Raw genomic sequence first — 65781 nt, 5'->3', positions numbered from 1 at the left:
TGCATTCCACACCCGCTAAACAATGCTTCATCGAAGTTGCGTCTATACACTCATGGCCTCCGCATCCCAAAAGCATCCCCAAATAACTAGTAGTTAGTTCCATTGAAATCTATTGGTAACGACGGCACTTGCGTCTATAGTTGCTTTTTCCTAAAAAATTACGGCACTTGCAATGCTTCCAATGTCTTCTGCTTTTCCCAGAATAGAACCATAATACAACCCTTCTTCAAAACAAAAACAAAAAAACAAACAAACAAACAAACAAAAAAACACATACTATAAGGAGTCAAAATAGAACCTTGATAAAATATAAAAGTAAATAAATAAATGTTAATTAAATTGCATTATTCATAAATGACAATTGTAGCTCTAGACAGTATGGCTATGATTTTATTAATACCGTTGTCTGATTGAATTTTATAGTCTCAAGCATTACACAAAATTTTAAATTTTAAAAATTAAGCAGTTTTATCCACGTAAACAAAATATTTCAATTTTTTAGTACATGGTTTATTTGATGTCCACATGTTTTTTGTTGAAGAAATGAAAGAAGAAAAAAAACCTATAGCAACCAAAATGCCAAAATGTAAAAATAACGTGGATATTTGAATTAAATGTTTGGTCAATATTAAACAAGGATTTGATCGTCCTGTAAGTGTAACAAGAGCAATGAATTAGGCCTTTGGTGCCCTTTGCAGGCATTTGTAATAATGCAAATTGTAATAATGCAAAATGTTCCTATTTGTATGCAATGTGATTAACGTGTTATATTTTAAAGTGTTATTCAATGAACCAAAAAGTAATTATTATTATATTACCAATGCATTATTATTGCCTCATTGTTTTTATATAATATATTTTAAAGCCCTATTCGCACGGGATTAGTATTATCAAGGGACTTTGTGTGATCTTGATTTTCTCTGTGCTGGTGTCTTTTCCCTGATATAGCCTAGTTAAAAAATGCATTTTTTATAATTACAACATTGGTAACTGCCAATGAAAGATTCTCAATAATGAAAGATTCATTTATTAATCTTATTAAACTTAAACAATTTAATAAAAATTTAATAACACGTTATTCAAATTAAAAGTTGTAAAATATTAATTAATATTAAAACTGTATATTTAACGCACCCAAGCGAACAGGAACTAGTTGTATTTGGTTTTTCAACAAAGAATAATAACTTCACCCTGTTGAAAAAAACAGCATAGCTGGTTAGGTATGTTTTGAAGCATGGCTGCGTTTTGAAACATGACCTCTTCATTTGACCTGCCACTAGCCTGTCCAAGCTGAGCTTCACATTAACCTGTCCTAAAAGGAACTACCTAAACAACAAGACCATTCTCAAAAACAATCCAAACCAGCAATTTCCAGAGCTTACTTCCTCTTAACTTCCGTGTTGCAAAATAAGGTGGATACAGTGTCTTTGATTATAATGAGTTCTATTTGCTCTTGACGGGACGCGCAGGCACAGCTCATGTCTGGTGTAGAGGGGGTTTTCAAAAAAATTAAAAGGAATAGACATCCTAATGAACAGACTTTTTATAGAGGCTTGTTGGTCTCCAAAGTACACAATAATACTACTGACTTATATTCCAGCCAGACTCAGAGGGCAGTTGGCCAACCACAATTCTGTAAGGACAGGATATTGGGTCAGACACTTCAACTCGCATCCAGCTTGCAGAAGAAAACAGAGCTCTCTGTGATGCTAAAACAAACCACATGAACCAAACTCACTCTTTGACTTTAGAAAAGGGCATGACAATAGACAAAGAGCAAACCTCAGACAAGAATATCATTTTGACTAACCTAAATGATAGTGTGGACCGCTCTAGTCACTGAATCTGATTTAACCAAATGTTGTTTATGCACTGCTGTCATTAATGACTTTGGCCCTGCTTGTTTAAAAATGATCTGTCATGGCACATCAGCTTCTGCTACGATCATGGCAATTGAGGTCTGTCTGAAATGAATCATGGGTGACACCAAAAAAGCAGCACTGTAAGTCAGAAGTCAGAATAGCAGCTGATGCTTGATGAATTCAGATCCAGTTCCAACAGGTTCAAGCAAGGCCTCAATCCCAGCTGGGGGCTGGAAACCTCACTCTTGTACATTCTTTGGTCATCCACAATGATTCGTGATCTATCCTTATTCTGACAATAATCACATGCTCTCTGCCAGTAACCTTCTCTCTCTCTCTAATTGCATTCTCTTAAAGGTTATTCATGATTTTTGAAGGAGAGTGTGTGGTGGAACTGCACAGTCACTGTCGAGGACCCATTGAGGACCTGGGGCGGTTGTGACTTAATGGTTAGAGAGTGGGGCTTGTAACCCAAAGGTCGTGGGCTCGAGTCTCAGGGATTGCATGTATTGTAAGTGAATTTACAGAACTCCCACCACCCTCAACACCACCAATAACACGACACACTTGAGAAACTCAACAAAACACCAAAACCCCAAAAATGTTCTTTAACTGTGTTTACAGTGTGTTTCACTACTCACTGCTGTGTGTGTGTGCACACTTGGATGGGTGAGCACAACTTCTGAGTAGCACAAAAAAGCTTTTAGAAATTATTTGTGAAAGAGAGGATGTAAGCAAACTTGTAAAGCTTATATTATAGTGGATTTTTCATTATTTGTTTGCATACCTTTAAAGCCCAGCTACAGTGGCATAATGGACAAGACTGCAGAGTCAGGGATTGTGGGTTTGAGTCTTACCTTACCATTCCAACAATATTCATGTAGTGCAGTCTGACAAACTTCAGCTGCTAATTGTACAGTTTTACACCATAATGTATTTCAGATGTACAGTCTGATTCAGGATTTACTTTTTAATTTATACCTTAATTATACATAATTTTATATAAAATCTAACATGGCACTCTACGTAGGCAATCAGTCTCGTGCAACCTTTGTTAACTAACGTCAACTATTTGAAGACAATGTAAAACAATCAAGGTGTTTTGTTATTTAATACAAAGATCATACAAGGATTAATTATGACAGAACTTGTGTTTTGTCTCTGTAGGCTACATAGTGTAGCTACATGGTTACATGTATTTGTGAGTCCATAGGGACGCTGAACGTGGCACTTCACGCAGGGCGAAATGTCGCTTCTCAAGCTTCCTGGGAGGAATTAAATAGGTTTGGTTACATATCATTTTCAGCCATGGGAAGAAAATAAATCATACATTTACCGGAATATCGATATGAAAACAAAGAACGACGAACACTTAAATAAAACAACCCAATGTTTAAATAGAGTTCGAAATGGTCAGCATGCTGTTGTGCCACAGGAGAGCTAAATGTCAAGTTTCTGTTTATACACGAGTACGACATGCTAGTTGTAATTTGAAAAGCACTAGAGGACAGTTTTTGGGTAAAGTCCAGCTTGAAAGAAGAATATGATAGACAATGACATCCTCTTCATCCCTCCATCCAAATCCGCGAAAAAACACAACATTGGAAGACGTTCTCGTTTTAAAAGACTCGCTCTCAAACCTAACCATCAAATCTCAGCCAAATTTATAACATTTGTTCCACCAAAGATATTCAGCAAAGAAGTTTGCCAAATAACTCTGGTCCCATCTCAATTGTATTTTTGTGGAAACTATAGTTACTATACAATCCTCAAGACGTGGAATATAAAGTTAAAAACAATGAAAATACATATACCAAATGAACACAACAATAACCATCCAACATGCCATATAGATACAATTTTTGTTGCCATAACTACTGCCATAAACCAGTATACACCACTGATCTAATACAACAGTAAAAATTTATACACCACTGACAAAAGATAATTTTCCTATGAGATGCAAATGCGAAAGTCAAAATCTTTATATTTGTCATCACATATCCTAAATAAAACACTTTCAAAAAACCAAACCTTTATATTTGTCATCACATAGTTTCAATTAAATGCTGTTGGAAAACTGAACGACTCTTACCACACTTTTAATGAGTGGTCTATAAAAGTATATAAAGTAAATGATTTGCAGGCTTGTGTGTGATTTGCTTGGCCTCTCTGAATCCCTCCATACAGCAACCCCAGTACACTTGGGTGGCTGTCCCCTACCTCTGCTCCCCTCACAACATAACCTTATATCATTCACACCACTCTGCCTCCATCCAAGTACAGGCCATGGTCCAGACTCCAATTAGTGGTCACACTAACAGGCGGAGATGACGCCTGCCCCTCAAATTACCCACAGCAGCATGTTCAAAGAATGCAAGGGGGGTATTGCTGCTGGCACACCGTGGGCTGATACCCAGGAGTCAGGCAGCTCTGCTTTAATTAAAGGGTGAATTTGCATTTGTTTCTGCTGCTTGTGTTTCAGAAATTTATTTCAAATGGCAATGCCACCCAGTATTATGACCCTAGTGTATTCAGGTATGACGGCGGGACGGCATTGATGGACTATATGCAGAACTCCAGGAGGGAAGAAGGGCTATAATCTTCAAAAACATTTGTGGCTCAACTTTTTTTTTTTTTCGTATGATAGAATACTGTATAGATCAAACAAAAAAAAACCATATATTCAATTCCAAAATAAATTACTAAAATATAAACTAAAACTAGAGAATGGATAAATAAAATACTAAACTGCTTAATCAAATAAAATAAAATTAACAAAAAAATTAAATGAAATAAAAAATAAAAATTCCATTAATATTCTGCCAAAGTAAAAGCTTGAAATATTAAGACATAAATATTGTTTTGGACATTCCATTTTGAGGATGCCCAAGTTTGAAGCATTCCATTAATAGCTGATTTACAGTACAATTGTAATTCACAGCAGTATTAAATGTCAGTCTTGTAACTTGCAGTTTAAAAAAGTAAATTATAAAAGAATTTACAGTACAATTGTAATTCACAGCAGTATTAAATGAAAATAAATTTGCTGTCAAATAAAACTGAAAAAATAATCAGAATCAGCAAAAAGTTCAGCATACAAAAAAAAAAAATAATATAAAATAAAATCTCAGGGGGCACTTCGAGTAAAAATCTTATGCATAAGAGTGCAGCTGGCAAAAAAAAATAATAGTTCAATTAATAATATTTACAATTTTTAATAAAAAATAAATAAAATTTATTTATAATAACAAAAAATGTATTTAAAAAATAAAGCACAATATTAAATAATAATCAAAAAAAATTAATATCAAACATTATTAACCACAATTTATTTTTGATGACATAAGTTGAAACATGATGGATGACAAATGCCCAATATGAAGTTCTTTTAAAACCCACAGAATCTCCAAAACCCACTGCAACACCACTAACCCCATTTAACAAAAATCCCTAAAGCCAATAAAAATAACAACCTACATGTGAACAACAACCTACAAGTGAACAAAAAGTGTCAAAAAGAAGTACTTATGTGGCCGACTAACTAGTTTTCTCTAGGCAGAGCAGTAAACAGTTTAAAAATGGTTGCGTCAATAAATTAAGCCGTGAAGATTTATTTGTTCTGGTCCATGGAATGTAAATGCAGAACCAATGACAACAGGAAATGGAATGACACCATCCCAAAAACTTTCAGTTTTAATAAAAAAGTGACAACTCTCTTACAAGTATCACGTGTACCACTTCAAAACAGTACAGGCATAACCGCCTGAACAACATTTACTGCAAACATATTTGTGCTATTGCATATTTACAGCAAGTCACTTTGCACAAAAGTATCTGCAAAACTTTCAAGAATGGTCAGTATCTGTATTGAACTCAAAAGGCACTTCACAAAGTGTGCATACAAACTAGATGCGTTTTTGATTTCCAGTGGAATCCTCAGAAATATTAAAAAACGACAGACAAACCAACTTCCCTTTAATGAATTTTTTAATTAATTTCCTTCCTGATTCATCACTACACCATCAGACATAACCTAACAAAAAAAAACACCAAAAAAACAAAAACCCAACAATGAAAAAAAAAAAAAATGATAAAAAAAAAAGAAATATCAGAAACAATAAAAAATACTTATACAATACTCACATTTTCTCCTGGTTACTTAGCACCTCCTCTTTAATGTTTTTAACACTGAATTTCCTCTGAATTTCTTCACATTTTTTAAAATAATTTTAACACACCTCACATTTTTTAACACTGAATCTGTCAGTCCAGTATTCCATTGTTCGAACGGCTGCTCGTTTCATCAACATCTGTACCCATCAGCCCTCTGATGACCGCAAGACCTGAGGAGGTCGTAACGGATTTGTAGTAGGAATACAGGGAAAATAAGCACATAAGGATACAGTGTGAATATTTACAAATAAAATGCTTAGATGAAAGCTACAATTAAGCATACAATATTATTGCAAAATGCTAGCCAACATTGAGAGAGAAAAGAAAAATGTTTAACAAAATGTATTTTAACATATTAATGTAACATATTTAATAAATACTCTCAATGCAGTTATTTTTAAAATGCTGCTTCAGATTGAGTTTTACTGTGAAAGGCGTTATGCAAATATATGTTACATTTCTTCATAATGTTACTCTAAACAATATTTTGCTTTATCTAATATCCCAACAATTTTCTATTTCTTAAAAGCATTTTTTATTTTGGAAAACATGGTGTCTTTACGCTATCATGATGTCTTTATAATGGTCTCATCTAAAAAATCCTGCACATGAGGACTGTCAGTATGTACAATTTAATACAACCACCATAATTCAGTTATATTTTTTAAATTTAGCCTTTTAGAATTCAGCCCACAGAATTTCACTCAGGTACATATCTGGGTTTTCGTTACCAAGCCACCAAAAATCCAAAAAATAAAAAATCATCAAACAACAAAAAATTTTTTAAACCAATCAAAAATATCCCCCATTTCAGGCTGAGCCAGATTTTAGTGATTTAACAACAACACATTTTTTATAGGCTTCCAAAAATTCCAAGACTCACGTCGGCGAATTGCGATGGGCCAGATGAGAATGGTAGAGAGACAGAGAGCTGCAACGCCAGCCACACCGCCGGTGACAATCACCATGACAGTGCGGTAAAACCATTTGCAGTCAGAGTCCAGTGTGCTGTAAATAAAGTACAAAATAATGTGAGAAACCGTATAAGGCCAAGTTGAAATCTACATAAAACATGAGACAATGAAGAGTTATGCTACTCTACTGTCACACTACTGAAAACACATGTAACATACACAATACAACAACCAGTGAACATTTGTCCTAAAATAAGACCGGTAGATAGCCACTGTGGATTCCAATCTGTATTTGCAGACAAGAAGGGCATTTAAAGATTCTACATTCCCAGCCACTATGGTCAGGTGCCTGGAAACGGAATTAAAGTGGAATGGAAATGCTGGATTTTACTCACTGACAGGGGTGTAAAGTCTGTATTATCATGACTCCAATTCCATTTGCCACCTTATCAGTGAAGCTCATTGCACCATACACAAAAGCACCACTTTGCTGTTAAAAAAAAAAAAAAGAAAAAAAGATTTTCATTAGCGCTAAAATATGCACATCAAAAACCATTCACAAGCAAAAGCAGTGCAAAACCTTATTGGTGGATTTGTATCTTGAAACCATGCAGCTTTTCCCTTTACAAGACGTTAACTGATGGACTGGAGTTGTGTGGATCATTTTTGTGATGTTTCTATCAGCTGTTTCGACTCTCATTCTGATGGCACCCATTCACTGCAGAGGATCCTTAAGTGAGCAAGTGAAGTAATGCGAAATTTCTCCAAATTTGTTCCAATCTAGAAACAAACTACATCTGGATGGCCTTATGGTGAGTAAAGTTTCAGCAAATTTTTGTTTTTGGGTGAACGATTGCTTTAAAAAGAGATCAAAAGAGAGTCAATTGTTAGCTAATTAGGCGTTACCGCTTTTGCTCTGCAAAGAAACGCTGGTGCTCATTGTGTATGCTTAAGAGATAATATCTGATGAAACCGCATTTGGACAAACACAAAGGTAGCCTGACTGATTTTAGATGTTAACTTTTAAATTACTGTCAGAATTATTTATTTTGTCATATTTGCAACCATTTTAAATGCCGTTTGGGAGCCCTGCATATTTTATTTTTAAGTCCATTTGCTCAGTATATTACAACTCCAATTAAATACACCAACTTGCTCAGAATCACCAAAAAAAAACGAACAAAACTTATCACCAAACAACATCACATACCAACTGCATCAAAAATAGGTTTATAAGTTTTCACTTGATATCATCACATACTCTTTGATCGCCGATGAGTTTGGCAGTCATGGACAGTGACATGACCAGAATGACAGCAGATCCAGCTCCCAGCAGCACGGCGGCTCCATAAACCCGTGTACCCATGTTTGTGTCCACCAAAACCCAAAAGGAAAACACCATTACGGGCACAAGACCTACAAAATAGACCATCTGCAAAAGCAGAAATGAAATATGAGGCATTTTGATTCACAGTATGTTGAACCTGTGAGAGAAACTGTGAACACTTACAGAGGTGCCGATCCATTTGTTAACAGGCTTCATAACGAGAGAAGACACAAGCCCACTGACATACATGACCAGGGGAATAGTTGCAATGTAGTTCTGCAAAAAAGAGAAGATATTCTGCTTAATAACTTAATTTTTAAAAACATTTTATGTAGCTGCCAAGGCAAAATTTCTAATCTGTACTTTTTTTAGGGTTATTTTTTTCACTTAAAGAAAAAAAATTCTAATACTTTTATTAATAATAGTTTTAGAGTAAATAATGATTATGAATTTTTTTTTTTTTTTGGTGAACTATCCATTTAACATTCTCATGGTTACTGGGTCTCACCTTTCCAACCCACAACCACCCCCCCACATAAAAAAATAAATAAATAAAATTATGAGTTTGTACTGGTAAGTGTCATGTTTCTCACCTTTGGAAGTGATAAGGAGTTTATCAGATACATCGGGATGTATGTTTGGGACAAATTTACAATCAGTCTTGTGCACATATATTGTACTGCTACCTGGAGTAGGAAAAAAAATTACCTTTATTGTTTTTCAACAGCATACTGTGAAATATTTTATTATTAGATATATACATAATAATCTTAATAATACTGTACATAATAAAGCTTTTTGTGTGTCTGTGTGAGCTGTTCATGGTAAAAGTGAGAGATCTCCATGAGATCACCTGATAGAAGGCAGGCTCGATGAGCCAGTGTTTCCATTGGAGCAGGGGTCCGGAGCTCTGGGAAGAGCTGGGGACTGGAGTCTGTTCACTCTCCTGAGGCTTGACTCTTCCTTCCTTAGTGCCCAGGTGAAAGATGACGGAGGTTACAGTACCAATGGCCCATATTATGAGTGCCAGATACTGTCACAACAAAGATAAAGCAGATATTACACGGACATTAAAATAGTAGATGATATTTTAAAAAATATTGGTAACCAAGCAGTTTCCATTCCTATTGACTTCCTATTGACTTGGAAGTTGATGGGAACGGAAACTGAAATTGTTATAAATATATTCTTTTATTATTTTCCAATAATGAAGGAAATGACATTTCCTTTAACTCTGATTGTACATGTTTTCAGCTTGATAGACATCGTAAGTACTGAACCTTTCCATTTGATCTCCAATTTGGGGCATATATATTTGCATTTACTCACTCGGAATGTGTGAACATCAACCCAGCCCAGATTCTGGGAAATCGATGGGTCTTCTGTATGCTGGGACTGGAAGTGGAACAAGAGCCACGCCACAGCATATACCACAATGTTTGCCACCACTGTAAAAGCATACCTGTTCAGGAAAGCAAACATTTTTTGTTCATCAATAACAAAGTTAAATAAAACCACAAACTGACTTCCATGAAATTCAGAGTTTAGTTTAAAGTCACAATGAAACGTAAGTTAGTAAGTTAGTGGCTGTTCTTCCATATTCTGACATGCATCTGAATGCAGCAGAATAACGAAAAGAAAAAATGTAGGTAGGGAGGTGGTTCTATCCATCGATTGTTGATTGGATGGAGGCAGATCTGAATGCAGTCGATTGTAAGAAGGGAGCATGATTTAAGCAGACTAAATGATAAGTCTGGCATACACCGTTTTCAACAGAAGATTCAGTTATGACATTTTGATAATAAAAATCAAGTCATGCATGGATGAATAGTTCAAAATAAGATTAATAACATGCATTAAAAAATAGCTAAGCTGTTTTTTCATGTCATTCTGACTTACAGTTTTATTGTTTTTTCCTGTTTAATTTTCAAGTCAAAATATGTCTAATTGTGTCACTGAATAAGACCTTTAAGTTTGGCAACACACATCTACATTGTTTTTTTTCACTTGAGGAGGTAGTGATACCTGTATGATGTCAGTTCCACTTTGGCGTGCTCACATGTGACCAGCTCAGGAATGAGCGACAGGTGGGATATCTGGGTAGCAGCCCAGCCAAACTGGAAGATGATGATGAATGGGATGATGTAAATCAGTCCTGTGGTCTGTGGGGTTCTCTCATCACATCCAATGCAGGGGTTGAATATGAAGGGAAAGGAGGCAAATACCATTAAGTTACATCATATGAAACTTACATTAAACATAACACAAAAAATCTATCAAATTAAGAGTCAGGAGGGGACATCATCTGGACCTTTTTCTACAGCATGTCGCATTTTGCAAAGATTGACAATTTGTAGTGTTGGCTGCATTTGTAATGCTTGTTAACCGCTTGATACAGCTCATTTATTTACGTTACAAACACAGAAACAAGTTTGAATTCACACTCTTACCTACTAAATGCCAGGTCTTTCTTTTCCCATACTTTCCACATCCTGACGTCCGATCGGATTCGTAACCGACGAGCGGAGTGCAGATCCCGTCCGCGATCTGACCGACCAGCAGCAGCGCACCTGCGTTTGTATCCCTGAAACCGAGAACCGAGTGATAATACACCAGCAGATACGAGAACCACATAGACGCGCAGAGGTCGTTGAAGAAATGTCCCACGGCGTACGTCAGTCGCCTGCACACCGGTAAAGTTACCGGCTGATCGGACATCGTGTGAACGGAGGAAACAGTAAACGGCTCGTGCAGACTGAAAGAAAGAGCGACTCATCCAGCAGTGTTTTCTGTTTTAATTGTCCATCTCACACCTACGCTATACAGGGAAAGGGGATGTTACTATGAAATGCTTTTAATAGACAGCACATGCCCCCTTTTAAAGAAGGAAAGGAAAAGATACCAACGCCACCTTTGATTTTGTAAATGAAAACAGCACATTGTCAGAATTTAAATTTAAACTTTGTACATACACACACACACACCTATAGTACTGAGCAAAAAGTCTTAGGCCATTAGTATTTTCACCACCAAAAAAAAAAACAAAAAAACGGGTTTGTCAGTTATTTCTATCTTTTGCTGTAGTGTGTCAGAAGGAAAGGTTTACTTTTCTAAACATTTCTTTTAATTGTATTAATCTAGTTTTTTTTTTTTTGTATGTTTAGGGGTCTGACGACAGCCAGTGCTCCACAGAGAGCTCTGATCTCACCATCATCAAGTCTGTCTAGAATTAATTGAAACAGAAAAAAAAAAAAAAAAAAACAGGCACCAAGTCCAGAACAACTGTGGCAACGACACCAAGACACTTGAAGAAAGATAGAAATAACTGGCTTAAAACCATTTTTATTGGTGAAAATATAATGGCCTAAGACTTTTGCACAGTATACAGGGCATCCAGAAAGTATTCACAGTGCTTCACTCTTTCCACAATTTATGTTACAGCCTTATTTCGTCTGGCCACTCTACCATACAGGCCTGAATGGTGGAGTGCTGCAGAGATGGTTGTTCTTCTTCTGGAAGGTTCTCCTCTCTCCACAGAGAAACGCTGGAGCTCTGTCAGAGTGACCATCGGGTTCTTGGTCACCTCCCTGACTAAGGCCCTTCCCCCTTGATCGCTCAGTTTGGCTGGGCGGCTCACTCTAGGAAGAGTCCTGGTGGTTAAAGCTTCTTCCTTTTACTGATGATGGAAGCCACTAAGCTTATTGAGACCTTCAATGCAACAGTAATTTTTCTGTCTCCTTCCCCAGATCTGTACCACGATACGATCGTGTCTCAGCGGTCTACAAACAATTCCTTGGACTTCATGGCTTGTTTTGTGTTCTGACATGCACTGTTAACTGTGGGACTTTATATAGACAGGTGTGTGCATTTCCAAACCATGTCCAGTCGACTGAAATTACCACAGGTGGACTCCAATCAAATTGTAGAAACATCTAAAGGATGATCAGTGAAAACAGGATGCAACTCAATTTTGATTGTCATGGCAAACGCTGTGAATACTTATGTACATGTGATTTTTTGTTTTGTTTTTTAATAAATTTGCAAAGATTTCAAACAAACTTCTTTCACATTTTCATAATGGAGTATTGTTTGTAGAAATTTGAAGAAAATAATCCATTTTTGAATAAGGCTTTAACAAAAAGTGAAGCGCTGTGAATACTTTCCAGATGCACTGTATGTATGTATATATATATATATATATATACACACACACACACACACACGTATATGTGTGTATTGCGGCACAATGTATGTTATAATATGTTATAATACATTGTGTATACACTCACTAAACAAAGAGTGACAGCTTTTTTAGTGGTTATGAGCACTCTTTGCAAGCTTTCTAGTCTTTAATTGTGGGAATGATTGTGTCGGGAATGAAGTCTGCATATTTATGCTGGATTCGCTCTCGAAGTACTAGTGATTGACATAGTGATAACCATAGCAATGGACGGGACAAATATGTGAAAATGTGCATTAAGAATAGAGCACCCTCACTAATTTTAGAAGCACCCTCTGATTATTTCTAGAACCTGGTTGATACACTTTTATTGCAAAACTTTATACAAAAACAACTAAATACAATGCACTAAATAAAATAAATGAATAAATGCATATTTACAATTTAAGCACTTAACTAAAATAAGTAGGCTTTTAATAAAATAAATAACTAGAGAAAGCTGACTATAATCAGCTTGCTTCCATTCAGTGAGATAAGCCTACTCCTCACCTGAATTAGCAAAAAAGCTCTTCTGGGCTTCAGTAATGCGAACATGTTTGTGTGTGTACATGGTATATCTAAGCGAGAGCAGAGCCAATTCATAAAAAAAACAATGTACATTTAAAAGCACACCAGTTTTGTGCAAGTGAAGGAAATCAGCTTGCAAGTGGAGAGATTTTTCCTCAGATCACGTAACATTATGCGCTCTCGATATTTGTCATATATCACACTATAGAAACCACCTAAAATTAAGTATAAAGAGGAGAAGAAAGCGGCCTTAGGCAGCTGCACATGCCAGGATCCACCACTGCCAGATGCAGTTAGAAATTTCTGGTAGGGGGAGCACCTGGGGTGGCCAGCCAAATTTTAGAGGGGGCCGGTGCCACCCCTGGCCACCACGTAGACATTCCCCTGTATGTGTATATATATATATATATATATATATATATATACAGTACAGGTCAAAAGTTTGGAAACATTACTATTTTTAATGTTTTTGAAAGAAGTCTCTTCTGCTCATCAAGCCTGCATTTATTTGATCAAAAATACAGAAAAAACAGTAATATTGTGAAATATTATTACAACTTAAAATAATAGTTTTCTATTTGAATATACTTTAAAAAAATAATTTATTCCTGTGATGCAAAGCTGAATTTGCAGCATCATTACTCCAGCCTTCAGTGTCACATGTAACATCCAGTCTATCACATGATCATTTAGAAATCATTCTAATATTCTGATTTATTATGAGTGTTGGAAACAGTTCTGCTGTCTAATATATTTGATGAATAAAAGGTTAAAATGAACTGCATTTATACAAAATAAAAAAAAAAAAATCTAATAATATATATTCTAATAATATATTTTCTTTACTATCACTTTTTATCAATTTAACACATCCTTGCTGAATAAAAGTATTGATTTTATTTAAAAAAAAAAGAAAGAAAAAAAAATACTGACCCCAAATTACTGACCAGTAGTGTATATTGTTATTACAAAATATTTATATTTTAAAAACGTCGCTTCTTTTTTTTTTTTTTTTTATTCATCAAAGTATCCTAAAAAAGTATCACATGTTCTGAAAAAATATTAAGCAGCAAAACAGTTTCCAACTTTGATAATGAATCATCATATTAGAATGATTTCTAAAGGATCATGTGATAATGATCCTAAAAATTCAGCTTTGCATCACAGAAATAAATGATAATTTAAAGTATAATAAATTTAAAAACAATTATTTTAAATTGTAATAATATATCACAATATTAAATTTTTTTTCTGTATTTTTGATCAAATAAATGCAGGCTTGATGAGCAGAAGAAACTTCTTTCAAAAACATTAAAATAGTAATGTTTCCAAACTTTTGACCTGTACTGTATATGTAAGAAATAAAAATGCAATCAAGTCATAAATAAATATTTTTAATATATTAATCCATGGCCTGTTGCTGAGTCAAGTTTTGGCATAAGCGGAGGAATAAGCATAAGCAAACAGTATAAATATGTTTTAGTAAAACATACCAATTTTGTTCTGCATGTAACCAATAAAAGGAAAAAGGATGGATTTAAGCACACAGATGACTCTGAAAATTATCATGTGGTCATATGATATGTGACAATACCATAGACACATGGCCATAAGTCATTCATCATAATGATGATGTCACACTTAGCATTTAAAATACACCAAGTACTAAATGGGTCTGGTGATTCATTGGAACTGCAGGTGAATAAATGAGTCAGCAGCTTATGAAGTGCAAATCCTGATTGGCCCGCAGAGCCCTAACCTCAACCCCATCAAACAACTTTTAGATGAACTGGAATGGAGATTGCTAGCCAGGTTTTCACATCCACCATCAGTGCCTGACCTCACAAATGCTCTACTGGATGTATGGGCGAAAATTTGCACCAACCTCCATATTAATGTCCATGTATTTAGAATGCAATGATATTGAAGTCCCTGTTGGTGGATACACACACATATACATCAAATATCCAAAAAAAAAAATGCAACAACACAAAAAAACAAAACATAATCACACCATATGCAAAACTTTAAAATAAACAATGCAATGACTCAAAAAAAAAATGTCAGTGCAGGACACTTGCTTAAATTTTAAACATTTTACTTGGAAAGGCACAAACTATGATTTCCTGGTAAATAAACTTTGATGTGAGAAATGAAACAAGTAAATAATTTCTTTTCTTTAAACGTTCCTTGAACAGATATCAGACCTCTGCGGGAGCGTTCCCGCATCAGTTTATATAGTCTGTCGTTTGTCTCGTCATTTCATTTCAAGCTCACTGTGTTGTCGTCTTCTTTTTTGTTTTTTTGTTTTTCAAAAGTGCAATAACAACAATGACGAGAATAATATCCATTTTTATCCCAGTAACCCCACACCACATGACACCAACAACCTTGCTACAGAGTCCACATTGACAGAAAAAAAAAAAAACAAGGAAGATTTTATATATAAAAAAGACAAAAGGACAAAAAGTAAGCGTTTCCAGGACACCACAACTGCTTTACAACCCAAAGATTCCTCTCAATCAAAAAAATAAAATAAAAATACAAATAAAAAAATTCAATTACAGGAAAAAAAAAAAGACTCCAGACTCTGGATGAGATGAAATGTGTCCTGTTATTTTGTAATTTGGTGGGTGTCATTCCCAGTGCAGAGGCGACTCCTGCCCTCATGTTTTTAATCTCAAGATCTATTTCTAAAGATACATAAATCATCTGTTCACTAATGTAACATCCCCTGATCAATGAACAATAAACATTCTGCATGGAAACTAGTATACACCAACAGTTTCAAACAGCATCTTTTCACACACTGTGGTCTTATATCATCAATTAATCTCATATCATCATCTTTTCATTGTTTTGAGTGTTTGTGTGATTTTTTTTTTTTTTAACACATCTTATGTTTCTTAATTTATTTTCTTTTTTTGAAGGAACCAGTCTGTTGGACAGTTAACAACATTCCTTTGCACTCCATTAAGTGTGGAAGTATCAATGAAAGAAAGTGTGATGGGGACAGAGAGAAATAGAAAGAGAGAAAGACAGAGAAAGAGATCCGTGTATTTGCTTGCATTTCAAACTTAACAGTGACCAGAATGTTTCAAGTTCTTTTCAAAGAGCGCGCTTCACTTGTGCCTCTGAAGAGCTTTCCTCTTTCTTCTCTTAAAAAAACAACAGCACCTGAAAGAAAATCAGAGCAAAATTTACTAGACAAAAAAAAAAAAATAATAATTATTTATGTATTTATTTATTTATAATATATAATTGCAAATATTGCATTATTCCAAATAAATAGATTATGTTCCACAAATAAATGTAAATCATTAACAAAAACCAAACATATTCACACAATAAATAGATTGAGATCCACCAATAAATACTTCACAAATATTTTTTATTCTACGAACACAACTTTGCCTGGAATTTATTTGTACATCACGTCCTGTGCATTTGTAGATCGCTGTGCGTATTTGTGGATAGCTCGCTGTGCATTTGGGGATTGCTGCGCGTATTTGTGGATTTTAAGACATTTCTAGCACACCAATCCAGGAATGTATGGACTCCACCCACTGTCTACTCAAGCCAATCAGATAACAGCCACACTTCGCTAAACCAATCGTAGCACATTCTTACTATAACCAAATACGTTTTGCTTTACAATCAGGGCGGGAGCAGCCAGATTCATTTTGCACCCCTGTAAGGAACTGCATTCTATGGACACTTTGTTCAAATTAAGCTGAAGTGTTGTTTGTGTGGTTTAAAAAAACCTGTATCCAAAAGATTGTTGGAGTGTAAGGCTTCTTTATATTTCCATTAGGATCAGTGAATGAGGATAAACTCAGGATTGTACACAATTTATGATCATTCACAGATCAAGAACATCTTCGGTAATACCCTCGCGACTCATCCGAAGCTAACAGAAATCTACTGCGATGCTGTCTACTCTGGACGAGGTGCGACACGATGAAGGACAAATGATTTGCACATTTGCTTTAATGCGTCCATTTGCAGTTAAAGCTGTTGCAGCGCAGCGAGCAGAGACATGGTGTAATACATGGCATAGCTTATTTAGCCTTTTAAAGCACAATCACGGTAACAAATATAGGGCATAATAACATGCATAAAATTAATTTGGGGCCAAAATGACCATTTGGGTACCTGTCTCAGCATCACTGCAGCGTGTAGTACTGGAGTTTTGTAAAGTGGACAATGTAAATAAAAACCTACTTTGGATGCTGTTAAGTAACTTTTACAAACAAAACAGTGTTTAACAGTGTTTTAACCAATAAATATCTCGTCTTACATTTATATCTATTTATTTCCAACACACCTGCACCACATTAAAAAAAAAGAACCCACCTATATTTTTTACTCCCCAAACAATGGCAATAACTTTGTAATACTTTTAATTAATGTTTGAAAATATTATTTATAATGCTAAATACACTGTTAGATCCTCATGGCTTTTCATATCCATATCATCCAAACTGCTTCACTGTAAAACTGGAAAACTCTTATGTTGTGTGACGGCAATGCAACCTGTTACACAAACTCGCATGTTTATCAAGAGGTTGAATCTAGTAATTTATAAGTCAGTTACTTATTGACGCTTTTCTTTCTATCTTGAATGACGCTTCCATAATGCGTTTGTATCCAGTACAGTATTGTTCCCATAGCCGTGATTTAAAGTGCTGTTTCTCTGGCATTTTCAAAGGCAGGTAAAATATACTGTGGCTTGGCTTGATACACCATCTAATGATCTAATGAAATCCAATTTTAAACATCTTTTACTGTATCAATTTTTATGGTGCTTATATTTCCTATTTGAGCCAATGCATATTATGAATGAAGTTATTTTAGGAACAGACCACCCTGATTGTAAAGCAAAACGTGATTGGTTATAGTGAGAACATGCTATTATTTGGTCAGCGAAGTGTGGCTGTTATCTGATTGGCTTGAGTAGATGGTGGGTGGAGTCACGCATTTACAGATTGTCAGCGTCTTGATGCTAGAAATGTTTCAAAATCCACAAATGCACAGCGAGTGATCCATAAATGCGTGCAGCAAACTACAAACCTACAGGACACGATTCACAAATGAATGGCAGGCAAAGTTGTGTTTGTGACATAAAAATGTATTTGTGAATATGTTTTTTATTTGGAAATCTCATTTTATTTATTTGTGGATTTAATTAATGTTTGTGAAATTCTGAGATTTTTTTGTGGATCTCATTCTATTTATTTGTCAATGTGTTTAATTTTTTGTAAATCTCTTTATATTTATTTGTGGATAATAATCTATTTATTTGGAATAATGCAACAATTCTACACCCATAGAATTAGGTTAAAAATTGAAGAGTGCTGAGGCATAATGAGGAACATTAAAGCAGTAAAGGGATATTCATATAGCAATTTGCAGTGACAAAATGAGTAATTCATGAATAATTCATTTTCAATTAGAATTGATTTTACAGTGATTAATTTGTCTGCTATGATTCATAACAACCCACATACAGGGATATATAAAACAAATAAAATAATCAATGAAAAAGTGTCAGTGATTAATATGATGTATTATTCTCTGTAATTTGTATACAAATGCTTTTACCTGCAGAATGTTATTTTTTTTAACAGAATGAAAACTGATTTATTATAGGAACACCACTGGGGGACTTCCAGTGATAATAAACTTACTTTGTGTCCTCTGCCACCTCTACCTCGGCAGGTGCAGTGATGGGAGCATTGGAGTGTCCTGCGGTTGGGTCGTCTGTGTTCAGCTCTCCATTCGTGGAGCTCATGACCTGAAGATCACACAGACAGAAACAATAAAAACATGTCATGCAATTCCCAAGAACTGAACAATTTACTCCAGTTTGTGACATTAGAAAGTCACAATTCACACGCTAAGAAACATATGCGTCCTGTAATAGGTAATTTAAAAAGCTATGAATTGTAAATATTAAAGATATGAGATTTATATGACCAAAAGAGCACATTTCTTACAGAGTATGTGAAATAATCTAATAAACACATGTACTGACTGCTATTTCATCAAAATAACATTTGATACAGAAGAAACACCACAAAGTACTTCCTAAAAAACGTCTTTCAACCCCAACAATCATCCTTAAAAATTAAAACACATATATAAAAAAAGGGAGGAACCACAGTTTACAATGTATATGTGATCATTCAAATTAGTCATTAATAGGGGTGTAACGGTTCACAAAATTCATGGTTCGGTTCGATACGACACAGTGGTGTCACGGTTCGTTTCGGTATGTTTGGTACGGGGCTAATTGGTTATGTTGCAATGAAATAGAAACAAAATATTTCTGTTTTATGAAGGCGAGGCCAATGGATATCACACAGGCAGCGTGCAAACTTTGCGCAAGAGTTATGCCGGTGAACATCTTAAATCTAAGTCAGTTTACTATATGCAGAAAGTGGAAGTAAAAACGGACTGACAGAGTAATGACAGACCTCATTCTCGCCGCATTCTCTCTCAGAGACGAATCTACTTCAATATATGCTGATAATGGTATATAGCTAACTGTTTTAATTTATTCCCTTAATATTTCTCTTGTGGCCCGTGCACAGTGGGAAAAAAACCCTTTTAAATGGCAAGTCAGTGCTTGGAATAAAAGCTTTTTATTTAATTGATTTTTGATTTTGCCAAATCCTCTTAATATTGTCAATAATTGATGTTTTTGACAATATCTCTGGCTATCGCTGATACGAGATCATTGCCTTTCGATGCACCCCAGCAATGGGAGGTTATCTCGGGGCTGTCCGCTACGCCACTGGGCAGACAGCACATTGCCTGTTACACCATTTAAAGAGGCATAGCAATAGGGCAGGCAATTGCCTGGGGCCCCGCATTTTAAGGGAGCCCCCGACAGCTGACCATTTGAACAATCGGAAATGTCGTTATTGATATAACATGGAGCAATATATCTACATCCCCCTCTCATGTTATGCTGGATGTGCTTGCTTTTTCCTTGTGATGTGTTGGCTGCCATTTTCAAACCAGCACTTACTCATGCATAATATGCTAATTTAAACATGAAGAGGACTTATCCGTCTGGCAGCCAGAAGCGGAAAAAAGGATGAGGAGGATGAAAAGAGGAAACATGACAGCGGTAAATAATGGAAATAAGACTGACTTAAGAATAATTATATGACAAACAAATGTTTTCGATGTTAATTCCAGTTTATTTTCATTTAATTATTTGGAGGATGAATTACTGGTAATAGTCCAATTACTTATAGAGTTACTGGAAACAGGTTAGCTAGGGTTGCACTTAGCAGCAGCATATTATGTAGTGTTTAGTGTTTATAGGCTGCAATAGAATAGGTGGTACCAGGAAAGATGCGCGTCACCGCTTGGCAGGTTTCGGTACCAAGGATACAAACTTTCAGTGAAATTCGCCATTTTGAATTTGAACTTGGACATTTGTGTGATTTGTGTAGATCCACTGAGTATTTAAAATTGTTTAGGGGAGGTGGGCGGGGGTCTTTTTACAGTGCCAGACAGTAGTATCAACTCAATTCTGTACCCGCTCAAAGTCACCTGCTTGCAAAAGCTCCTCTAGCGTTGAGTATTGTAGCCAATCACAGACATCTCTGTTGAAAGCAGTGGCCAATCAGAGGTGTTTACTTTACGTTAGTCAGAATCTGCTTTGATCTATTTTTCACTTGTTTTAATCTTCCTAATAAAACAAGACAAAATGAAAGCATACGCGATGTAAATAAGATATTCATTGTGTAGTTGGCTATTAATTATATGAGGAGTTTTCGCGCGAGTAAGCTTGGTCAGTTGCGCCATAAGGGAAGCGCCTTTTGCTCTGTGTCTTTTACATAATACATTCACAGTTTGAAGAACAGTTTAAGAGGACCATCCACGTATACTGTTTCAGGAGTGTAAAAAATTACGCGAGTGAATCCATTTATTTTTAAATGACATGAGACTTTGTGACTTCCTGCACTTGCTATACTTCAAGCAAGACGTGAAAAAAAAACTAGGGAGTTAAAATGGCAACTGAGCTAATGAGTGATCCTCTGCTGCCATCTACTGTATATAATGGTAATTTCATGTCATTTTCATCTTAAGTCTTTGTTTTCCACCAGGTGATATTTTCCAGTCTTCTTCATGAATGAGAGATAACATTTAAAGTGAATTTTGGCAGAGTTAAAAAAACAATAATAAAGGCTTTAAATTTGTCACCCATGATTAGTTTGCATCCCACTCTTGCTGCCAGTGTGGCGCCCGCGATTCAATATAAATACATATCATTACATTTACTTGACATTTATTTAGCTCTTCTACATTAAATTTGTTGAGTTTACATAATTAGCTGTCAACTAATAAAACTAGTAAAGCTGATAAAAACATACCTCAGGTCAACAATGAACCAAGAGAGGCTGTCAGCACTGGCACTAATTTCAATTGAACGGAACATAATAAGGTCTTTGGATATGGAGGATAAGTGACAGCATATGCTGTAGCTAAGGCTCATAAGGACCATTTTTAGGGTGACAATCGGTTACTGTAAATATGAAGATTGTATTGTATCTTCTGCCATAAAGAAGAAGATTGATATTTTGTTAAAGAATAAGCATTTTGTTTTGTAAAATAAACAATTTATGTTCTATTATATGTGTTTTAACTACTTTTTGTATGTTGTATAAATATATATCTAGGTAACGAGGATATATTAACAAAATAATCTTTCAGAAGGGCCTCATCTATTATTTTTGCCTGAGGCCCCCAACTTCATCTTGGTTCGCCTCTGGTCGTTTGGGCTGTCTTGTTGAGCGCAGTGGTACTGAGCACATTATATTTCACACTTTAAGCTCTTTTATTTTCCAAATATAATAGGATCGATTAGTCCAACGAATCGTTCCGTTTGTAATGCATACCGAACCGAAAGCCTCATACTGAACGGTTCAATACGAATATGTGTATCGTTACACCCCTAGTCATTAATTATTATTTTTAAGGTAGAAAACATACGACTACACTGCAACATTTTTGGGCCTGTCTCATATTCAACCCCTATAATAGTCATTTTGTAAAATTTGTAACTGGAATCTAAAAGCATTTTTCTTATACACTATTGTAAGGTTTGGGATCTATACAATTTTTTTTTTAATGAAATGTAAATGCAGCCTTGTTGAGCATAGAAAAAAAAAACAAGCAAAACAAAAAAATATATATATATCCCTAACTTTTGAATGGTAGTGTATGACACAACTGTAAAAAACTGAAAACAAACCAAAATACATTTTCTTGGCCCCAGAACTAAAATAAAATGAAATCTAGAAAAAAATATTTTAATTTGAATAAATTTGGCATTAAAACAAAGCTTTTCAGACTTAACACAGAAACTAAATTGTAAAGACAAAAAAAAAAAAAAAAAAACGAGAAGTAAAAACAAAATTATAACTTCAAAATATAATAACCCTGTGCTGAGGATAAGAATATTCATAAGATATAATTATCTTAAGATTTGAGATGAAAAACACCAGATCTGTGTTAGTCCATGGGATATCATTATAAAATCCAACACTAGGTGGCATGATAATATCAAATAACTTTTAAAAACTACACACAACAATTACTTCTTCTTTTGAAATCTATCAGCATCCATTAGATCCTATCACACCGTGAGCTGCTCTCTTCAACTAAAATGCTTGATGGCTTCTATTTAAAACACATGGTATCTCCAAGGAACAACACTGTTGCCATCTGTAGTGTGTTTAGTGCCTAAAGGAGCCAAGCAGAGCGTCACAGATGAATGAGTGTGCGAAAGACAGAGAGAAACAGTCACGCTCACTCAAAAAGCAACACCACGGTGTAAGCAGTACCTGCACTGAGCCCCCCAGCCTCTCGGCCGTGAGATGCGACCCCAGAGTCTCCTCATTGGTCACTGGAGTGGGCTGGGACTCACTTCCTTTGAGCTCGGGCGACTGATCGACAGTAGAAGAGCATTTTGGGGGTGGAAGCATGGAGGGTGGGATAGGGTGAGATGGAAGGAGATTTTGAGGTATGATGGGTAGGGGCCGGGGGGTGAGTGAACACAAACAAATGAAAAATAAAACATTAAAAAGAAAACACTAAGAAAAAAGAAAAAAGCTAAATAAACAAAATAAAAGAAAAAAAAAAATAAAAAAATAAAAAAAATTAACGAGTGAAAAAAAAAATTAAAATAAACAATTTTTTTTACAAATGAACAACCTAGCAAACATGCAGAATTAAGAAAGGATGCTATTAGAAATCAATATGGGTTTTCACAAATAATTACATGAACACTACCATTATATCTCTTTAAACAATGTCTTTTTTAAGACATGCAAGCACAAGCAGAGGGGCACATACAGATACAACAATCTTCCGCCTGACTTTTAAGCTCATTTTATGCTCATGTACTGTAGCATGAAATGAATGCAGAGATACTCATCACCACAGGTTAAACTGGGATTTTGGAGTTGGGGCTACCTTACATTTTTTTTTTTTTAAAAAACAAGCAAAATTTCAACTGTATGTTAGTGAATGCACATCAGGACACATTTGATAGATTTTATTTAAAGATGTCACAGGAACGGAGGTGAGCCATAATGAAATCAGAATTTCCAGGGTGGCATTCTATGCTGCTCTGAAGAACACTGTCTGTCTGTTAGTAGATGTATATTATTAACGGGCACATTTTGGCTACAGTTTATTTTTTGATTTCATTGGGACATGGGTGAGCAACAAAGAAATAGTGTGTGTGCCAGAGTTTTGTAATGACAGCAAGAACACAAACTCCAGACAAGGACTAATTTAAAATGGACACTACCATTCAAAAGTTTGGGGTCGATAGAGTTTTTCTTTTTACTGTTTGAAGAAATCTATATTTTTCTTCAGCAAGGATGCATTAAGCTGATCAAAAGTAACAGTAAAGTAATTTATAATGTTACAAAATTTCTATTTCCTAATAAATGCTATTCTTTTGACCTTTGTTTATCAAAGAATCCAGAAAAAATGCCTCACAGTTTCCACAAAAATTAACACTTTTTGTCACTGATAAGTAATGTTTCTTGAGCTCCAAATCAGCATATTAGAAAGAATTCTGAAGGATCATGTGTCTGAAGACTGAAGAAATGCCTGCTGAAAATTCAGCTTTGACATTACAAAAATAAATTACATTAAAATAGAAAACAATTTAGAACTCTGATAATATTTAGCAATATTATGTTTTACTGTATTTTAGTTCAAATAAATGCAGCCTTGGTGAGCATAAGAGACTTCTTTCATAAATATTAAAAAAATCTTACTGACAACACACTTTCGAAAGGTAGTGTATCTAGACAAAAGAAAAAAAACGGACAATCAGTATCGAGGAATTCTTGTCCTGTCCACATTGTCACAATCATCCAGATATCATGACAAAAACAGATCCAGGAACATGATCGCCATAGAGTTAAAGTCAGAACATGTATGCCCTACAGAAAGTGAAGACAGTGCTGATACCGCCACTGATTTTATTTCAGCAGCAGGGAACTTTGTCTCTAAGCAACTGGCCAGTAAAACAGATTTGTTTACATCAAGGAAGGCACAACTAACCAGCCTTCCATCCCACTAATTAATCACACGAATGATGTTCAAAAACTGCATTGCACAACTGTAACATCACGCCAAACTTGAGCAACTCCTTCAACAACTTTTCCTCTGTCATCACTGTGTATGACCAAAAGCATCAGGGCTTATTCTGATTGGTCACATATCCAAAGAGGAAAAGTGGGCAGAACACTCACCTGTAGTGGGTGTACTGTATCTGGCTACATGTTTGAGTGTGTAAGATACACTGCACTGGCACGAATTAGATGTATACCATAACCACCTAGTGTGAAAATGCACCCAACTCACCTGGTTTTTGGTCTGCGGTTGTGCTTTGTCTCTGCTGCTCGGCTGGGGTGTGTCTGTGGGGATGGGGCCTATAGGTGTAGGCTGCAAAAGACAACAATGATCTCACCATTGAGCATGTCTCTCACACTCATACACTTGGAAATAAACCCAACGTAGCATGACAAAGGCAATTGACAGTTGAAGTTCACAAGAAAAGCATTGAGGAAGTATCTGTGGAGGAAACAAACACTCACAAGAGGCTTGCCGACCCAGTCGTACTCGTAATCAAAGACGTAGCCGTTCCTGTCGAAGAGGTCTGTGAAGAGCTTCCTCAGGTAGTCGTAATCTGGTTTCTCAAAAAAGTCCAGTCTTCTCACATATCTCAGATAGGTCGCCATTTCCTGCAGTGTGTAAAAATAGGAATGGCGTTAATTCAGGGAAACGCTTCACACGCTACTGTGCTTGACATGGCCGAATCGATGGCACTAACCTGGGAAACTTTCACATAGCACTTCAATCGGCGTAGCTCGCTTGGTGTCGCCAATTTTCTGGTAACGTTCTTTCAGTGTGTCCGCCTGTATGGAAAACACACACATGATTTCTCACCAACAGACTCTTCATGAAAGGCTAAACCTGGCTGAAATGTACTTAAGCATATGCATCACATATATCCAGGGCAAGATTTTGCCTCTGGCTAGTTTTAATTGAACAGGCAGTGACTCGCACAACAAAAGAAGATTGTTTTACTATTTTTTTGTAACATTGACTTTTTCATTCTCACCCTACTGTCATGTGCCTTCCATTTAATCCCTTTAAGTGATGAATTAACAATGGTGTGAGAGACAGCACTGCAGCAAGTAAGCGCTGAGCTTCTAACACCTGTGTGCATTCAGAATCAACGGCAACCATTACGGCCATGTGACTGATTGGGACATGGCTGAGAAACTGAAGCACAACGTGAGCAGCTGATATTGGCACTTGTTGCCATGTCATCACACTTCTCAGTTACACTACTGTTCAAAAATTTGGGGTCAGTAAAACTTTTTTGAAAGAAATTAGTTTTATTCAGCAAGCTACATTAAATTGACCAAAAGTGCTGGTAAAGACATTTATAATGTTAAGAAAATTCAAATAAATCCTGTTCTTTCATTAAAAAAAAAAAAAATAAAAAATAAAAATATTATAAAAAAATTATATATATATATATATATATATATATATATATATATATATATATATATATATATATATATATATATATATATAAAATAAAAAAATAAATAAATAAATCAGCAAAACAACCGGAAATTTTATTGTAATAATTTCATATTTACTGTATATTGCCTTTACTCTATTTTTCATCAAATAAATCCATCCTTGGTGAACAAAAGTGACTTGTTTCAAAAACATAAAAAAAAAAACTACCAACCCTAAAATTTTCAGCAGTATTGTATATGTGCATAGGAAAAAAAAAAAAAAACCTTTATTAATACCACAAAAAAAGGTCACAAAGATCAAAAAACACTCCTACATGAGATGAAGAAATGAAAATGAAAAAAACATTTCAAGAATGGGTGGTAGAAAAGTGCAAACCTTCAAGCCCTGCCAGGGCAAACTGCCCCTCAGGAAGTACATAAACATATGGCCCAGTGCTTCTAGGTCGTCCCTTCTGCTTTGTTCTGAGTGGGAAGAAAAACAACAACTGTTACACGTCATACTGACTGATGCAAAAAGTACATTTTTGCTGTGAAATGAGATGGATACATTTAAAACTGCATGATTAAGTGGGTTACATAAATGTGAGTCACTCAGGAAAATGAAAGTATGTAATTTAAGGTGAGTTGCTGATTTTATTATTTTTCCTCTTCACCCAATAAATCAGGTTAAAAAAATAAATCCAGAAAATTAACATTTTGGAAATACAAGGCTGGTTTTCATAGGAAAATTAAAGGAGTGCACACCTTTTCCCAAATGTGTGTTGATACTCATATACCGGGCAGTGCCAGTCAGGCTCTTATGCTCTCGGTATGGGATGTGTTTTTTGGTCTCGGGGTCTATGTATTCTTTGGCAAGCCCGAAGTCAATGATATGAATGGTGTGCTGCCTCTTAGACCCCGGCCGCCCCACCAAAAAATTCTCTGGCTTGACATCTCGATATATCAAGCTCCGCGTGTGAACGTACTCCATACGTGTTATCTGAAAAAAAACAAGGAAGATGCTGTTAAGGACATTCTGGACAAAAAAAAAAAACAAAAAAAAAAAAAATCCAACAAAAACATGCCAGAGCTGAACTATTCCTAGAAATAATTTAGAAAACAGCCAAAAGAAATCCTAAATGTGTAATCAGACAAACCAAAATTGCTGAAAAAAGCCTCTCTGACCAGAAACGTACCAGTTGAATAGCTATCATTAGGACGGTCTTGAGGGAGAAAGTGCGGTCGCAGAGGTCAAACAGGTCCTCCAAACTGGGCCCAAGCAGTTCCAGAACCATAGCATTGTACTTCCCGCAAGGCCCGAAGTAGAAGACCTGAGGAACTCCCTCTGCAAAGACAAAACAATCATTTAACAACCCAGTAAAATACAAATGTAGAATCTCGAATATCAAACTTTTATGTTTTTGTCCTTTAGAGAAACAGTTTTGTATTATTATTTTCTTAACACCACCAAATGTTTAGCATCTGGTTCACAGCCAGTACAGGCCACCGTCTCCGACAGGAACCATAATGACAACACCTTGAACAAAACATTACTAACAAGCCCTTGGAGAGAGAACACAACACAAAACACAAAAAAACACTGTCACTATCTCACACTCACAGAGTTTACAGAGGCTTGTAAAACAGCTGATCTATCCCATATACATGGCACGTTCTCTCTCACATTAACTACTCAGTGCACAGACTATGGGCATGAACCTGAAAGGTTAATGAAGGCAGGGCTGATGACTTGAACATCATTCAACAGAACTGTTTTGCTTCCATTAAATCTAATTGGCATGTCCCCTTAGATTTTGATGCAAACATGACAACTAAAAAGAGCTATTTATTTCTTTAGCTTAGGTTTAAATAAGCAATGACAAGCAGATATATTTAAATAAAATCTAAATATAAAAATGAATATCCGTGACAGTAGAAATGGGGAAAAAAATTCAAATGTGTGAATATGTATAATTTATAATAATAAAATAAATAAAATAGTATATACCAATATGTTATTATTATAGTTTTAAGTTATACATTTTACATATATTTATCAATGCATTTTATATATTTATTTTTAAGAATATTGTACTAAAAATTTCTGCTTATATCACCCACCCCTAGCACCGTGGTACATGTTAAAGTTTCAGACAAAAGCAGATAGTCTGGTGCAAATAACAGGTGTTGAGCATAATTACTTTTTTAATGCTGTCTTTGAAAAATCAAGCATTGTTGTGACTCCACAAAACAAGACCTCAAGGACAAGTTCTTTCAAATTCAATTTCCAGGTCGCCTGTTCCAAATCCCTCATGTGTGCATTCTTCGGTCCAATGGTCAGATGCAGAGGCACATGAGACCCACTGAGACAGCGAGCCTAGGAAAACCTAGCTACAGGGAGGATTATAGAAGGATTTACCTGATCTGGTAAACGTCATTTGCACACACCTGCCTCCACTTTAACCAACCGGATCCGTTTGGAAATCACATCGAGGATGAATGTGCCCACGGCAAGAGTGCAGCCAGGAAGCTGACTCATCAAAGCACCAGATCCGAGGTTTAAACCCAATGCCAACTCGACAATCAGGAGGAGGAAAATTACAACCATGCGAAGCTGGATCACTTCCTTGAATTGCAAACATGGCCATGACAAGTTTCAAATCATACCGAAAAAACTAAATATTTTAATTGTTATATATAGGCAGAAATCATGGCTATCAGAGGAAGCACAGTCCAATTTATCCATGCAGTATGCACAAAAAAGCTGCACAACACAGAGGAAAGTGATGAGCAGTAACTACAGAGGCCACAAAAAGTATTTGGACATGCAAGTCACAGCTCTCAATTAGGAATGAACCGATACTAACATTACAGGGCTCCAGACTGTGACCAACCATTTTTTTTTGCCGGTGCGACTAACATTATGAGTGGTTGCACTTGCGCGACCACCGCACTGTCCAACTCATAAGCACTGCCATTTCTGTTGTATCTGAGAAACATCAAACGGCAAAGAATGAAAGCGAAACTAAACCACACTATGTTTGAGCTGTGCAGCGTGGACCGTTTATCAGCTCGCACCGCGACGCAAACAAACTTGTCCGAGCTTAGAACAGCTTTACTCTGGAGCCAAAGTTGATTTGCTAAAATGTGCTAATGATAAATGAAAAGCATTATGATAATGAAAACCATTCTGAGCTGAGGTGCAATACTGCAATTACATGACTCAGCTGAACACAAAAGCATAGTTGCAAGTTCTTCAGTGCTCTTCTTCATGAGCATTTGAGTGTGCAGTTAAAAACTAGATTAGAGCGGCATCTGCTGTTAAAAGCTAAGCTCAGAACTGATTCTAGAGAGAATTGCGATGCATTCAGAATCAATTCATGAATCGCGATGCATTCATTTATAGCCACAGCCCTAAAATGATAACAATATGAAATATTGATAAAATACAGCGATAGCAAAAGTAATCTAAAAAATATTAAATATTATTAAATATTCATTATTAGCTGATTAATATCAATGTCAATCTATATTGATAAAAATAATAAAACATAAATGCATACATGCATAAATAAATATATAAACATACAAACAAATCAATCAGTCAATCAGTAGACTAATGCTGTTAGTCATCAGCATATCAGTTTTAGCAGATGTATGAAATTAGTTCATACATTTTTAAAAGTGGATTAAGTGTCCAATCATCTATGTAGGCAGTCTCTGATTTTATGGATTTTTTCTGCGGAACACCATTGCACTTTAAACAGCCTCTGTGCAGCGACACCAAAGTTCAACAAGGAGATTTTCTGCCATATCAAAACCCCACTCACTTACATCACTAACAGAGCTTGAGAGAAAACAACACAACTCATTGTTCATCAAACACATGTCCTCTCAGAGCAGATGCACTGGAATGTCAAAGTTTAGCACACATGCCCAATCGAAGGCTCGCATATTAAAGATTCAGCATGCAGCCAGAGAACAAGGCCCTGATTCCATTAGTGGGACAGTGGAGAAGAATCAGGGGCTGAAACGTGATCGTTCCGGATAGCGCAGGTCCCAGTGTGATTCAGGAGATGAGAGGACTTGCGTTATCCGCCCTGCTGCATAAAACATCCACAGCCTGCACTGCAGAGAGTTCCATGACCCTTTTCCCCGAGATGTCAGAGATTAAACACAACGACTGAAAAGCCACTAACCAAATCACAGTCACAACTCAGCTTAAAAACTCAAGAGCTTTAAACAGCAGTACAATAACAATTAAACCTTTAAACAAAAGCTATTTAAAACAAGACACACAAGCAAGCCAGCAAATTCCCCTTCACTGCACTTCACATGTCTCAGGCTTTAAATAATTGACAGAGGCATAAAAATGTATGACATTTAAGGTACAAAACTGTTGATGGGCAAAGCAAAAATCCTATTTATGATAACTGCAGCACTGTGGAATCATGGAGCACAGGTAAAAAGAGGGTGTGGCAATACGCCCCCAAGAAGTATCCTAACATGACCTGTACTCATTTTCCAGTACGGCACATAATTAACACTCTTCTTTAGCTGCAGGTTTAAGTGAGCAGAGGTTCTCTGGTGGCCTAAGACGAATCTCACAATGCCAGATCCTCTCAAAGGATTCTCTGCTGGAAAAGCTGGAGAGTCTGGTTTAGTTGTCGCTCTCAGGCTTCATAAAACCTTTAGATCCAGATTTTACAATTGTGAATCACTGGATCCCGCTGGCTTGTTTGGAAAGTCATCATGTTCACTTTGAAGTGATGGTAATGCATTACCAGAAAGTCTGGTTGTTTAAGATCAAGTGTCACACTTAAATTCATAGGTTGAATGTAGCAACAATTTGAAAATACAATTTCCAACAAATCTCCATTAGTTTTTATTTCATTAAAAAGTATCTCAATATTTGTGTAAATGTCTAAAGATAATAAAATCAAATACATGTACTTGGGAACTAAAATTACATAAGATTAGAAGTAGTGATGGGCAATATCTTATCGTTTGCGATATACTGGTAGAAATTCTCCCCGTGATAAGATTTAGTCTTCCTGCAATAATAATGATAATGCCTAGTTGATGACGTTTTTCTTTGTGCAACCCATTTGCAACTCATGTTCAAAGCAATTTCAAGTACAGCGAAAGGTGGACATGCAGCTGAGGATCACTGAACGAGGAATTACCTCTACAATCTGGAACTGGTTTGGTCAGGGCTGTATAGTGTGACATATATGTCACACGTGCTACAAAAAAATTGGTTCGTGGGATGAATACATCTTCCATGGTAGCAAATATGCAATAGAGTTTTGCAATGTGTATGAGTCTGTTTACAAATTTGTTGTCCAACAAAGAGAACATTTAATGACTTTTTACTCCAAATTCACTACATAACATCAGTCGAGTGCTTGAAATAACTTGAGGCATAAATCATACTATTTTATAGTATTCCATATGGTGATCAATTAGCATTTATAAATATACTTTATTCTTATAAAAATATCAGAGATGGCTTGAAGAACTAGGGCAATTCTGAATCGATTTTCATATTAATTTCTAAAGATCGATCCATAACTCAGAGGATCGATTTAATAATAGGCCTACATTTTCCCCGTGAATTTTAATTTGCCGCGTCATTGAATTCACGCATGCGCGCGAGGTGGAAGGACATTAAAACAACGAACATGGCAGCTTTGAAAACTATTGATTTTTCTGAACATTTCTGCCATATGTACATGAACTGACAGTCACCACTGATAAGCTACTACTAAATATTGTAGAAGCTTAATTTTTTGTAAAGTTGCTTTGTAATGATTTGTATCGTAAAAAGCGCTATACAAATAAACTTGAATAAAATAGAATAGAATTAAAAAACTCCAGAAACGCTAAAAGCTGCGATCTGGCACCATTTCGGGTTCAGAAGCAATAAAAAGAACGAGCTTGACAAAAGCAAAGCAATTTGCAAAGCCTGCCAAATGGAGGTGAAGTATTGTGGAAATACTACTAATCTCAGGAACCACATGATGCGACATCATCAAGACATCATATGCAAGCCCGCCACCGGACCGCAACAGATGACACTGAAACAAACTCTACAATTGCCAACTAATTCTGCACGATCTGTCAAAATAACTGAGGCGATTGCGGGCTTCATTTGCAAAGATATGCGCCCATATTCTGTTGTTGAGAATGTGGGATTCAGGCGGCTAATGAAGGTAATAGAACCAAATTATGTCATTGTGTCTCGCAAACGTCTGTCTGAAGAAGTGTTCCCCAACATGTACCAGACAGTAAAAAATGGTGTAATGTGTAAGCTTAAGACCGCAGAGAGGGTGGGCATTACGAGTGTCACCTGGACATCCGTAGCTACGGAATCTTACATGAGTGTGACAGCACACTACATAGACGAGCTCTGGAACCTTGTGTCTTACGTGCTGCAGACAACCGAAGTTCAAACGGACCATCGCTCTGTCAGTCTAGCTGAAATATTAACCAAAGCTATGGAGGAGTGGGGGCCTGCTGAGTAAAAGCCCCAGCCATAGTCACTGACAATGCGGCGAATATGATCCGTGCGGTTGAGATTACAGGGCTAACCCACGTCGGCTGCTTCGCGCACATAATCAACCTCTCCAAGAACGGATCGGATCAGATCGGATCGAATGGAAAAAAATGCTTTCTTCAAAAACACTTATCTAAATCTCGAAGATCGGATCGGATCAGATCGGATCGAATCGAATAATGATAATCGATTCAAGATCTTGAGAATCGGAATCGAATCGATTCTTGAAATTTGAATCGAAACCCAGCCCTATGAAGAACACAGATAAACCATATACTGGCTCAATCGTATGTTCATCTTCTCTATCTGCATTTTTTTTGCTTCATGTCCATGTGATTTCCTAGAATGCCATAAGTATTATTACTTCTGTGAGTCTCACTTGTCGAGTTTCTGCTCTAAGGTGCCCTCTGTTGACGAGTATGAATTGCACATAACACCCTATTTTGGGTACAAATAAAAAAATGCTTCTCTCTAAAGAATTTGAAGTAAACATATGCAAATTCATACTTATAGAGTATGGTGTAGAGAAGTGTACAGCAGGTTTTGTTTGTTTGTTTGTTTTACTCTCAGTGGATGCATAAGATTTCCAGACAAAAAAAAAAAAAAAAACTATCATAGATTTTTATCATCATAATTTAATATTTTTAATAAAACCATAGACCTTTCTAATGTTTTAAAGTTATAGTCCCCCTGCATGTTAACAGGTCACTCTGTAGTTGTTTTGTAAAATATAATGAAAATAATAACTATTATTATTATTAATATTATTATTGTTATTATTATTATAAACACATCCAATTTGTTCCACCATCTCAAACACAAATCCAAGTATGAAGAAAGTCAAAAAGTTATGCGAGTATGAAGATGTGTGAAAAAACTATGTGAAGAGCCTGTCTGATGATGGGTAAGTTTTACTTTTAAACCAATGTTTGTGTTTCTTTTATTATTTTTTTAATATGCAAGTTAAAACATAACAATATTTAGATGTGCCAAATACAAAATGACCAGGACAAACAACATACAAACACAGTGTTTGTGTTTCTGAGGCGATCAAGACAGCTTGCAGCTATCACTAGTTGCCAAAATAAGTGGTAAATGGTACTATATTTATATAGTCATTGATATTGTTATCGCAACAAACAATACAATGATATAGTTTAAAGTCCATATTGCCCATCCCTAATTAGAAGTCTTGTTTCCTAAGAAATTGACCAAAGTGAAGTGAGTTTATGATTAAATCAAGAACAAATATCTGCCTGTGTGGTAAGAAAAATCAACCTTATTCAAAAGGAAAACAAGTTTTCATGCCCAATTGATCTTAATTTTGAAACTCATGTATCTTAACTTAAGGATGTTTAGACATTTGAATTGGAAAAAATGCTGACAAAAATACTGAAGATATGAAGATATTAATTCTTTTTAGTGCATGCAATATTTAATGCTTTTATTTTATGAATTCAAGATTTTCTGCTCCGATTTAAGAACTTTTAAGACCTTAATGTGTGGAAGCGCGAATTAAGACTTTTTTTAAGACCCGCAGAAACCCTGGAAAAAGTCAAACAATAAAACATAAATGATTATACATTCTTTAGCTTTGTGAAAGACCTGATTCAAAGACAGCAGCAGCAACCTAAACACGAAAGCCATCCATGTTTATTTTCTCTTCACGCACTACTGAACATATGGCTTTCTTCTAGAGAGGAATCAGTCACGTGCTGGACATTCGATAATGGCAACCCAGCCGCGAGGAGTCGTGTAGTTATAAATATAGCGGGCCTGCCCTGCACGCCTGCACTTTCACTGACTATTAATGTTGCAGGGGTGGCAGCAGTGGCTCCGGTGAGCTGGCAGAGGATCAGAGCCGGGCTCTGGAGACAGGCGTTCAGTGAATGAGATCATTGCATTGCAGGGTGGCTATGAGTCGATGTGAATAAGAGCCGTACTTCGTGCCAGTCATCCTTCCGGTTCAGTGATCAAATGGATAGAAGCACCAAGGATTTGTACAAGCTGCTCATCCTTTTCATTGTAGGGCTTAAAAGGATCAAAGTTCATTTTCTGGCTCTGCAACATGTGTGGTAATTACGATCAAAATGGCCGGGTGTAGCTCTCCAAATACACAACTCAATAAACAATAAATTAAAAACTAAATCATAAAACAACGAACATCCCCTGGGTAACCACATACCCAAATCCCACTTCCCCTCACTTTATACCCCCTTTATCTCAATCCCATCTTAGACCCTCCTTCTTGTCACTGTCACTTGCTGCTGATGTTTGAAGCAGCCACATCAAAAGGTTGGAAATCACCGCCCCCACAATTCTCAGCACACATCTGAAGGATGATCAGTCTCATACAGGATGAGTAGGTGGCGGCTTTTCATAAACTATATAACATCAAATTCTAGAAAGGCTGTGAGGCTTACCTGAATTTCCCAGCTGTTTATAAAATCTATACTCAAAATCTATACTACAAACCCAGTATATGATCTCCTCATTAAATAGAATAAAAAAACAAAACAAAAAAAAAATAAATAAAAAATAGAAGACTACAGGAAATAGTTAAAAAATCTCTCAAATATAACACAAACGTGACAATAATCCCTGGCTTCAGCCTAGTACAAACTAAAGCTAATTTCAGCATCACATATTTCTCATAACTACACATATCCACTATTTTTTTTTTACATTTTCCAACAAGGCACATTTTTACTGCGATGTACACTACTTGGAGTTCGTAAGATTTATGGTAAGAAGTCTCTATGCTCACCAAGGCTGCATTTATTTGATCAACAATATAAAAACAGTGATATTTGAATTTTTTATAATTTAAATTAACTGATTTTTATTTTAATATAATTTTAAGTGTGATTTATTCCAGTGATAAAGCTGAATTTTCAGCATCATTACTCCGGTCTTCAATGTTACATGAAACTGAAGCTCATTCACATCATGATCATTCACTCTATGAATGCTGATATGCTGATTTAGTGCTCAAGAAACAGTTCTTATAGTTATCAATGTTGAAAAAAAGTTGTTTTTTCAGAATTCTCTGATGAATATAAAGCACTGATTTCAAAAGAACATTTATTTGAAGATATCAGCGGTCAAATTTATGGTCAAATCTGATTTGATCATTTCAAACTCACTGAAACAGTTGCAGTGCTTAACAGCTGAATGGGAAGAATATCAATACATAACTTATTTCGGTCTGTAAAGATTGATTGTATGATGCAGTCGAAGTCAGGATAGAAGTGATAATATTTAGTTGCACTGTGCATGTGAACAATCAGATAAATGAATACACATAATTAAAAGGAGATAATAGATAGACAAACAGGATATATAAAAAGTAAGTCTAAACAACAAAGAAAATTTAACAGAAACGTCAAGTAAGTTTACATAATTTAAGACAAATCATTAAAATCTGTAAGAATACAGATAGCACAAGTACTCTTTTAAAAACTGGGATGTGGGATGGCAAAAGAGAAGTAAATGCCAAAAACACGACTGACTGTATCAGTTCTCATCGCCAAACTAGCAGCAAGTGCTCTGTCACCCGTTATAAATGTCAAGAGAGATTGCCTGGAAAAAACTTTCCAGTGTTTAATGGCCTGTAACAGAGAACACAGTGAGCGAGTCCTCAATCAGGTGTCATGTTACAGAGACATCAGAGTTCAGCAGCCAGGCCTCTCAATCTCCCAGAGCCTGCAAACAGCCAGCGCTCAGGGTTTAGCAGCATCCCTCCACCTGATCGCAGATGTGCACAAACATGACCTTAATTGTGTAACGGTGGCCCTGTGATTAAAGCCTTTGGGCTGGCAATGGAAAAATCATAAGTTCAATCTTAGGAACATTATTGGGTGACCCTTGAATCCAATAACACAAATATCTTTGATTAAAGCACTTAACCACAGGTAGCTCTAGGTGGTTAGTACACTGTGAGTTACATTGGATGAAAAACATCTGCAAAAAACAACACTGATATGTGATATTATATCAGAAAAGTTTTATATCATCATATAGAATTAATAATCTATAATTGTATAGATACATAAATATTTCTAAAACAACTGGAACAGAAATTTATTATTGCCAAGAAAAAAAAGCCACATTTAGGGAAGTCTGTGATTACCTGAAATAAAAATAACATTAAAATTGACATTAATCATTTTCATTTAGTGTACCTTGACATACTATAAAAACTAATACTGAATACTATAAAAATATTACAGAGAGACATTTAAAACAAAAACTAAATGACAAAAACTTAAATTACTAAAACTCAGAATTCAAATGAAAAATATAAAAAAAAAACTGATTTAAAATATAACCAACAATTATATTAGTTTCTCACTGTTACTAAAATAACACTGCTTCAGTGTAACATGGTCCTTCAGGAATCTTTCTAATATACTGATTTTGTGCTCAAGAATAACTTTAAAACATAAGTTTTTAAAAGAATTTGAAAACTGCTTTTTTCAGGATTCTCTGATGAACAGAAAGTTCAAAAGAACAGCATTTACTAGAAGAAAATCTTTTGTAACATTTTAAATGTCTTTACTATCACTTTGATAAATTTAATGCATCCTTGCTTAATAGAGGTTTTCATTTTAAAAAAGGTTTACAGGTCTACTGTGGCACTGAAAGGTAAAATCAGTAGAATAATGGCTGGGTTAGATAAAACACAAGAGACTAAGAGGACTCTATGTTCTGGATTCCAATAGTTCAATCCAGCTCATGTTACTTGCTCAGAAAACGGGCAAACAGTGGTGCAGAGCTGCATCTGTTGAGCAGTGATGTAACAGTGGTCAGGCACACATACGACTCTTTCCAGGAAGAACAGTGAAGGGATCAGACAGATTAAGCACACCAGAATGTCCATCCAAATCTCTCAGCTTAAAAGGGAAGTGGGGGGAAAGTTTATTGATATATGATATAAGCCTCTGGTAAACATCTAAACAAGCTTGAAATTAAACATTAAGAATCTTAAATAAACAAATAAATCACTGAGAGATACAGTTACACTCTTTAAAATCAACAATGTGTCCTGCATTCAAATCTCCGGGAATCACTTCGCAGTGTCAGTAACTTTGCATTTCCTTCAGTTTTCCATTTAATGAGATGGAAATGATCTGATACAGTTAGTGGATTCCATGCAAACTATTTAAAACACAGTTTCTGTTCATGCAAATGAGCATCATCATCATGAATCACTGTTATAAACAGGATGCCCAAGGCACTGGGACAGGCTCCTATTGTGAGCACTTTGCCCTGTGTCAATACGAGAAATCAGTGCCCTGTCCTAATACCCATGGACAGCTCCACTCAAATAATTATTCAACCATAGACATGCCCAAACAGCATTACATTAGTATCATAAGATCTCGGAGTGCATAAGCATATTAGCAAGCTGCTTTATTCAAATCTAAACACTAAAAATGAAGGTTAAATAATGGTAGAAAACATAAGTGTCTATGTGTCGATTCAACCAGTAAATACATTTGCAATCCATTTTACTACTGTTATATGATATATTTGCAAGAGAGACAGGATATTCAACAGAAAAAAAAAGTTTTTTATCAGGAATTGGATCAAGAAAATTGGTCGCTACTACATGAAAAGGGAGATGGGAGTGGTTGAAAAATAAGAGGGCTAGATGACATTAGCAGAAAAGGGAGAGTTGATTAATTATTCATTAAACACTCATAATAAGACCAGGTACATGTATTCAAATAAACAAGGTGACATTTGTTTTCATGTTTACTGCTGTATTAGACTATTATATAATATACAACCCATCCGAGATCAAGTCAACAAGTCCAAAATCAGTTCCTCTTTGACTTTCCTACTGACTGAGCTTTGAGTATGAATGTACAGTCTCCCCAAATGACACAACTTTAAGCAAGCGAGAGGGGACAACCACGAAAAGCATTTCTACAAACTGAAGCTTTAATATCATTAAAAAGCTTGAGAGATGGTACTAAGCAAATCCACTGCGCAGAAGTAATTCAGGAGTCCATGATCTCATTTTAATGTGACGCACTGTGCCTTTACACCCATGCCATTATGAAACATATAATCCAAAAAACGACTGTAAGAAGCTGAAAGGAGTTAATCCTTGTCAGTCAGTTGTAATCAATGATATCATCTGCTGCATTAGAGGACTTTAGTGCATCTTAACCTGGAGGATAAAGTATCACTGGCTACAGGCATTACTTAATTACAAAAACACATTCAGTGTGAATGGTTTTATGATGAGCTAAGCAATGTACATAATCTTTTACCTATGTAATTAGTCAATAATACGCAATAGATCATGAAATGGTTGTTTTTTGAAAGTTAGCATATTTACAGGATGCCATGTTGAATATATTTTTAACTTCAAAGATTAAACAGGTCAACATTGGACAGAAGAGTGATTTCACAGCAGTTAGCTATCTATTGCTCTGAAATACCCTACAATTTGAGAGACTGTCCACATAACAACCTTCAAGACTGAGATTATATGTAATCTGTGCCCTGGAAACCAGCCTCAGTGTTTACATGTGTTGACATTTTAAGGGAGCTAATCATCTGGAATAAATTGGTAACTCTGAAATGATATAGAACTAACTAGATACATAAGTGGTCTCAAAAAGTAAAGAATTCTTGCAAAAGACTTATGCAGGAGGTGCATAAACAACATTCACTAAAATGTGCCAGCGAACTAAATTAACTAGAACGTCTGGGCCCCAAGGACCATCTGGAATGCCAAATGTATGTGTGTTTTGATGAGGTGTTAGAAAAGCCAGGTGGGAATCCATCATTATTGCTGACATGGGCTGAAGAGGGCAGGATGCACCACCACAAACAAACAGAATGATACTGAAACATAAACATAAATCCTCATACTAATACCATTAATCCACTAATACACTTTCTTACGACCATTACCATTATAAAAATACAAAATCAAAAAAAATTAATATTCAAAAAAATAAAAGCAACAAATGGTTAAATAAGGTTGACTTCAGATTTGCCTGACCCAGATAAGATGCAAGTTGATATTTTAAAGTCTATGTATTTAAAGACATGGTGCAGGTTGTACCATGCAAATAAATAAATGTAATATTTTATATTAATTAAACATCTAGTTAACTTCTGTGACCTTACTATAATTTTACTAGTAATTTAAATTGCAAACATTTTTAGAAATGAAAGCAAATAGCAATTAAAGACAACATTAAACATTTTAGTTCCATAATTACAAAAATATATATATAAAAGGAACTTAAAAATAGATTCAATAATGAAAAATTATCCATTTGAATGGATCATACTTTTTGTTAATAATACTATCCAAGCACAGTAACATAAGCAGAAAACACATTTTTTAAGATTATAAAAATTTAGCAAACAGGTAAAACTTACATTAAAATGAAAGACAATTTGGAACAAATACCCAATTGAAATGTTTCTATCACCAATACATGAAGCTAAAATAAATAAGTGCATGATACTACAGTCACAACCAGGGCCTTCAGTCTGAAGTAATTATGGGCAAAGGTGTCGAGGAGTCTGGATAAGACAGAAACAGCTGGTCTGTGTCCCGCTCCTTTAACCCCTCGATTTCAAATCAGATTTCAGAGTCCCAGATGGAGGGAGAACAGCTGCAGAGGTCTAACAGCAGAGCTTCATACATAGACTGGTACCACTGTCACTAGTGTGAGCAGCCCGGGGGAGATGAGAGAGGATTCCAGAGCAGCCCGTCATTCGCACTGCAGTCTAGGAGCAGATGTGACAGGCTTAATCTACTCTAATCAAACAAAACCAACACTCACAATCTGTTCTCCAAAGACACACATACTCAAAAACTACAAAATTCCATCTAATATCAAAACAATCTCCGAAGACACAAGATACATTAAACAAAATTCAACTCCATATTCATAATCAACAACAACCAATAAAAAACATGCAATAGATTCATATGTAGAACAGGCGCCAACCCATAAAAATTCTGTCCAGGGTCCTGTGAACTTTAGCTACGGCCCTGTCGTGATATAAAATTACTCACACTGTGATATTACACTGTGGTCATATCCTGAGAGGGACGAATATCTCATTCAGCTGTGAATTACACTATCTCGGAGCAGCCTGGCTGCTGTCAATCATCTGATAGAAACTGTCAATCACAGCAAGAGAGATCCAGTGCTTCATTATTAAGCAAGTGCTAATGGACACCATGACACCTGCTAACATGTCCATTTCTCACATTCCCAAGCTCTCAGTCTCAAACTAACGTTTCTCACATTCCTAAGCCCTCGGTCTTGAATGATAAATGGATGAATGAGAGAGCAGAATGAAAGAGATTTTATAAAAAAGTGAAACACCACAACAACACAAAAAGAGAAACATAAATAAAAATCAAAAATCAAAAAACAAACATCACAGAATCTCACACACAGTGAGATGTGTGGACACATGTACGATCAAACAAGCCAGAGCTCTTGTATTACTACAAAGTATCTGTTTGGAAGCTGTCATACATGTATTACACAACTGGGATCCCCAGCACAAGTGTGTGTGAGAAAGAGAGAGAGAAACTACGTAGTGTTTCCACTCCTCCACTCTGTTCTGGGTCCCTGGTGAGCCTCTCAGTATGGACTGACTGGAGCACTGTGTCGACAAGAACCAGGGAACAAAGAGAACCTTTCATCAGCTTTATTCTCTCTCCAACTACTGTTGTTTCTCCAACTCTCCTCCTTTCTTTTTTTCCCCCTTCTCCCACTATTGCTGTTCTATGGATTTCGTCAGAGGGCAGAGCCTGACTGTAGGGGGTGCTCCGATTGATCAGCTACCGATCATTATCGGCCGATAATCGCTTTAGGATAATTGATTGTCTCTAAAAAGGCTGATCTCAAGCTGATGACGCACCTGCCGTGAGAGGTTTGGCATGACACTCAGCGGCACAGTCTCAGTCTCTGTCGTGTCATCACTAAAGTTTATAAATTGCATTTCTTTTTCATTCTTGCCAGTGTTTAAACCATTCAGTGCTCACACGCTCTCCTAAAGACCGTGCACTCATACAAACTCGCAGCGCGCACACATAATGCTAGGTTCATATTACTCCATTTGCAGTGTGTATGCGCTGCATATTTTTTCCATGCTCATGTTAACAGATTAAAGTGTTCACACTGCACACACTTGCGGTCCGGCAGTGCATTCCAGGAGCAAAAAAAAATCAGCATTGCAAAAAAAATTCAAAAAATTAAACTTAAATTTTAATATAAAATATGCTTTGATCTTTCTATTCATCAAAAAATCCTGAAAAAAAGGATCACAGTTTCCACAAAAATATTGAACAGCACAACTGTTTCCAACATTGATAACAATAAGATGTAGCCTAGCATATTAGAATGTTTTCTAAAGGATCATGTGACACTGCAGACTTGAGCAATGACTGCTGCAAATTAAAATTTACCATCACAGGAATAAATGACATTTTGAAATGTATTAAAACAGAAAATAGTTATTATAAAAATAATACCATTTCATAATATATTACTGTTTTTACTGTAGATTTGATCAAATAAATGCAGTCTTGTTGAGCATAATATACTTTTTAAAGTATTTTTAAAAAAATCCAAACTTTTGAACAATAGTGTATATTTTTAGTAAAACATACACCAAGTAAATATTTCCGTATTTATTTATATTAACATATTTATAGGTATATTGATACATTTAAATAAGTAAAAATCTAGTTAAAAATAAAGTAAAATAACTTGGTCACTATTTTATTAAACTATTATATATTCATTCTTTTAAAAGAACAATATTTTTGTTTAGTTCAGTGTGTTCATTTAGTGAAAACAGTATTTTTAACAAAAAATTTACCATTTTAGTTATTAAATTCAACAATTTATACAAACAAAAAATCATGTATTTTAGAGTCAAGACATACATAAACTGTTATGAGTATTGTTGAAAGGCTAATAAATATTAAGCTTTTCTTATTAGCTACATAGCCCAGCATTGTTACAGATAGAAAAACTGGACAGAAACGCAGTGGCATGGGTGCATCATCATACTAAATAATTTTAGCACTAAAATTACAGTGCTTGACTTCATATCGAGCGATTAAAAAGCACTTTGATAGGAAACAATGCAAAGATAATGAAGCTGTTGATGTTACTAATGCAAAGATAATCATATCCTTCACTTGAGGATCCGGGGCGGAGGGCGACTAAGTGTGCATACGCTATCTATGACAATTCCTCCCACAAAACAACAAAACACAACACGGACATTAAACAGAACACAGGACCTACCATCAACAGCTTAAAATGTACCCTATAAAACTCCCATCAAACAATAAAACACAACATGGACTTTAAATAGCCCTAGACTTTAAGCTTCTGTCTGGGTGTAGCACAAATTGAACATGCTTCAGACATCCCTTGTGCTGTTTATGAGCCAAGTACAGATACGTGAATAAAAACCGGAAGAAATCCAGTTATCTATAACAGTCCCCGGGGCAGCAAAATCTCTCCACACATCTGACAGAAGTATCCTGAAATTTTGGGTGCCTATGTCCTCAAAGGCTCTTGTCATGTTTACTCATGTTTTAGAGGTCAAATTGAGCCCACAGAAAGTTACATCATAATTAGGGCTGGGAATCGACCGACCAAATTGCCTCAATACCGTTGAGTATCAAAAAATGTCTTGTCAATCAGTACCAAATTTCGATACCTAAGGGGTTAATCTGGTCAACGTCAGTGAGCCAGTAAGCATGCAGCATGCTTGATGTGTCTAAATCAAGTGCTGGTGATTGGCTCTGGCGAGGCATCCAGGAAAAATACACTTGTTTACACCGGTTCCGCCCAGAGACGTGGCTCACACGTGAGGCTGTAGAGTGTAAGTGTCAGACCTCTGCAGATGTAAAGCTACGCTTACACTAGTGTGTTTTCTTTGTAAAACAGTGTTTTAAAATGAAAATGATCCTTGTCCATACGGGCATTTCAGAAAAGATCTCCGTCCACACTACATGACCGAAAACTTGTTTTTGTTGAGCATTCATACATACTGTAGAATCAAGATACATAAGACAATTTATAAGATTTATACTACGCTTTTATTCAAAACTCACTTTAAACCAAAATCAAGTGTTTGTAATAACTTTGGCCATATAATGTGGCTGAAATATGCTATTTGTAGGCTTTTATATCAAGCTAATCGCTACACCTAATTGCTTAGCATTTCTCGTGTAAACACCTTGTACTGTTATGAAAATAGGCAGAATCTCATGAAAATCACATGAAAATCATATACTGTTGTAATCATGTGTTTATTAGCTTCATGTTTCAATCCATTGGAAATGTCTTCCTGGGTTTCTTGTAAAGAACTGAACACAGAAGTGAAATGGACATTCGTCATAGGAGACAGGAGAGGTTATAAACGCGTAATATGATTGACAAATGAGCAGCGAATGAGCTTCATCTGAATCCTAAGGGATCGCGGAAGACAAACACACAGGCAGACAGCACTGGAAGTAGGGCTGGGTGATATATATCTTAAAAAAATTATTTCTTGATATTGTAACAAATTTTTACAATATTCGATATATATCTCGATATTTTTGCATTTGCTTTTAAATAATAAAAAACATGATTTTCCCCCATTAAAAAAAAACTATTTAGATAGAACAGCTATTGTTGCAAGGTAAATAGAAAATGTTTAGTGCAGATTTAAGTGATCACTTACTGCTTTTTATTAAATGAACATGTATATGTAACTGAAGTAGTGCAAAACAAGTACAGAAAGTGCATTCTGTCAACTTTTTTAGTGCATGCAATTCACAATTTAAACTGAGCATCTGGGGGAAATAACTAAACTGGGATAAGTATTTATTTTATTTTTTTTACAAGTTTTTAGCTGAGAACACAAGTCTGTCAACTGTCTCTGGCATGAAATTATATTCCCACTGGCACTAAAAAAAAAACTACAACACAAACCTATATATAATAAAATTAATACAAAATAACTTACCAAAGGCTTGTGCACTCTCTCTGTATATAAAAACAAAACTAAAACAAAACTAAAAAAAAAAAAAAAAACAAATTCCTAATAAGTAATTCCAAATTGCCATAGCCTGTTTCTCTTTTCATACAATAGCGATTGAGTAAGTGCAATAATACAGCGATCACAATCGCAAACAATACAGCCGAGGTCTCACGACAGAACACAGACTGGTTGAGTGACACTTTAATTTTGATCCTTAAACTCCAGCTTAGTGTTTTCAGATCATTGGCGGTGGCGCTTCCGCAATGAGGAGTGAGCGCGTTCGCATGGTTGCCAGATTGCTTAAAATAATCAAAACAGCAGGCAGAAAATGTATCCTTGTAACAGTGAAGCTCTGATTCGGGGATTTGAACTCTTGATATATGACAAACGCACTTATGAAAGCTCACGTAGTAAAGGCGTGTAGAGCAGTCCGCAATAACATGCTGTCTCCTTTTTTGGATGTTCGGCGCGTTCTTTTGGGAAATTATGGTTGAAATTGAAATATTCGATATTCACGATATTTCCAAATTTTACATCGTTGTCAAAATAATATATATACCATCACTAAAAAGCAAAATAACAACCTAAAACATCTGGAAGCAGCTAATGCTCATCAGTAAATCAGTGGAAAATCAACATAAAACAAAAACACACAAAACCAAAACACACTAAAACAAAAACACACGAGTGTAAACGTAGCCTAAAAGATGTGGAAACTATAAACTATTTGAACTTTATTAAAACTATTTATTGTGATAAACACTGATTTAGTGTGTTTGTTCCTTAGTGTTTTTTTTTTCAGTCTTTGAGTCTGTCAATAAGTGTAATGTGTAATGTAATCTTGTTAAAACGTATTTCATAAAATTGGAATCAAAAAAGTATCATTTGGGAATCTGTATCAAAGTCAAGGTATTGGTATCGATATCGAACATTTCTGAACAATACCCAGCCCTTGTCATAATGACAACTTGCATTTATCATAGTGGCCCAAAATTTTCTCATTAGTGATTACCCAAATCTGTTTCTGAAGTTACACTAGCTACACTTAAGTTACTTGTTGCTGTGGACACAAATACTGCATACAATTTTAATATAGGGTCTACCCATTAAAAAAAAATAATAAAAATAAAAGTAAAAAAAAATAAATAAAAGCAAAACAAATAAAGAAAGTCTAGTAAATAATCTTGCCTAGTGCAATATTGAAATAGGTATCATTAAAATGTATTCCAAAGCTGCATTGAAAAGCCAAAAAAAGTATTTTTTAAATGAATTGCTTTATACAAAATCTATAAAATGAATAAAAACTATCATATTGTCATAAACATGGGAAGATACAAAAGACATTGTCAGTACTCGTCTTTGCACAAGGGCACTCACCAGTTTGATGGCCACATATTCATTTGTGTAGAGGTTCTTGCCTAGCCGCAGTTCACCAAAGTTTCCACAGCCAATCTTCTTCCCAACTCTGAAGTTGGGGCCAACCATAAGGACCCCAGAGTTGTTCCCTGTTCCCCGGCCCCCATGTCCAGTCCTACTACTTGCTGTTTTCGACATCTTTTTCCCTTCTTCTGTCTCTCCCTTCCCACCTCTCTTCTCAAAATCCATAAGCTTGTGATACCCTGGCCTCTCCACGGTTACTCCCCTGCCATGCAAAACAGAGAAGTTTCAAAACAACCCCCAGGAAAAGTGTGGGGATGGTGGCGAAGAGACAAACGGGTAAAGGGGTTTAAAAGTATCTGTATATACTGATTATTTTTGAAGAGCAGAAACCGATGTCTTCTGCAGATGTGGTGGGTATCACCGAAAGCACAGTCCTTGCATTAATCCTTTGGTGGATGGGACACCTTTACAGTACGGTTGCCCTCAGAGTAGCATGTCACTGCCTGAAGCAGGCAGGTTGTGCTAGCATACGCACACATACAGACGCACACGCACACACTCACACATCCACCCACAAACGCTCCTCAACGCTGACATACACAATTCCTGCTAGTGGAACCAAACAAGTGAACGTCCCCTTGTGCTCCTCATGGTTTTGTTGAAGTCAGTCTTGGGTATTATAGTGAATATTCTTCATGTTCTAACACTGCTGTAAGCAGACTCAGACAGAACCAGCATTAACAGGTTTGAGCAGTATAGCCCGTCTTTCTTTGAATAAAATAAACATAGAGCCAGCCCAGAGACATTATTGTCATGTCAGCATCAAAGGCTATATTGGTAGATTTTATTGTTGTTGCAGTCAAAAAAAAAAAAATTCACATAGAGTGCAGCCCAGAGACATTATGCGAATGTCAGCATCAAAAGGCTACCAGTGGGAAGAAAAGTCTGGAGCCCTATATATATATAAACAAATCTTCCAATTTATTTTTTTTAAATACACTTCTTACGTAATTTAAGCAAGAACTATAAACAAATCTTCCAATTTAGATTCTGAATTCTGAAATTTTCTTTCCATTTTTAAACAGTCCTTCACTACAAAAAAAATCTACAAGCAGCATATGATGTTAGACAGAGGCATGATGGGATATTCTAAAACACAGACACTAATCCTGGTCCTCAATGTTCATGGAATCCATTTTCACATTACCTCAAGGTCTAATAAACCTAATCAATAATAGCAAAAAACAAAACACTCAAAGCTATACAATACTAAAAAACATCATCAAAATTAAAACAAAAACAAATGGTTGTTACTTTAGAAAAAAAACTAAGAAAAAAAGAAGCACACAGTCACAGTTTTGGCATTCTAAACAATAGGAGCCCATTTATGACACCACACCAACAGATTTTGCTGGTCTGCCTCCAAGTCATGAGATTTTTCAAAGTGTGGAGAACAGACCGGTTGAGAATTACAAGCCTAACAGTGCCCGTATCAGTTTCCAATTCCAACAGGAACTTTGACGACACCTGTGCGGTTGATAATGGAGCGGGGAAGCGGTGTAGAAGGTCAGAGATCTCTGTTGCACACCACCCCCTTTCCCATCCAGGGTCAGTACTGCTGTTAATGTAAATGGAAAAGAAAGTCGGAGCAGGTAATGCAAGACCTATTGGAAAGACGGACACGCTTTCCTTCAGAAAATGCACTTAAAACGATCAATGGCAGCCTGACTGGCTGTAAAAGGATACCAGACCAGAGCTTATGAGCAATATACAATCAGCTCGGCAGAAAAACATTTTTGACACTTTATTGGGGGGATTTTCACTACTTAATTTCAACATCCAAGCAAGTGTTCAGCAAGTGACAAATGCATCAGAGCTTCAATGCATTAGAATATTAATGCATGGCTCATTTTTCTAGCCCGAGGAAATTATAAAACTTTAGCCTGTGCAAAAAGAATTATGAAAAATAATGCCCTGTCATTCAGCAAAATAAATGCATCACCAATCATGTCAGCTTAGCTTTTATAACAATAACAAGGGGTGCTGGACAGCCCTTCAGGAAAGAGACTGAATTTCCATACATCAATTCTCAATATAAAAATCAAACATTAAAGCAAACACTTCACCTTAATTGCATACTGCAGAAGCTAAACAGGTGAATACAAAGGTGAATAATAAACACAGGATTACATAAGGCATTTAACAAGCACCATAATGATCTTAATCTATAGCCTGAAAATATGAATAACTTCAAGGAAAGCAAGTGATAGTTTCGTCATGACTGGCAGTCAGTCATGTATTCCTATGGTCTGTTGGTCGCAACCCCACACATTACCATTAAAACGCTGATTACAAGCTCATACAAGGATGAAATGAGAAACCATGCCACAAGGCAACAGTCAAAAAGTGATCGGATAGAATTACAACATCTGTGAACAAGAACTAGTGTACAAGTACTGATTATGGGGCTACTACTTACCTACATCAGAAACATCTTATCAGTGAATGACGTTTGAATGCATGGATGACGTTTAACTAAGACACACATTGGAGATACTGACTGAATCTGGCTTAAGTTTCATATTTAGAGAAAGATATACAACAGATTAAGGGTTGACTCTCACAGATAACACAAGAACATCGTCATAAAAAACACCTGATGCAAAAGTGCATCAGATAAAGCCAAAATGATAAAATCTGGAATTAAAACTGCCTGACTAAAAGTGGATGTCAAGTTAGTGCTCGCAGCTGTTTTGAGTCACTCTGCCTAAAAGAAGATGAGATAAGCCAGATATCAGCCCCTTTACGACTTATTTCAAAGCAAAAAGAAACTAGGTTTCAACACAACAACGTTGACAGCACAGTTCAACTTTGTGTTTTAGCTTATAAACAGGAAATATGCAAGTGTTAGAGGCCGTGTAAAAACCAAGACACACTTCTACTTCTCAAATGGGCAAAAGAGAGAAGCTTGTGCCATTGATATATAAGGCCTAGTGTGGTGTTGATTTGGACAAAGAGCGAGAAAGAGAGCTGCCCGGTCATTTATTTCCTTAAGCACATTGTGATTTTCCATACTAACTTGTTTAGCCTCTAAGTGAAACTGTGAGATACAGTTTAACACTCCTCTTGTTTGCTGTCTGACACCCTTCTAGTCTGATGACCGACTAGAATCGGACACAACTCTATTTTGAAATCTAAATCATAGTTTATAATATCTGTCAAAAATTAAGCAACATTAAACTTTACTGTTTTTACCTTAATGTTTTTAAATTACATAACGTTAAATGGTTTAGTTGGCGATGACTCATTATAAATAATAAATCCTAAAAACAACGTCTAAAATGCCAAATAAAATATATTTATATCAACCCTGTCACTGAAAGTGTCTCATCCGTCCATAAATGTTTTATTTCATGATGAAGTGTCAATCCTAGAAAGCTTCCTATTCTGGCCTAGCAAAAAAAAATACGTTTTTTAACATTAAAAATGTTTTTAAAGGCATTCAGACTATTTTCTTTAAACTGTCTTCTTGGCCAGTCGCTTAAAAACGTCCTTAAAATCAGAAGCCGTAAATCTAATCCGTTAAACAACAACCACAAAAACTACTAAATTTATACAACTTTTACATCTAAAGCTAAATATATTCCCTCTCCTATCTGAAAAGGGAAGGAAATACCGACAAACCAGCTAAACAACTTCAAGTCTTGTTAGACAAACATGACAATAATCCTCCACAAATAAACTAGCTTAGCAACGAACCGGCTAGGCTAACCTCATATTAGCCGTTTAGCAGCGAACCTTTCAGTCTTTCGATTAAAACAAGCAGAGGAATGTTTTTAATTAGAAAACATAAATATGTTTTTACCTGCGTGTGAGTTCCCTATGTTGTACGCCGCGACATGGTCCTTTATTTAAGCTCTGAAAAGTGATTTAATTTCCCACTAAAGACCAGCCCGGCTTCGCTGTTGTCTCTTTAAGCCTGCCGTTTCGGTGAGCGAGGCTCCGAGTCCGGCGTCACCCGACACTCCCATTGCTGTGGATACGTTCTCAAAAGTGCGTAGATAGATTGGTGAATATGCGGCTGTGCTATTGCGCGCAACCGAAGCTCCCTACCGTCCCCAGCTGGAGAACAACTCCAATGTTTTGCCTGGATCAACAGTTGAGGGCTCCTTTACTGGAAACACTGGAGTCATCTTTTGAGAAGGAATTTACCAGGACTCGTTTAATTAGAACAAAAATGTGTAAATGTTTATTGTGATACCTTGAAAAGTTTATGGGAAAGCTGGAGATTGACAAGGCTGTGACAGAAGAGATTAGGTTTCTGCCTTGATGTCAAAAATACAAATTACTGAGAAGACAATTATATTTTAAGAAATGTTATATCTAACCTTTTTTTTTTAGCTGAACATTAAGGGCCATTATATAAATATATACAGTATATAGGCCTATATGATATTTTATAGCTATAACATATAAATTATAATATATTTTTTAGCTATAACATATAAATTATTATGTATAGCCTATTATAAAAAACAAGCTATAACATATAAATTATTATGTATAGCCTATTATAAAATACATTTGTTTAAAATCTGAACATGGGAATTCAATACCTGTTTTTCTCTTCTGGAAGTAAATGCTTTATCTTGCCATTTATTATAGTGATTCAACTTATAAATTCTCATTAGTGTCCTCTTAATAGCACACTAGCTGTGTCATTGTATAAAGTAGTTCATTAAACTCTTACAAATATAGACAAAGAAGTTGCTTGATCTTTGTACTGTAAATGTTTTGTGTTTTTAGTAAGTCCTCATTTCAAAAATGTTTCTTCAGCTTTAATCTTCACCACTCACCACATCCAATAACACAATAACACATTTAAATATTAAATAAAATAAAAAGTATAAAACGAAGTTTTGATAATAAATATATTACAAAAACAAAAAAACATTAATACAGGCATATGTCAGCATGCCTGACTTATAGAAATTATACAGTTGGCTTAAGCTAGTTTACACGATGCTTTGATAATCAAAATATGACCATAACATGTAAACAACACATTCAATGATAGGTAACTGTGGCTTTCATTCATATGAAAATGAATTATGGTCATAATTTTAGCTATAAATGAAAATGTACAAGTGCACACAATAAATAAAATGAAGCTTTTGCTACTTAAATGTTAATGCTGGCTGAGAACGCTCCACATTTGGCAAAATTATTTATTGCAGTGACATAAATTATGAAAACCAAAAGTGCAATCCCGGAATTAGGTTATGATGCAAGCTGAATACAACATACAAATACACACATCAATATACTGATTCAAATGTTTTTCATGTTTATTTGTATTCAGAATTATCATATGTTCATAAAAAAAATCTACAAAGTGCTCAAATATGTGCAACACAACATTTTTCTCAATAATGCTCTAAGCTATGCAAAACAGACATGAAAGTTCAAAAAATAAGCCAGTTTATACAAATCCAATCAAAACCAATTAATGAAAATTACAGAAAAAGATCAAAATCCAAACCCTTCTGTTATTCTGATGGTAAAAGTTACATTGTTGTGATGGGGGGAGGAACACAGGAACACCTGTTCCCTCTTCACATCCTATTGAGGACAACTGGCTCAGTGGGTTTTATCGGTTGCTGGTATGGCTACATGTCCAAATGGTGGTGAACCAAAGATTTAGATTGACAGGCAGAGTGAAGCATGAGATTGTTGCATTTCCCCAATGGCACGAGATTGACGGCTGTGCTGTGCTGCTGTTGCATTAAAGGCAAATATGTAGTAGAGAAAGGCAGACCTGCAGACAGCAGCCCAAGTGCATGAGGCATCGGTTGTTGGTAGTGTTCTCCAGTAATAAATGAAAGAACAGCAGAGGAGTGCAGTCTGGGGTGGGAATGAAGGTGAACAGAGTCCGACGAGGAAAAAATTGTGTTGTTTTCCCTAAAAGAGGATTGAGATTTTGAATTAGAGCCTTTCTCCTGGTTCTTCACCAATTGTTTCCGTTGTTTAGTAGCAGGACGATGCATTTGGCTTTCTTCTTTGGAAAGGGGTGCAAAGCGTTGACCTTTTCTATATTTGGCACGTCTGTTTTTGAACCACACCTGAAAAAACATGTTTTGTTAATTTAAGATGTTTTTGGTAGCACTTTATTGTATTCTAATATTAGGAGTGTTTTGCTTGTTGGTCGCTGCAGATGTTGCAATGGCTCTCACCTGGATACGGGCCTCCGGGAGGTTGATGCAGACTGCTAGTCTCTCTCTCATGCCCACATCTGGATACTGGGTTTGCTGAAAAGCCTTTTCGAGCGCTTGTAACTGGGACACACTGAAGGCGGTGCGACTGCGACGCTGCTTTTGCTGGTTCCCATAGCGTGCCTCAAGGATGAGTTCTAAAGGAAGGAGATATTTATTACTTGCTTAATTCATTTAATGATAGCAGGTTTATTATAGTTAACTAAAATTGAAAGCAAAATTTAAACTAACGTTTTCGTTACTTGAAATAAAATAATCATCATCTGAAATAAAATAAAATATTTAAAAAAAAATTATTTCAGCTAGTTGACAAGATTTTTCATTTTAATTCCATTTAACTTGATGTACTTAACTAAAACTAAAAGAAAAATTAATAAAAAAAACTATATAAACATATTTAAAAGAAATGAAAAAAAAATACAAACACAACAAAATTACTAAAAATGAAAATGGAAAATATATATATTAAAAAAAAAAATATTCAAAATATTAATAAACCTAAAGTAATATCTCAGTGACACTAAGTTACCACAGCACATGATAGGGCTCAAAAGTGTCCACATAAAACATCATGGAAACAACTGTAAAAAATGTAAAACAAATAAGCATTATGATTTAATTTTTTTAGGTGCACTATTTTTTGGACAACTTTTGTACACTACTTTATTATTAAGCAAATAAATAAATTAAAACAACTGTAATAAAAAATTTTTATTAAACTGCAAAAAAAAAAAAATAATAATAATCATTGGTGGACCCAGCGTAGACCTCACGGTTTTTTATTAATTTATTTATTTATTATTCTTTCTTAGTGATGAAACTTTAAAAAAGAATGAACATATAGGCTAATAAGCTATTAGCCATAGTTTTCTACATAATTTTTAATTATTAAAACCTACTCAAAGCCTATAATATAAAGACTAATCTAAAATGAGAATTAAGAAGTTACAATTTTACAAATAATGCATTTCTCTTGTAGCCTACTTAATTCATATTTTGAGCCTCAAAAGTTGAGCGGCCCCTCACCCGCCAGGCGCTCCGCCACAGTGAAAGTCTGCGTGGACGCGGGACTGCTCGCTGTATGAAGCTGATACTGCTGCGCCATCTGCTGGTGAGCCTCGTGAAATAACGAGTTGACGCGTTGCAATTGAAAGGGCCCCTGGCCGTTTCTTGCTCCACAGAAATATACAGAATTCATTCTGCTGACTGAGAGGATAAAATATATAAGTACGACTTAAAATAAAATGATAAATTCAATGTTTCGTTAAACACTTTCAATAAATAAACAACATAATGAACACTTACTTACGACCTCCAGTGAACTATGGAATGACGATCAGTTGCAAAAAACATTTACCCAATTTATTTTTTACTCATATGATACTAAAATCCCAAGGAAACATTTCACAGAAGCTGCTTAAATCCCCCAAAATATTACAATAAAGTTTTTTTAGGCAAGGCAGACCTGTAATGCTCCACGTTGACTGTGTTTTAGGTCCTCTCCAGCTCAGTTTCCACTATTTAAGAGGCATTAACTTCAGCTTCCTTCAACCATTAGCCAATAGAAAGAAAGGTATTAGCCTGGATTAAGTGGGATGAGGGAGAGAAAGGGGGGTTTGGGGGCTCAAGTTTTTGAAACTATTGAACTTGGGAGATTTAGGCAAAGCATCTCCCTTCAATGAGCGGGCAATGCGCTCCCCACCTTTAAAACAATTAAAACAATGTGTTCGGCTAATCTCTTGGGTTGGGCAGATTAAAATAACAGCCTTTGATTGTCCGTTGTTCTCTTCCTTCTTTCTCCACCGTTCCCTAGCTTTTGTTAGTATTAACTCCAAGGGGGGGTGTTTGCTTGGCTGGTTTGTTTTGCTAACTGGACCCATATTTTGCCCAGAAAATGTCAACTAGAGAATGCACTCTGGAAGTGGCCTATTAGGGTAATTTCTTAGGGCTAAATGTACTAGAAATCTTTCCTTCTGATTAAATCCTCTCTCTCTCTCTCTCTCAAAGAAAAAAAAAGAGAGAGAGAAGGATTTAAGCTATTAGCATTTGAAAATAAATAAAATACTCAATAAAATGAAAGACACATGGTACAAACAAAGCAGTTTGCAGCCGGTGGTGTCAAAAAAATTAGTAATAATTAAACAATAAAACAATTAAGAAAAAAAAATAACACCACTTGCCATGTCATTATACCATCATCAATCTCTCAAAACTCACAAGCAGCAGTTTAGCTCCAGCTGAAACCTCAGTCACCTCAGATCAGATCATCCTCAGTAAAACTGCAGCTGAGCGGCTCAGGAGGTTCAGAGATGTAAATTCCACTAAATCCTGACACTGTGCAGCTCAGGGCCAGGAAGGCGATGCATGTGGAGAGCTAGATTATGTTTCCCACGAGTATCAGAGCAGTTGCACACTCCTGGATGTGTGTGTGTGTGTGTCCCAGAGGGCAACACAGGAACCAAGACATCAGGCAGGCAGGAGCTGGTCTACACTGGCATGAGACTGGCACACAAACACAGCCTTCACCTCACATTTGGCTCACTTTCCTTCTGGAAAGGTTTGTTTGTTTGTTTGTTTGCATTCAGACAGTCATGGAACTCCAGGCTTTATTAGAAAAGCAGATTTCCACAATAAGATCTCTTTATATCATTACACAAGTCTTTCACTATGTAGATTATAATGGGAATGTTAATTAAATGCAAGTGCAGCTATATGCTACTTGATGAACACTTTGATTATTCCTTTAGTTCTAGTTTTGTCTGTTTAATAGGTTTCATATTAAAAATGCATTAAGAATTTTTTTTTTTTTAAGAAATTAATACTTTTATTCAGTAAGGTCATTAAACTGATAAAGACGCATGTTGTTACATTTTGATTTCAAATAAATGCTTTTTTAATTTTTTTATTTGCTGTTCTACAAAAATCCATTAAAACATATCACCATTTCCACAAAAATATGAATATGAATTTAAATAATAATGTAACACAAATATTATTATATAATGTATTCATATTTCACATGACTGTTTTTTTTTAACAATTTTCTGATAAAAAAAAAAAACAAGCCTTGGTGGGCATAAGAGACATTAAAAAATCTTACCAACCTCAAACTTTTAAACATAAATATTTAAGAAAATATACGTATTTGATATATTTATATATATTAAGTGAAATCAGTTTCCTGTAATTATTTAAAAGCTAATAAAAAATGTATTATAATCAATCTATAAAACATCTACAGCTATTGCTGAATTTAATGTTCAGCAATTTACTTTTATTAAAGGTTTTTTTTTTTTTTTTTTTTTTAATTTTGTAATTTTGAACTTTCACTCAAGTAGCCCAGCCAAAAAGTGCTTTAAAATAAATATTTGTTGGTGGAATAAAGCCATTCATAAAATTTTTCTAAAGCTTGGAGATTTTGTGCTTTACATCGTGTCTTTTTGGCTTCCTTTTTCAGCTGTCAAATAGCACCAGCTCATCTAGACCAACACTTTCCACATTTCTGATATTTTCACACCTGACTGACCTTTCAATCCATCATGGAATTGTGCTGAACTTTTTCTCAAGTGTTAAAGGCTCTGCTTTTTTCTCCCTTTGCGATGTTCTTGCCTGTCAAACTTTATTAATGTCCACTAAAAATAAGTCATTTAGAAGAACCTTAGCTGAGCAGCCTCTGAACCCCATTAAAAGCTTGGAGCTCAGAGCCCAGAAGCCTTTGTCTCTTCAGCCTGCGGGATTAGTGGAGATTTGCTGCTAAGAAAAAAAAAGTAGTTATTTCATGGCACTTTCATGATGAAACCTGGCCAAAGCTGTGTTGGCTGGGAGGATTAGAGCCACACAAAGACGCTGGTTGTGTGTGACCCCCTCCCCGAAAACCACCGCCCCAGTGCAGAGCCCCCTCCTAACCCCAAACACACACCATCCCCACCTCATAACTTCGGCTTAGTCCGTAATGAGAGCTCTGTTTTAATCTCCAGCCCACTAAAATTCCGTTTCGGCTTTACCCCGACCCACTCAACAGCTTTAAAGAGACCACAAAGTGGTGGATGCATCTGGAATTTTCTTATTCAGATGTTTATTTACATAGGTGTAATTGGATGCAAACGCATTCATCTGTCTTAGTGCCAAGCTATAGACAAGCTTCTAAAGGATCCACCAAGAAAGAAGAGTTTAAGGGGTTTAGAGCATGTATGCTAGTGGATCCACTTACAAAGACACAGATTAGCAGCATTAAAAACACAGGCCAAACTAGTAAACTCATTACAGAGTTTCAAAACCATAAAATAGCTTCAGATTTTGCTTTATGTCAAAAAGAAATAACTGGTATAGTATTTAGGAACACCTAGTACACAAAGTATGGGCTTTTCATATTTAACTATTTTCTTCTTGACTCCCACTTTAAATTTTTAATCTTTTGAAAAGAGTTAGCAGCTTATTTAAAGGGTTAAGGCCACATCGCAATGCTGAAGATGAAATGATACGGTGTTAGGGGCTGTTCACACAGAATGCATTTTTAAACCACCCAATGCAATAATTCATCATTTTTCTACAAAAAAAACAACCACAAGGATGTGTTTTAAGACCAAATCATGCATGATTAAGATCAACTTTTGAAGTTTTTTTTTTTTTTTTAAAAAGGGGAATACTATTCTAAAAACATCGCTTAAAGGGTTACTCCATCCCAAAATGAAAATTTTGTCATTAATCACTTACCCCCATGTCGTTCCAAACCTGTAAATGCTTTGTTCATCTTCGGAACACAATTTAAGATATTTTGGATGAAAATCAGGAGGCTTGAGACTGTCCCATTGACTGCCAAATAAGTAACACTGTCAAGGTCCACGAAAGTTATGAAGTGACGAGAATACTTTTTGTACACGAAGAAAACAAAAATAACGACTTTATTCAACAATTCCTCTCCTCTGTGTCTTTCCAAATCAGCTTCATGCCATTTTGGCAATTCTGAGCAGTAAGCAGATGGCGTACACTCTTGTGTCAGCCACGCTGCATCGATGCGCTGTTTGCTTTCAAACCAAAGCGTAAATACACGTAATAAACGTATCCTTGTGGCGCGAATAAGTGAATAATGACAAAATTAAAGTATCCCTTCAAGTTAAAATAAGTTCAACTTCTAAAAAGCGTGTTTCTAGACTCTCTGTTTTTCTCCATGAAAAAATGCAAGGTCTCAAGCTGCTTTTTTTTTTTAAAGTTACTTATTTTAACTTATTTTCGTATCAGTTTGTCATGCGCAAGATGCTGCAAAAGACAAATACATTAAACATGTCCATCTAGTGCATGTTTACATATTAGAAAAACAAATGTGTTCAGCATCATACAGAAGTGATGGAAAAATTTTTAAATTTAAATGAAGACGACGTCATTTTATTATTAAAGTTATGATCCAAATGCTTACTCAAGACCCACTGGATGGCGCATACTATGATGCAAGACAAGTCGTTATTTATAGATCACTTGCTGTGTTCGTTCAATAAAAAATATGCTCACAAGACCACAAACCTGGGATTTACAAATGTACAGTGTGATATAATATAACTCTAGTACCAACTCCAAAAACATAATCCAGGATAAAGATTTTAGTGTGAAATGTAGAAAAAAAAAATAGCCCAGGAACCTAAGAAATCATGTTTGTACAAAAATTTTATTGAGTGTTTGGAATGCTAGTAGAATTCAGTTTTGAGTATGAGGAAACTTTTGCTCTTTTGTATTATAAAATGGCTTTTATGAGCAGAATTGGACCTTTTATCTCAATGGACTTTCTAAAGCTGCAGCTAACTGAAAGAGTTTTAATATGATTTGGATTGGTTTAAAACTACAGGGGGGCTCTAGAGAAGGACAGAGGGGGTTCATTTAGCCTTTTGAGAGGTTTTGTTTACAGGTCCTGTTTAACAGATGTTGGAGTGAGGAGCAGAATGCTCTGCCTTTCTTTAAATACTTATCAATAGTGGAAATTTGTATTGACAAGCGCCTGTCAAGAGGAGAGCTTTGTAGTTGTCAGTTATCTGAGAGAGAGCCGCTTAACCAAGAGGCCCCTTGGACACTCACTGGATCGATCCCAGCGAGGCACAATTGGCTCTCCGGGCAGCTCTGTGTGGACAGGAGCGTGTGAGGGGGGCCTCAGGAGAAGTGCTGTGGGACTAAAGACTTCTTCATAGGGGGAAATCGATGTGGCGAGCTTGGCCTCTGACCCTGCGCAGTGAGGGTCCAGAAGTGTGAGGTCAGCAGCACAGTTTAAGCTCCAGTAAGAGGCACCCAGAGATATTCTCAAAAGAGCCTCTGAACACGCAAACAAAAGCTATCAAACTCCAAGAAAAAACTAAATGCACTGCAGGAGTAAAACGTGCACCAGATGTTTACCCAGATAATGGACTGATCCCAACTGTTTAACTGTTTATCTACCAGTTGACTCATGAACACCTGTTGAAATTCCATTAAAAAAAAACATGTATGAAGGAGTTTTAAATAAGGTCCAAGCTATTCCCTCTTGAAATATAGCAAAGTTTTTGCAGTTTTTAAAATGTCAGTGTAGTGTTGGATACATAAATAACACTAAAATGTGACTTTTTTTTGTGATGAAGACCCAGTTATTAGGAAAAGAGGAGCAAAAAAAACAGTTTCCAAAAAACAAAAAAAAAAGATTATATATGTATATTTACAGGTGCTGGTCATATAATTAGAATATCATCAAAAAAGTTTATGTATTTCACTAATTCCATTAAAAAAGTGAAACTTGTATATTATATTCATTCATTACACACAGACTGATATATTTCAAATGTTTATTTCTTTTAATTTTGATGATTATAACTGACAACTAAGGAAAATCCCAAATTCAGTATCTCAGAAAATTAGAATATTGTGAAAAGGTTTAATATTGAAGACACCTGGTGCCACGCTCTAATCAGCTAATTAACTCAAAACACCTGCAAAGGCCTTTAAATGGTCTCTCAGTCTAATTCTGTAGGCTACACAATCATGGGGAAGACTGCTGACTTGACAGTTGTCCAAAAGATGACCACTGACACCTTGCACAAGGAGGGTAAGACACAAAAGGTCATTGCAAAAGAGGCTGGCTATTCACAGAGCTCTGTGTCCAAGCACATTAATAGAGAAGTGAAGGGAAGGAAAAGATGTGGTAGAATAAAAGTGTATAAGCAATAGGGATAACCGCACCCTGAAGAGGATTGTGAAACAAAACCCACTCAAAAATGTGGGGGAGATTCACAAAGAGTGGACTGCAGCTGGAGTCAGTGCTTCAAGAACCACTACGCACAGATGTATGCAAGACATGGGTTTCAGCTGTCGCATTCCTTGTGTCAAGCCACTCTTGAACAAGAGTTTCCTGAAGCGTCAGAAGCATCTCGCTTCAAAAGGGACTGGACTGCTGCTGAGTGGTCCAAAGTTATGTTCTCTGATGAAAGTAAATTTTGCATTTCCTTTGGAAATCAGGGTCCCAGAGTCTGGAGGAAGAGAGGAGAAGCACACAATCCACATTGCTTGAGGTCCAGTGTAAAGTTTCCACAGTCACTGATGGTTTGGGGTGCCATGTCATCTGCTGTTGTTGGTCCACTGTGTTTTCTTAGGTCCAAGGTCAACACAGCCGTATACCAGGAAGTTTTAGAGCACTTCATGCTTCCTGCTGCTGACCAACTTTATGGAGATGCAGATTTTATTTTCCAACAGGACTTGGCATCTGCACACAGTGCCAAAGCTTCCAGTACCTGGTTTAAGGACCATGGTATCCCTGTTCTTAATTGGCCAGCAAACTCACTTGACCTTAACCCCATCGAAATCTATGGGGTATTGTGAAGAGGAAGATGCAATATGCCAGACCCAAGAATGCAGAAGAGCTGAAGGCCACTATCAGAGCAACCTGGGCTCTCATAACACCTGAGCAGTGCCACAGACTGATCGACTCCATGCCACGCCGCATTGCTGCAGTAATTCAGGCAAAAGGAGCCCCAACTAAGTATTGAGTGCTGTACATGCTCATACTTTTCAGTTGGCCAAGATTTCTGAAAATCCTTTCTTTGTATTGGTCTTAAGTAATATTCTAATTTTCTGAGATACTGAATTTGGGATTTTCCGAGATACTGAATTTGGGATTTTCCTTAGTTGTCAGTTATAATCATCAAAATTAAAAGAAATAAACATTTGAAATACATCAGTCTGTGTGTAATTAATGAATATAATATACAAGTTTCACTTTTTGAATGGAATTAGTGAAATAAATCAACCTTTTGATGATATTCTAATTATATGACCAGCACCTGTGTGTGTGTGTGTGTGTGTGTGTGTATATATATATATATATATATATATATGACCCTGGACCACAAAACCAGTCGTAAGGGTCAATTTTTTGACATTGTGTTATATACATCATCTGAAAACTCAATAAATAAGCTTTCCATTGATTTATGGTTTGTAAGGATAGGACAATATTTGGCCGAGATACAACTATTTGAAAATCTGGAATCTGATGCTGTAAAAAAAAAAACTAAATATTGAGAAAATCGCCTTTAAAGTTGTCCAAATGAAGTTCTTAGCAATGCATATTACTAATCAAAAATTAAGTTTTGATATATTTACAGTAGGAAATGTACAAAATATCTTCATGAAACATGATATTTACTTAATGTCCTAATGATTTTTGGCATAAAAGAAAAATCAATAATTTTGACCCATACAATGTATTTTTGGCTATTGCTACAAATATACCCCAGCAAATTAAGACTGGTTTTGTGGTCCAGGGTCACATATACAGTATATATATATATATATATATATATATATATATATATATACATATATATACACACACACACACAAACAAACAAACTATCATGTTCTGAAATAAAGTGTTAACAATTAATCTGGAATAGAAATCTCATAAATAAAACAATGCTGTGGATGTTACACACTGATATTAATTTGCACTAACAAGACCCTATTAACCAAAGACAAGCATTTTAAACACTTTTTTGATCTCTGTGGACCCAAACCTAAACAAAACCTTTTATACCAGACCATGGCACGAGTCTGGCTTATCTTAAGCCTAACAGATCAGGATTGGAAATAACTTGAGGATCAATCACCTAATTAGGTGACAAGATTGTACAATGGGATAATGACATATGATATGCAGTTAACCTATTCCATTCTCTGGTGTTAGAGGTGTTGACCAGTTTACTTGGTGCTTAGTGTTGCTCACCAAACACATATTATAATATAAACCTCATCATATAAAAATATTAATGTCAGTGCATCAGATGACTAAGTATCAAACCAAATGGCAAAACACTACCATTTGGCCATGAGCGGCTCTCGTCTTCTCTGGTGACCCCAGCAGTCAAAGGTGATCAGAAGAGCGAATGATCGAACTTGATAATGAACAAGATCTTAAGCTGTTTCACTGCACATGCTCAAATCTTTAAATCACTCAATAAACACAGTGAGAGACGCCCCCCTTCCCAGCCACACAGACATTGTGCAAGATATTGATCCTGCCGCAGTTTTTAATACCTGGGGTCCGGGTCTGTGACATGAGATGGCTGGGGCCCAGGGTAAACACATGGGCCTGGGGTAAGCGGGATACAATAGACCTCCCCTCTATGCCTCCACAAGCTCTTTGTGTAATTTTGTTGTCCGAAAAAACAGCTGCCGAAGAAAGAGCTCTTAGTCAGGCACCTGCTAGAAAAGATCTCATATATAGACATTCACAATAACTGGAGGAAGATGGTGAAGTGGAACAGACAGGTTAGGATAAAAGATCAGAGAATATTCTCAAACAAGGACTTGACATCCGTGTGTGTTTAGAAATTTAGTTGGACATATTCACCTGTCAATTTGCTGCTGAAACACACATGCTGACACACACACGTATTTATATATATATATATATATATATATATATATATATGTGTGTGTGTGTGTGTGTATGTGTTCAAAGGTTTGGGGTCAGTAAGATATGTTTATTTATTTATGTAATTGTTAATATATTTGTGCAAGAAAGGTCTCTTATGTTTTCAGCAGCCATTACTCCAGTCTTTAGTCCTTCGGAAATAATTTCAATATGCTAATTTGCTGCTCAAGAAACATTTCTTATAATTATCAACATGAATAGAAAGTTCAAAAGCATTTATTAACAGAATTTTTGAAACAGAAATATTACTTAATATATAAAAGTCTTCAGTTGTGTTCAATTTGAAGCATCCTTGCTAAATAAAAAAAAATAATTTATTTAAAAAAAAATATTATACTGACACCAAACATTTATACAGTAGTGTATATGTATATACTTAAAATATATACATGTACAATATTTTATATATAATAAAAATCAATATATATAAATGCTAAGGTGGATATAACATTTTTGTATAAAAATTTGTGAGTTGTGTTTTATTTATAGTTTTTTTAGAAAAACTAAAGAGCTACAAAAACAGTTTAAATACAACTTATTTACAGCTCATGGCATTAATGTTATTTAATCACATTACAAATCACTGTACATCTATCTTGATCTTTTGTTTGGACAAATATCAAAAGTTATATGTTTTTAGTAGCAATAATGTGTTTAAAGTGGCAGACCTTCATGAATGACGTGACATTTAGTGTGTCAGTTTACAATATACTGCATTTAATAGCTTAAACTGCTTAATACAAATTAAAGTAAATTAAAAAGTAAATCAAAGTAAACAGTTTATTTTTTTTTTTCATATTGTCCTGTCAGCTCTTGATTTGTGTGAACAAATCACCAACAAATTTGAATGTGTAAACAAATTGTACTAATTGGAGTACAGATACTAATAATACTGAGCATGGTTTACAAGGCATTGGAGTCATGAAAATGCCATAATGATCTAGTTTTACACATTCACAGCTAGAAAGACAGCATCTTTGATTATGTGGATTGCTATACATTATTACTAGAGGAAGTGACATCAAATCAGTGCTGAAAAACACGATTTCAAGTAACTTAAAGTGCAACACATAGACCTTCCAAGAGCCACATCACCTAGAGTGAACATTAAAACACCCTCACAATTGATGATCTGGGGGACTATGGTCTTTGAAAACATAAATGTACTGCTGAAAAAAAAAAAAGAGAGAATACTTTAACTCAACAATAGGTCAATTACCCTCACCTCAATCTATGCCCACTTATGAAAATAATGCCCAAACCTAGGTCAGCTTTAGCATGGCGGGAATTACGATTGCTTGTTTGATAGCTCTGGTTGCTAGTAGCCATGGTGGTCTAGGCTTTGCAATCTATCACATTATCCCTCCTGTCAGTCCATCTCTTTCTTCCCCTCATTCAAACTGCAGCATTTACTCTGACGCAGTTTATCCGACCCAAGTGACGCACAGTCCATTATGAAGAGCTTCAGTGACTCTTCCTCTACGACACTCTGTTCATTGAAAATCATTCCAGGTCATAACATAGGTTGAGAGAACTGGCAGGGTCAGAGGTCATCTCTTCACCTTGGCATCCTCTTTGATCTTCCAGATCATGAGTTCCATGCAGGCCCGGGCATCTTCACTGGAGTCGTGCCCTCCAACTGTAAAGAGACAGGAAACGAGACATGAAACAGAGACAGTCCAGAGCATGTCACTCATACACCATATATATCAAATGTTAATAAATCTAATTTAAAACACACTATTATTATAAAACATTCCTTCAACGGCTAGATAAGAAGGTGAAGCTCATATCGAGGCTAAATTTTACCACAAAAGATGTGGTGACATACAGCCAAGTATGGTGACCCATACTCAGAATTCGTGCTCTACATTAAAACCAAAAAAACACAAAACAAACAACAGAAAACACACACCAAGACCAGTACACAACCAATGCTGTGGCGCCCGGGGAGCAGTTGGGGGTTTGGTGCCTTGCTCAAGTGCACCTCATTCGTGGTATTGCCGGCCCGAGACTCAAACCCACAACCTTAGGGTTAGGAGTCAAACTCTTTAACCATTAGGCCATGACCTCCCCCTATATATCTATATAAGGCAATTTTACAGCAAATTCACAGTAGTGTAATTCAAAAAAAATTTTAATTGTGAAGTATTTATATATTTTAGTAGCATGGTAGTATTTGTTGTACTGAATTTAATTTATTCTCATTTAATACAAAACTAATCATTGTGTCCAGCACAGTAAATATTAATGACAGTAAAATTCAGTTATGGATGTCAAAAATTACACAATGTAAAACTTAAATCTTAATTGTCCTTAAAAGTAAGATAAATTTTCTTTATGCAAAATAGAATTTGTCATTTTTTTAAGGAGTGAAATACACCCTGTACATTTTGCTGGGATTCATGCAGATGATGCAAATTAGTGCAGATTAATAGTATCCTCACCGTTGTCTTGTATGATGCGTTTGAGGTAGTCGGCCATAAGGTTGCGCAGGGCACGTTTGTAGGGCAAACCCAGGCGATGAGGAAACACGATAGCGGTGTCCACAACCAAGCAGTGAATAAGCTAGTAATAGATAGAACCGTTACATTAATAAATATTGATTAAAAGACAAAAAGCTAGTATGCTACTTTACTGCATATACTTCTGCAAGCTTAGAATATTTAGGTACTTTATTAAGCTGCTGTTTGAACCAGCTTTTGTATCACAAGCACATCAAAACTACTAAAAATACTAACCATTAACGCAAAAAACTCACTCTCAAAACATTATAAAGACAGTACAAATAGTGTTTGTGTGAACCTTGAGTGCAAACAGGTCACTCTCAAGACTGTGTCCAATCAGAATGGACTCTGCACTGAACATGCTCAGTAGCACCGCCTGCACATCTCTCAGGGTGATGGTGGTGTTCTCCAGATCATCCTGTGTCACACCTGAAAACCTGGACAGAAGAGAAACGGGTGTAACTGAAACTAGGACAACTGAAAGGCAAATATATGGCAGATATCTTAACACAATTCCTACCGTGTGTTATAATCCACCACTTTGCTGCCAGGCTTGACAAATGTGTCATAAATAACCTTGAGGTCAGAGTTTATGACGGTCACAATTTAAATATACAAAACAAACTATTAAAACCACTATAAAAAAAATATCTATAATAAAACGGTTACAGTATTTACCAAAACCTAATAAATTCTTAAAGCTTCTTACAGCAACCTAAAATAAATACTTTAGAATCCAAACAACTTTCATCATAACCATCTCAAAATCCACCTAAAATAAGTGTGTTATTCTCACCATCTCACAGTCCAAGGCATAGACACCTCCATTTCCATCTACTGGCAACGGTTTGTTAAAAGTCTTCACAAAACCATCCAAGGACTCTTTACGGCCATCTTGTACATGTTGCTAAAGGAAAAGTGAACAGCAAAAACAGGTATTTTAACCTTTCATAGACCTCAGAGACAC

At 35.8% G+C, this 65781-nt stretch overlaps 4 protein-coding genes across 5 annotated transcripts in view; all 4 read right to left on the bottom strand.

The window, feature by feature from the left end:
- Positions 1 to 6110: 6110 nt before the first annotated feature.
- On the bottom strand, positions 6111 to 11239 carry mfsd12b (major facilitator superfamily domain containing 12b). The gene is made up of 10 exons (XM_019077993.2): positions 10730 to 11239; positions 10305 to 10515; positions 9609 to 9741; positions 9133 to 9312; positions 8873 to 8965; positions 8463 to 8555; positions 8214 to 8384; positions 7348 to 7442; positions 6922 to 7046; positions 6111 to 6208 (listed from the first exon to the last, which is right to left on the bottom strand). The coding sequence occupies exons 1-10, from the start codon at positions 10995 to 10997 to the stop codon at positions 6129 to 6131; spliced, it is 1449 nt and encodes a 482-aa protein (XP_018933538.2). The 5' UTR covers positions 10998 to 11239; the 3' UTR covers positions 6111 to 6128.
- Positions 11240 to 15448: 4209 nt separating this feature from the next.
- On the bottom strand, positions 15449 to 50255 carry csnk1g2b (casein kinase 1, gamma 2b). Of its 2 annotated transcripts, XM_042762064.1 has the most exons (12): positions 50250 to 50255; positions 50172 to 50173; positions 35091 to 35129; positions 27305 to 27453; positions 26874 to 27108; positions 26506 to 26591; positions 25403 to 25487; positions 25167 to 25315; positions 24934 to 25014; positions 22893 to 22994; positions 18717 to 18823; positions 15449 to 16203 (listed from the first exon to the last, which is right to left on the bottom strand). In XM_042762064.1, exons 4-12 carry the CDS (start codon positions 27401 to 27403, stop codon positions 16149 to 16151), a joined length of 999 nt encoding a protein of 332 aa, XP_042617998.1. In that variant the 5' UTR covers positions 27404 to 27453; positions 35091 to 35129; positions 50172 to 50173; positions 50250 to 50255; the 3' UTR covers positions 15449 to 16148. The 2 variants fall into 2 exon arrangements, with proteins under 2 accessions (XP_042617998.1, XP_042617999.1); XM_042762065.1 differs by lacking the exon at positions 22893 to 22994.
- A 1247-nt stretch (positions 50256 to 51502) lies between these two features.
- zgc:101100 (uncharacterized protein LOC445169 homolog) lies at positions 51503 to 53879 on the bottom strand. Its single transcript, XM_019102914.2, has 4 exons — positions 53670 to 53879; positions 53391 to 53570; positions 52326 to 52501; positions 51503 to 52214 (listed from the first exon to the last, which is right to left on the bottom strand). Exons 2-4 carry the CDS (start codon positions 53560 to 53562, stop codon positions 51762 to 51764), a joined length of 801 nt encoding a protein of 266 aa, XP_018958459.2. The 5' UTR covers positions 53563 to 53570; positions 53670 to 53879; the 3' UTR covers positions 51503 to 51761.
- An 8883-nt stretch (positions 53880 to 62762) lies between these two features.
- Positions 62763 to 65781, bottom strand: part of rexo1 (REX1, RNA exonuclease 1 homolog) — a 10077-nt gene continuing 7058 nt past the window's right edge. Inside the window, 5 exon segments of the mRNA XM_042762063.1 lie at positions 62763 to 63946; positions 64755 to 64875; positions 65113 to 65251; positions 65335 to 65450; positions 65611 to 65721. Coding sequence (XP_042617997.1) covers positions 63858 to 63946; positions 64755 to 64875; positions 65113 to 65251; positions 65335 to 65450; positions 65611 to 65721 — 576 coding nt within the window. The 3' untranslated portion in view covers positions 62763 to 63857.

Source organism: Cyprinus carpio, chromosome A8 (assembly GCF_018340385.1).
Source record: "Cyprinus carpio isolate SPL01 chromosome A8, ASM1834038v1, whole genome shotgun sequence".
NCBI classification, from domain to species: domain Eukaryota; kingdom Metazoa; phylum Chordata; class Actinopteri; order Cypriniformes; family Cyprinidae; genus Cyprinus; species Cyprinus carpio.
Note: the sequence above shows the minus strand (reverse complement) of the source record. Positions and strands in the feature narration are given on the sequence as shown.

Excerpts from the sequence above, each read along its gene's own strand:
- mfsd12b (XM_019077993.2), bottom strand. The coding sequence starts at position 10,997 with ATGTCCGATCAGCCGGTAACTTTACCGGTGTGCAGGCGACTGACGTAC. Across the intron at positions 10,516-10,729 it reads AAAGACCTGGCATTTAGTAG|GTAACTTAATGGTATTTGCC; the intron begins GTAAGAGTGTGA and ends GTTTCATATGAT. Across the intron at positions 9,313-9,608 it reads TTGATGTTCACACATTCCGA|TATCTGGCACTCATAATATG; the intron begins GTGAGTAAATGC and ends TTGTTGTGACAG.
- csnk1g2b (XM_042762064.1), bottom strand. The coding sequence starts at position 27,403 with ATGGTTCTGGAACTGCTTGGGCCCAGTTTGGAGGACCTGTTTGACCTC. Across the intron at positions 25,488-26,505 it reads TGCCCTGGCAGGGCTTGAAG|GCGGACACACTGAAAGAACG; the intron begins GTTTGCACTTTT and ends TTTTCCATACAG. Across the intron at positions 16,204-18,716 it reads GAGGTGGCAGAGGACACAAA|GTGCTGTTGTTTTTTTAAGA; the intron begins GTAAGTTTATTA and ends ATTTTCTTTCAG.
- zgc:101100 (XM_019102914.2), bottom strand. The coding sequence starts at position 53,562 with ATGAATTCTGTATATTTCTGTGGAGCAAGAAACGGCCAGGGGCCCTTT. Across the intron at positions 52,502-53,390 it reads TGTGGCGGAGCGCCTGGCGG|AACTCATCCTTGAGGCACGC; the intron begins GTGAGGGGCCGC and ends TCCTTCCTTTAG. Across the intron at positions 52,215-52,325 it reads TCCCGGAGGCCCGTATCCAG|GTGTGGTTCAAAAACAGACG; the intron begins GTGAGAGCCATT and ends ATGTTTTTTCAG.